The sequence below is a fragment of the Ranitomeya variabilis genome, chromosome 1 (genome assembly GCF_051348905.1).
Source record: "Ranitomeya variabilis isolate aRanVar5 chromosome 1, aRanVar5.hap1, whole genome shotgun sequence".
NCBI classification, from domain to species: domain Eukaryota; kingdom Metazoa; phylum Chordata; class Amphibia; order Anura; family Dendrobatidae; genus Ranitomeya; species Ranitomeya variabilis.
The window spans coordinates 277,714,848-277,786,936 of record NC_135232.1 but is presented as its reverse complement, the minus strand read 5'-3'; the positions used below and the strand labels follow the sequence as shown (position 1 = coordinate 277,786,936).

Below are 72,089 nucleotides of genomic sequence, written 5' to 3'. Positions count from 1 at the left end.
AGGAAACACATTTATTATTTTCACGGCTCTGCGTTATAAACTTCTGTGAAGCACTTGGGGGTTCAAAGTGCTCAACACACATCTAGATAAGTTCCCTTGGGGGTCTAGTTTCCAAAATGGAGTCACTTGTGGGGAGTTCCTACTGTTTAGGCACATCAGGGGCTCTGCAAACGCAACCTGATGCCCGCAGAGCATTCCATCAAAGTCTGCATTTCAAAACGTCACTACTTCCCTTCCGAACCCCGACGTGTGCCAAAACAGTGGTTTATCCCCACATATGGGGTATCAGCGTACTCAGGAGAAACTGGACAACAACTTTTGGGGTCCAGTTTCTCCTGTTACCCTTGGGAAAATAAAAAATTGTGGGCTAAACATCATTTTTGAGAAAAGAAAAATTATTTTTTATTTTCATGGCTCTGCGTTATAAACTTCTGTGAAGCACTTGGGGGTTCAAAGTGCTCACCACACATCTAGATTAGTTCCTTGGGAGGTCTAGTTTCCAAAATGGGGTTATTTGTGCGGGAGCTCCAATGTTTAGGCACACAGGGGCTCTCCAAACGCGACATGGTGTCCGCTAATGATTGGAGCTAATTTTCCATTCAAAAAGCCAAATGGCGTGCCTTCCCTTCCGAGCCCTGCCGTGCGCCCAAACAGTGGTTTACCCCCACATATGGGGTATCATCGTACTCAGGACAAACTGGACAACAACATTTGGGGTCCAATTTCTCCTATTACCCTTGGGAAAATAAAAAATTCTGGGCTAAAAATCATTTTTGAGGAAAGAAAAATTATTTTTTTATTTTCACGGCTCTGCGTTATAAACTTCTGTGAAGCACCTGGGGGTTATAAGTGCTCACTATGCATCTAGATAAGTTTCTTGGGGGGTCTAGTTTCCAAAATGGGGTCACTTGTAGGGGAGCTCCAATGTTTAGGCACACAGGGGCTCTCCAAATGCGACATGGTGTCCGCTAACGATTGGAGCTAATTTTCCATTCAAAAAGTCAAATGGCACGCCTCCCCTTCCGAGCCTTGCCGTGCACCCAAACAGTGGTTTACCCCCACATATGAGGTATCGGCATACTCAGGAGAAATTGCCCAACAAATTTTAGGATCCATTTTATCCTGTTGCTCATATGAAAATGAAAAAATTGAGGCTAAAAGAAATTTTGTGTGAAAAAAAAGTACTTTTTCATTTTTGCGGATCAATTTGTGAAGCACCTGGGGGTTTAAAGTGCTCACTATGCCTCTAGATGAGTTCCTTGGGGGGTCTAGTTTCCAAAATGGGGTCACTTGTGGAGGAGCTCCAATGTTTAGGCACACAGGGGCTTTCCAAACGCGACATGGTGTCCGCTAACGATGGAGATAATTTTTCATTCAAAAAGTCAAATGGCGCTCCTTCCCTTCCGAGCCTTACCATGTGCCCAAACAGTGGTTTACCCCCACATGTAAGGTATTGGTGTACTCAGGAGAAATTGCCCAACAAAATTTAGGATCCATTTTATCCTGTTGCCCATGTGAAAATGAAAAAATTGAGGCTAAAATAAATTTTTGGGAAAAAAAAGGACTTTTTCATTTTTACGGATCAATTTGTGAAGCACCTGGGGGTTTAAAGTGCTCACTATGCTTCTAGATAAGTTCCTTGGGGGGTCTAGTTTCCAAAATGGGGTCACTTGTGGGGGAGCTCCAATGTTTAGGCACACGGGGGCTCTCCAAACGCGACATGGTGTCCGCTAAAGATTGGAGCCAATTTTTCATTGAAAAAGTCATATGGCGCTCCTTCCCTTCCGAGCCCTGCCGTGCGCCCAAACAGTGGTTTACCCCCACATATGAGGTATCAGCGTACTCAGGACAAATTGGACAACAACGTCCGTGGTCCAGTTTCTCCTTTTACCCTTGGGAAAATAAAAAAATTGTTGCTAAAAGATCATTTTTGTGACTAAAAAGTTAAATGTTCATTTTTTACTTCCATGTTGCTTCTGCTGCTGTGAAACACCTGAAGGGTTAATAAACTTCTGGAATGTGGTTTTGAGCACCTTGAGGGGTGCAGTTTTTAGAATGGTGTCACTTTTGGGTATTTTCAGCCATATAGAACCCTCAAAATGACTTCAAATGTGAGGTGGTCCCTAAAAAAAATGGTTTTGTAAATTTTGTTGTAAAAATGAGAAATCACTGGTCACATTTTAACCCTTATAACTTCCTAGCAAAAAAAAAATTTGTTTCCAAAATTGTGCTGATGTAAAGTAGACATGTGGGAAACGTTATTTATTAACTATCTTGTGTCACATAACTCTCTGGTTTAACAGAATAAAAATTCAAAATGTGAAAATTGCAAAATTTTCAAAATTTTCGCCAAATTTCCGTTTTTTTCACAAATAAACTCAGAAATTATCGACCTAAATTTACCACTAATATGAAGCCCAATATGTCACGAAAAAACAATCTCAGAATCGCTAGGATCCGTTGAAGCGTTCCTGAGTTATTACCTCATAAAGGGACACTGGTCAGAATTGCAAAAAACGGCAAGGTCATTAAGGCCAAAATAGGCTGGGTCATGAAGGGGTTAATAGCCAGTAAAAGCTAAATATACAGTTTTAAGCTGAAATTAATAGCCTGGGAAGCTCCAAGGGTATTACCTCCTTCCCAGGCTATAAACATTGGCCCCCAGCCATCGGCTTTCCTTCTGCTAGTTACGAAAATTACATGGAAGCTAACACCATTTTTTTCAGAAAAATAATCTTTTATCAAATAAATACATGTACAGTAAGCTGCACACACACTGTACTAGTTGTATTTGTCACAGACATCTGTATACCTACCTATTCTATGTGTATTTACTGTATGTGATCCATTTCTTCTATTTTGTCTGCTTCTGCAGTGATTTTACAGTACACGGCACATGAGTTGCCGACTTTTCTTCTATCTATGTAATATTTATACAGATTTATATGTGTGTGCCACTGACATATATACAGTATATGTACATCACCATAGCAAGTTGAAATGTAAGCCAGTATTTTCTTTTATGAGTGAGATGTTGAGTATGCTCAGGGCTGTTTCAATATTGTTTTTGTATTAATAACAGTGTCCAAATTCAATTTTAAGAAAAATAAAAGCTGCTGAAAATAAAAGAAACAAAACAAGCACGTTCAAAATGTTCCACGGTATTTCAATCAATGGGAAATTACCTATATCAATGCAAAGTCATGAGGAAAATAAAGTAATAAAATCAATCTGAACTACAATTATAAGCAAAACTTAACACAGCAGTCACCCTTCATGTCTCTTTTATTACATTTTATAATTTTTTATTTCACATAGTCTAACAATCAGCCCAAATGCTGAGTTTTCACAGAGCACACTGTGTAAATTAGCAAGTGTTCCAGAAGATTCAGCTTGCCTTGATGGATGCTCTCCAGATTTTTGTGACATTCTAATAATGGTAGTGTTTGCGAAAATGTCTATCGGTTGAAATGTTGTGTGGCTCCCAATTTATGTGTGTTACGATGGTTTTAATACTTGTATATTCAAAGCAATTTAGTGAAGAATCGAGATGAGGGACTTTGTTTGCTAAATGATAGCCAAACATAAATTTGGCATAAATATGGCACATTCGGACTCGTGATCGGAAACCCGAGCAACATTTTATAACATTGGGAAAAATCGTTAACATTCAGTAAAAGTGCGGGAAAACATTTGCATTGCCACAAAAATATTTTCAGCATTTTAGCAACAATAATGGTGGTGTATCATGAGCATTTGGTGCGTGTTTGATGAGGGGAGGGGGTTTGCAGAGCTCAGAGGTCCGGAGTTTTTGTAAACACATCACAGCAGTCATTTTTTTTCCTAACTTTATGTGTGCACATAGCCAATTAGGGAGCAGGAAACATCCACAATGTCCTGACACAAAGGCTTGTGTCATTGGCTGCTGAAATAACATGTCCCTCTGCATATAAACAGCGGACATATTATTTTAGCGCCATTTTGACACCGATACAGCATATAGAGGCTGCTCCTGATGCTGGCACTGTTACTAGCAAGATTTAATTTAACTAGTAAGGCGGATGTATATCAGTCAGATGGTGTAGCTAGATAGTGTCCATTGTGGCTGTAAAATATACTTTCTGGATTATTTATTATTTTTTTGGGGGGAGGGGCATTACTGAGGTTCTCAGGCAAAGCCAACAAGGCACATGTCCTGCAAGTGTGTTGTGCACAGCTTTAATAGTGCTCCATGCACAAGTATAGTATTCTAAATAATATTATTTCAGTAGCTAAATGTGAAAAAGCCTGCTGTATCCCACATTTTAGCTAGTTAGATAGGTGGTAGCATGTCAGTCAGAAAGTGTAGCTAGATAGTGTATTGCAAAAAGAAAGTAAGGAATAAGAAATGTTGTGCCCTATTCCAATTGAACTGTCCAGTACACTTTTATTTGTTGAAGTGAACTTGGTGTCCCCTGGGTTGTGTGTGGAGGCTCATGAAGACAGAAGACTGAGGCTTACAAGTAAGTATGATGCACTCACACCTGACACTGAGACACGATTTTCCTGCAAAGTGCCAGAATGTAATGAAACAGCAACTCAGTCATGACTACCACTCTCAGTCCTTTTACATCAGAGCCACCATTAACCCATTAACACACACCTATACACTTTTTTACAGTGGTCATTTAGGGGCCTTAATCTTAAGCACCACTTTTTAAGGGAATTCCAAATTCAATAAACAGTGCCCTCAGACTGCCAAAAATGCAGTGGTTGCTAGCTTTACATTATAGCTGATACCCTGCTGCATCAGCCATAATCGGTTTTGGTATAATTTGTGGCCATTTAACTCTCTAGATGCAGCTTTCATTCACATCAGAGGCATCTATATGGTTAAAAGTGTGAGAGTCCTTTTTATTTAACCCCATCAGGAACCCGTTAACACATTTGTGGGTCCAGATAATGAACATGACAACTCAAGGCAAAGTAATGGCCTTGTGTTATAGTGTCCTCTTAGGCCCTGCAAGAAAATTAGTAAAAAATGTGAAAAACAAACAAAAAAGCAAAAAGGTAAACAAAAATGTTTTGCCACTAAAAAAAACTTTAAAGTATAAAGACAATTAAGCCAAAAAAATAGTAAACTTACTTGGTATTACCGCATCTGGAATGACCCAAACTATAAAACTGTCAAAATATTTATCCTGTACAGTGAACTATAAAATATAAAACATGCCAAAATGTAACTTATTCATAATAGACAAGCAAACAAATAAATAACGAAAAAAGAAAAAATAATTAAGCACTGAAATAATCATCTCATAGTTCCTAGGTCATGGGTGTTCCAACAGGACATACTTCAAGAAATGTATAGAAACAAAGTGCTCAAGAGTTCTGAAGTGGCCAGAAATGAGTCTGGATCTAAATCCCATTAACCCCTTAATCCCATATGACATATTATCCCATCAAGGTGACCTGGGACTTACTTCCCAGTGACGGGATCATACGTAATATGCGATCGGCCGCGCTCACAGGGGGAGCGCGGCCGATCGCGGCCGGGTGTCAGCTGACTATCGCAGCTGACATCCAGTCATGGACCGCCCCTGGCACATTAACCCCTGGAACACTGCGATCAAACATGATCACAGCGTTCCAGCAGTAAGGAAAGCATCATGCAGGGAGGGAGCTCCCTGCGTGCTTCCCTGAGACCCTCGGTACAAGGCAATGTGCTCAACTTGTACCGAGCGTCTACTCCCTGCAGGCCCCAGATCCAAAATGGCAGCGGGGCTACATCCGGGTTCTGCAGGGAGGTGGCTTACCAGCGCCTGCTCATAGCAAGCGCTGGTAAGCCTACAGCCCTGCATGTCAGATCGCTGATCTGACACAGTGCTCTGCAAAGTGTCAGATCAGCTATCTGACCCTATATCATGATGCCCCCCCAGTGCAATCTTATAAAGTAAAAAAATATATATTCACTTGTGTAAAAAAAAAAAATTCCTAAATAAAGGAAAAAAAATATTGTTCCCATAAATACATTTCTTTATCTAAATAATAATAATAAAACAATAAAAGTACACATATTTAGTATCGCCGAGTCCGTAACAATCCCAGCTATAAAACTATCCCACTAGTTAACCTCTTAAGTGAACACAGTAAAAAAAAAAAAAAAACGACGAGGCAAAAAACAATGCTTTATTATCATACCGCCGAACATAAAGAGGCATAACACGCGATCAAAAAGACAGATATAAATAACCATGTTACCTCTTAAAACATCATCTTGTCCTGCAAAAAACAAGCCACCATACAGCATCATAAGTGAAAAAGTAGAAAAGTTATAGTCCTCAGAATAAAGCGATGCAAAAATAATTATTTTTTCTATAAAATAGTTTTTATCGTATAAAAGCACCAAAACATAAAAAAATGATATAAATGAGGTATCGCTGTAATCATACTGAACCGAAGAATAAAACTCCTTTATCAATTTTACCAAATGTGGAACGGTATAAGCGCCCCCCCCCAAAAAAAGAATTCATGAATAGCTGGTTTTTGGTCATTCTGCCTCACAAAAATCGGAATAAAAAGTGATCAAAAAATGTCACATGCCCGAAAATATTAGCAATAAAAACGTCAACTCATCCCGCAAAAAATAAGACCTCACATGACTCTGTGGACAAAAATATGGAAAAATTATAGCTCTCAAAATGTGGAGACGCAAAATCTATTTTTTTCAATAAACAGCGTCTTTTAGTCTGTGACGGCTGTCAATCATTAAAATCCACTAAAAATTGCTATAAATAGTAAATCCAATCCCCCTTCATCACCACCTTAGTTAATTTTTTTTTTATTTATTTCCATTTTTTCATTAGGGTTATGTCTAGGGTTAGGGCTAGGGCTAGGGTTAGGGCTAGGGTTAGGATTAGGGCTAGGGTTAGGATTAGGGCTAGGGTTAGGGTTAGGGCTAGGGTAAGGGTTAGGGCTAGGGCAAGAGTGAGGGCTAGGCTTAGGGTTAGGGGTAGGGTTAAGGGTAAGTTTAAGGCAAGGGTTAGGTCTAGGGTTGGGGTTAGAGTTAGGACTAGGCTTAGGGTTAGGGCTAGGGTTAGGGCTAGGGTTAGAGCTAGGGCTAGGGTTAGGGCTAGGGTTAGGGTTGGGGCTAGGGCTAGGGTTAGGGCTAGGGTTGGGGCTAGGGTTAGGGTTGGGGTTGGGGCTAGGGTTAAGGTTAGGGTTGGGGCTAGGGTTAGGGTTGGGGCTTGGGTTAGGGTTTCAGTTAGAATTTGGGGTTTCCACTGTTTACGCACATCAGGGGCTCTCCAAACGCGAGATGGCGTCCGATCTCAATTCCAGCCAATTCTGCGCTGAAAAAGTAAAACAGTACTCTTTCCCTTCCGAGCTCTCCCAAACGGGTTTACCCCAACATATGGGGTATCAGCGTACTCACGACAAATTGGACAACAACTTTTGGGGTCCAATTTCTCTTGTTACCCATGGGAAAATAAAAATTTTGGGGGCTAAAAAAACATTTTTTGTTTGAAAAAAATGATTTTTTATTTTTGCGGCTCTACGTTATAAACTGTAGTGAAACACTTGGGAGTTCAAAGTTCTCACAACACATCTAGATAAGTTCCTTGGGGAGTCTAGTTTCTAATATGGGGTCACTTATGGGGGGTTTCTACTGTTTAGGTACATTAGGGGCTCTGCAAATGCAATGTGATGCCTGCAGACCAATCCATCTAAGTCTGCATTACAAATGGTTCTCCTTCCCTTCCGAGTTCTGCCATGCGTCCAAATGGTGGTTCTCCCCACATGTGGTGTATCAGCCTACTCCGAACAAATTGGACACCAACTTTTGGGGTCCAATTTCTTCTTTTACCCTTGGGAAAATACAAAACTGGGGGCTAAAAAATAATTTTTGTGAAAAAAAAATATTTTTTATTTTCACGGCTCTGCGTTATAAACTGTAGTGAAACACTGGTGGGTCAAGGTGCTCACCACACATCTACATAAGAAAGGGGTCTACTTTCCAAAATGGTGTCACTTGTGGGGGGTTTCAATGTTTAGGCACATCAGGGGCTCTCCAAACGCAACATGGCGTCCCATCTCAATTCCAGTCAATTTTGCATTGAAAAGTCAAATGGCGCTCCTTCCCTTCCGAGCTCTGCCATGCGCCCAAACAGGGGTTTACCTCCACATATGGGGTACCGGCATAGTCAGGTCTAATTGTACAACAACGTTTTGCATCCATTTTCTCCTATTACCCTTAGTAAAATAAAACAATTTGGAGCTGAAGTAAATTTTGTGTGAAAAAAAGTGAAATGTTCATTTTTATTTAAACAATTGAAAAATTCCTGTGAAACAGCTGAAGGATTAATAAACTTCTTGAACGTGGTTTTGAGCACCTTGAGGGGTGCAGTTTTTAGAATGGTGTCACGCTTGGTTATTTTCTATCATATAGACCCCTCAAAATGACTTCAAATGAGATGTGGTCCCTAAAAAAAATGGTGTTGTAAAAACGAGAAATTGCTGGTCAAATTTTAACCCTTATAACTCCCTAACAAAAAAAAATTTTGGTTCTGAAATTGTGCTGATGTAAAGTAGACATGTGAGAAATAGTGTTGAGCGATACCTTCCGATATCGGAAAGTATCGGTATCGGAAAGTATCGGCCGATACCGTCAAAGTATCGGATCTAATCCGATACCGATACCCGATCCCAATGCAAGTCAATGGGACGAAAATATCGGAATTAAAATAAACCCTTTCTTTCCTTGTAGGTTCATTCAACATGAAGGAAAACAACTAAGAATAATGTAGGATATATTGGGGGAGGTGGCGGAGACATTAAAGGCACAGAGGTTTATCCCAATCAAATAGAATAGCAGGATTTTGGTTTTTTTAATGACGTTCGGCGTAAGAAAGATTTTGACTATGTTATTTTTGTTTTTATTTTGTCAGATATTGATGTTTCACTACTTCCACGCCCTTCACCTTCTTTTTTACTTCTTCCACACTTTCTTCTTCATTATCCTCATCATCAGCTTCTTTGACATCAACTATCTTCACCTTATTCATCTTCTTCTTCATCTTCTACCTATAATTTTTTTTTTTACATTGTTCATATTCTTTTTATTTAACTATTATCTTCTTCATATTCAACTTCTTCATCATATTCTTATTTGTGACAGGCATTCCCGTAGTTGTTATCTATAAAAGTTTGAAGATTACACATTCCGTTCTGCCTGTCACAAAAGAATTACATTTGTCCGCGTTCAGTTTGGCCTGCAGCATCAGGCTTTATCCAGGGGCACCACGAGGAGGAACGGACTCACCCCCATACACTGCTTAGTCTTCTTCTGCTTATAATTTAGATAATATCTTTTGCTCTGATATTTAGTGTTATGCTTAATGTTCTTCTGCTTTTTGTTCTGCAGCCTCTTGTTCTTCTGCTTCTCAGTCTCCCATGTCGTCGTCGTCTCCAGGGTCGTCGTCTCCAGGGTCGTCGTCTCCGGGGTCGTCGTCATCGGGGTGGTCTTCAGGGTCATCGTCTCCAGGGTCGTCGTCATCTCAGTGGTTGTCGTCTTTGGTGTCGTCGTCATCTTAGGGGTGGTCTTCCGGGTCGTCGTCTTTAGGGTCTTGAACTTGGAACTGTAGCAGAAGGTACAAGAAGGCTGAGAAAATGCCGAGAAACAGCTGATGTAACTGGAACTCGGATGGCTACCCGAAGGTCCAAGAGCCAATGGAACTACCGAGGACCAGCTGACGTTACTGGAACCCAATTACTAAGCAGGAGGTACCCGTGCCTGAAAGCACTACCAAGTACCACCTGATGTTGGTGGAACTCGGATACCCAGAGGGAGGCACCTAAGCCAAAGGCTCTGCCCGGAAAAAGCTGACGGTACTGGAACCAGGATGGGGAGCAGAAGGTACAAGAGCAAAAGACACTGCCGAGAACCAGCTGACGGTACTGGAACCCGGATGGGTAGCCGAAGGTCCAAAAGCCAATGGAACTACCGAGGACCAGCTGATGTTACTGGAACCCGGTTACTAAGCAGGAGGTACCCGTGCCTGAAAGCACTACCAAGGACCACCTGACGTTGGTGGAACTCGGATACCCAGAAGGAGGCACCTAAGCCAAAGTTTCTGCCCGGAACCAGCTGACGGTGCTGGAACTAGGATGGGGACCTATTCAAGCTTGTCTTCCTAGAGCCCCAACTAGCGGTGTTGGAGCAAAGGGTCAGCAGGGGGAGCAGAGTGTAGGCCGAAGCCTTCACTGGAGGCATTTGTAGGTCTGTTGTGTCTGCATGGCTGTTGCAGGACACGTTGCCGGCTACACAGCAGGGGAACAGCTGGCGGTGCTGAACCCCACTGACACATTGGCGAGGTGTTTTTCTCTGTGCAGCCAGCACTTCGGGGCACCAACTGGCGGTGTTAGAGCCCAGGCTCTGCAGGGGGAGCAGAGTGTAGGCCGAAGCCTAATTGAACCAATTTTAAAGGTAACCTTTAACCCCCCCTCAGGTGTTACAAACTAGAAGAGCCACGCCTTATGCAGCAGTAGTGCTGCACAATTCAAAGGTTGCTCTTTTAATTTTGTTCCTTGCACAAGCTGAATGAAACACGTACAACATTTTGGCCCTTATAAGTCAATCTGTCTTGGAGGCGGGAGTTCCCTTCGTAATGAGACGCAGCACAGCTGGCAAAAATACCACCTTGGTGCTTGGCGCGGCCTCCTGAGCATCGCATTTTGATGTACAGGAGTCTGCGTTGTTGCGTTATCCCATGGCCATGCGCTGCCCGTCTTCTGACATCATTTCATGTCGGCTGGTGCGGTTCGCGATGCCCATGAATCCCAGCCCCGCAGTGTCTTTACAGTGTTTCACACTGCGGGGCTGGGATTCATGGCCTGGCGCAGTACATATGTTCGCCTCTCGCTCGTGTCCTTACACCTGCTACAGACTGTGCGGCGTCAGCTGATCCCTTATCGCATGCCACGGCCATGAAGCCGCACAGTCTGAAGAAGGCGGAAGGAGCTGAGTGACAGCCTGGCGAAGATATGCACTGCTCATGCCCGTCAATCACACCCTCGCAGTCAATATAAATAAGACACCGAGGGGCGTTGTGTCGGGCAGGGCGGCCGCAGAGGCGCAGCCAGCCAAACAATGATGTCAGAAGAAGGGCTGTGCTACCAAGGGGGTCGTTGCGTGTCATTACAAAAGAAAGTCACACCTCAGGGACGTTTTAATGGTCTCAGGGGACACATTGTAGACGTGTTCTGTTCCACGGGTGCAAGGAGAATAAGTTTATGAGCCACCTTGCACACATGCAGCATTACTGCTGTACAAGGTGGCTGTAAAACATACAAACACCTGGGGGTGGGGCGACAGGATCCCTTCAATTTCAGTTCTTGTGTCTGCATGGCTTTTGCAGGACACGATGCCGGCTACACAGCAGGGGAACAGCTGGCGGTGCTAAACCCCACTGACACATTGGCTGGTGTTTTTCTCTGTGCAGCTAGCAGTACTGGGCACCAACTGGCAGTGTTAGAGCCCAGGGTCAGCAGGAGGAGGAGAGGGAGCAGAGTGTAGGCCGAAGCCTGCACTGGCGGCAGCTTTGTGTCTGCGTGGCTGTTGCAGGACACGTTGCCGGCTACACAGCAGGGGAACAGCTGGCGGTGCTGAACCCCACTGACACATTGGCGAGGTGTTTTTCTCTGTGCAGCTAGCACATCTGGGCGCCAACTGGCAGTGTTAGAGCCCAGGGTCAGCAGGAGGAGGAGAGGGAGCAGAGTGTAGGCCGAAGCCTGCACTGGAGACAGCTTTGTGTCTGCGTGGCTGTTGCAGGACACGATGCCGGCTACACAGCAGGGGAACAGCTGGCGGTGCTGAACCCCACTGACAGAGTGGCGTGTGTTTTGCTCTGTGCAGCCAGCACTTCCGGACAGCAACTTGCGGTGTTGGAGCCCGGGCTCTGCAGGTGGAGCAGAGTGTAGGCCGAAGCCTAATTGAACCGATTTTAAAGTTAACCTTTAACCCCCCCTCAGGGGTTACAAACTACAAGAGCCACAGCTTGGGCAGCAGTAATGCTGCACAAGTCAAAGGTTGCTCTTTTAATTTTGCTCCTTGCACACGCAGAAAGAAACACGTATAACATTTAGGTCCTTAAAGGGAACCTGTCACCCCGTTTTTTCGGTATGAGATAAAAATACTGTTAAATAGGGCCTGAGCTGTGCATTACAATAGTGTAGTTTGTGTACCCCGATTCCCCACCTATGCTGCCGAAATACGTTACCAAAGTAGTAGTTTTCGCCTGTCAATCAGGCTGGTCTGGTCAAAAGGGCGTGGTGTCTTCCCCCAGATCTTGCGTAGTTTTCCGTTGGTGGCGTAGTGGTGTGCGCATGTCCAAGGTCCCGAATCCTGCACAGGGGTGTGAAAATAGCAGCGATGTCCGTTATTCCATTGGTGGTCGGTGGGCGCGGCCATCTTGCTTTGGCCGTGCGTGCGCAGAAGCGGCGCTCTGCTGGCCGCGGCTTCAGGAAAATGGACGCGGGCATCCGCGCGTGCGCAGATGGCTATCGCGGCGGCCATTTTCATGAAGCAGTTCGCATCTCGGCTTCACGAAAATGGCCGCCGCGATAGCCATCTGCGCACGCGCGGATGCCCGCGGCCATTTTCCTAAAGCCGCGGCCAGCAGAGCGCCGCTTCTGCGCACGCGCGGCCAAAGCAAGATGGCCGCGCCCACCGACCACCAATGGAATAACGGACATCGCTGCTATTTTCACACCCCTGTGCAGGATTCGGGACCTTGGACATGCGCACACCACTACGCCACCAACGGAAAACTACGCAAGATCTGGGGGAAGACACCACGCCCTTTTGACCAGACCAGCCTGATTGACAGGCGAAAACTACTACTTTGGTAACGTATTTCGGCAGCATAGGTGGGGAATCGGGGTACACAAACTACACTATTGTAATGCACAGCTCAGGCCCTATTTGACAGTATTTTTATCTCATACCGAAAAAACGGGGTGACAGGTTCCCTTTAAGCAGTCAAACTGCTTTGGAGGCGTGAGTTCCCTTCGTAATGAGACGCAGCACAGCTGTCAAAAATCCCACCTTGGTGCTGGGCGCGGCCTCCTGAGCGTCGTTATTTGCTGCACAGGAGTCTGCGCTGTCGTGTTATCCCTTGGCCTTGCGCTGTTAGCGCTGCCCATCTTCTGACATCATTTAATGTTGGCCAGTGCGGTTCGCGATGACCATGAATCCCAGCCCCGCAGTGTCTTTACATTGTTAAAACACTGCGGGGCTGGGATTCATGGCCTGGCGCAGTACATATGTTCGCCTCTCACACTCGGGTCCTTACACCTGCTTCAGACTGTGCGGCGTCAGCTGATCCCTTGTCGCATGCCACAGCCATGAAGCCGCACAGTCTGAAGAAGGCCGAAGGAGATGAGGGACAGGCGAACATATGCACTGCTCATGCCCATCAATCACACCCTCGCAGTCAAAATAAATAAGACACCGAGGGGCGTTGTGTGCGCCAGGGCGGCCGCAGAGGCGCAGCCAGCCAAACAATGATGCCAGAAGACGGGCAGCGCTACCAAGGGGGTTGCAGCGTGTAATTACAAAGGAAAGTCACACCTCCGGGACGGTTTAATGGTCACAGAGGACACATTTTAGACGTGTTCAGTTCCACGTGTGCAAGGGGAATAAGTTTCTGAGCCACCTTGCACACATGCAGCATTACTGCTGTACAAGGTGGCTGTGAAACATACAAACGCCTGGGGGAGGGGGGACAAGTTCCCTTCAATTTCAGTTCTTGTGTCTGCGTGGCTGTTGCAGGACACGATGCCAGCTACACAGCAGGGGAACAGCTGGCGGTGCTGAACCCCACTGACACATTGGCTGGTGTTTTTCTCTGTGCAGCTAGCAGTACCGGGCCCCAACTGGCGGTGTTAGAGCCCAGGGTCAGCAGGAGGAGAGGGAGCAGAGTGGAGGCCGAAGCCTGCACTGGCGGCAGCTTTGTGTCTGCGTGGCTGTTGCAGGACACATTGCCGGCTACACAGCAGGGGTACAGCTGGCATTGCTGAACCCCACTGACACATTGGCTGGTGTTTTTCTCTGTGCAGCTAGCACATCTGGGTGCCAACTGGCAGTGTTAGAGCCCAGGGTCAGCAGGAGAAGCATAGTGTAGGCCGAAGCCTGCACTGGAGCAAGTTGAAAGGGAACCTTTAACCCCCCCCCAGGGGTTTGTAGCTGAAAGAGCCATTTTGTACAGCACTAATGCTGGAAAAGGTAAACTTAGCTCTTTTAATTATGGTCCTTGCAAACGCTGTACTTGACACTTATGAAATGTGTCCCCTCACACCGTTAAACCGTCCGGTCGGAGGGACTTTCCTTTGTCATGTGACGCAGCACAGCTGTCATTCTTACCCCCTTGGCGCCGTGCGCCGCCTCCTCAGCGTTGTTTGAATCTGTCCCGGAGCCTGCGCTGTTATGTTAGCCCTTGTCCATGCACACATTTTGCACTGCCCATCTTCTGACAACATTTGGTGTCAGGCTGGCTGCGCCTGTGCGGCTGCGCTGGCCAAGATCCCGCCTCGCTGTGTCATCTAATGTAATCACTCTGCGGACCTGTGATCCATGGGCATGCGCAGTGCATATCCTTGCCTCTCACTCCCCTCCTTCCAGCTTCTTCAGACTGTGCGGCGTCATGGCCGTGGCATGCTATTAGGGATCAGCTGACGGCGCACAGTCTGAAGAAGGCTGAGGGAGATGAGAGAGGGGCGGATGTTAAGATATGCACTGCGCATGTCCATGGATCACAGGCCCGCAGTGGGATTAAATCAGAAGACACTACGAGGCGGGATCTTGGCCAGCGCGGTCCGCACAGGCGCAGCCAGCCTGACACCAAATGATGTCAGAAGATGGGCAGCGCAAAATGTGTGCATGGACAAGGGCTAACATAACAGCGCAGGCTCCGGGACAGATTCAAACAATGCTGAGGAGGCGGCGCACTGCGCCAAGGGGGTAAGAATGACAGCTGTGCTGCATCACATGACAAAGGAAAGTCCCTCCGATCGGACGGTTTAACGGTGTGAGGGGACACATTTCATAAGTGTCAAGTTCAGCGTGTGCAAGGAGCACCACAAAAAGAGCCACTTTTTCCTTTTGCATCATTATTACTGCTGCACAAGGTGGCTCTTTCAGTAACAAACGCCAGGGGGGGGGACAGGTTCCCTTAAATTTAAGTTGTTGTGCCTGCGTGGCGGTCGCATGACACGTTGCCGTATACACAGCAGGGGAGCAGCAGGCATTACTGAACCCCACTAACACATTGGTGAGGTGTTTGGCTCTGTGCAGACAGCACTTCTGGAACACAACTAGCGGTGTTGTAGCCCAGGGACATCAGGAGGAGGAGGTGGAGGAGATAGGAGGGATTGCCACACACACAGCTGGGGAACAGCTGACGTTACTGAACCCCAATAACAGAGGAGCGACTGTTGACTGTGCGTACAGCACTACCAGGCAACAACTAGCGGTGTTGGAGCCCAGGGACAGCAGGAGGAGGAGGTGGAGGAGATAGGAGGGATTGCCACCCACACAGCTGGGGAACAGCTGACGTTACTGAACCCCAATAACAGAGGAGCGACTGTTGACTGTGCGTACAGCACTACCAGGCAACAACTAGCAGTGTTGGAGCCCAGGGACATCAGGAGGAGGAGGTGGAGGAGATAGGAGGGATTACCACACACACAGCTGGGGAACAGCTGACGTTACTGAACCCCAATAACAGAGGAGCGACTGTTGACTGTGCGGACAGCACTACCAGGCAACAACTTGCGGTGTTGGAGCCCAGGGACATCAGGAGGAGGAGGTGGAGGAGATAGGAGGGATTGCCACACACACAGCTGGGGAACAGCTGACGTTACTGAACCCCAATAACAGAGGAGCGACTGTTGACTGTGCGTACAGCACTATCAGGCAACAACTAGCGGTGTTGGAGCCCAGGGACAGCAGGAGGAGGAGGTGGAGGAGATAGGAGGGATTGCCACACACACAGCTGGGGAACAGCTGACGTTACTGAACCCCAATAACAGAGGAGCGACTGTTGACTGTGCGTACAGCACTACCAGGCAACAACTAGCGGTGTTGGAGCCCAGGGACATCAGGAGGAGGAGGTGGAGGAGATAGGAGGGATTGCCGCACACACAGCTGGGGAACAGCTGACGTTACTGAACCCCAATAACAGAGGAGCGACTGTTGACTGTGCGTACAGCACTACCAGGCAACAACTAGCGGTGTTGGAGCCCAGGGACAGCAGGAGGAGGAGGTGGAGGAGATAGGAGGGATTGCCACACACACAGCTGGGGAACAGCTGACGTTACTGAACCCCAATAACAGAGGAGCGACTATTGACTGTGCGTACAGCACTACCAGGCAACAACTAGCGGTGTTGGAGCCCAGGGACGGCAGGAGGAGGAGGTGGAGGAGATAGGAGGGATTGCCACACACACAGCTGGGGAACAGCTGACGTTACTGAACCCCAATAACAGAGGAGCGACTGTTGACTGTGCGTACAGCACTACCAGGCAACAACTAGCGGTGTTGGAGCCCAGGGACAGCAGGAGGAGGAGGTGGAGGAGATAGGAGGGATTGCCACACACACAGCTGGGGAACAGCTGACGTTACTGAACCCCAATAACAGAGGAGCGACTGTTGACTGTGCGTACAGCACTACCAGGCAACAACTAGCGGTGTTGGAGCCCAGGGACAGCAGGAGGAGCAGAGGAACACAGTGTAGGCCGAAGCCTGATTGGAGTAAGTCGAAAGGGAACCTTTAACCCCCCCCAAGGCATTTGTAGCTGAAAGAGCCAGCTTGTGCAGCACAAAGGATGCAAAAGGAAAAGGTGGCTTTTTTCATTATGCTCCTTGCAAACACAGAACTAAACACTTATAAAATGTGTCCCCTGATACCGTGAGACCGTCCCGGAGGTGGGACTTTCCTTCGTAATATGACGCAGCACAGCTGTCATTCCTACCCCCTTGGCGCCGTGCCCCGGCTCCTCAGCGTTATTTGATTCTGTCCCGGAGCCTGCGCTGTTATGTTATCCCTTGGCCAGGCACACTTAGCGCTGCACATCTTCTGACATCATTTGGTGTCAGGCTGGCTGCACCTGTGCGGCCGCGCTGGCCGAGAGCCCGCCTCGCAGTGTCGTCTAATGTAATCCCACCGCGGGCCTGGGATCCGTGGCCATGTGCAGTGCATATCCTCGCCTCTCACTCCCCTCCCTATGGCTTCTTCAGACTGTGCGGCGTCACGGCCGTGGCATGCTATTAGGGATCAGCTGACGGCGCACAGTCTGAAGAAGGCGTAGGGAGATGAGTGAGAGGTGGAGGTTCAGATATGCACTGCTCATGTCCATGGATCTCAGTCCCCCAGTGGGATTAAATCAGAAGACACTGCGAGGCGGGCTCTCGGCAAGCGTGGCTGCACAGGCGCAGTCAGCCTGACACCAAATGATGTCAGAAGAGGGGCAGCGCTAAGTGTGCCTGGCCAAGGGATAACATAACAGCACAGGCTCCGGGACGGAATCAAACAACGCTGAGGAGCCGGGGCACGGCGCCAAGGGGGTAGGAATGACAGCTGTGCTGCATCATATTACGAAGGAAAGTCCCACCTCCGGGACGGTTTTACGGTATCAGTGGACACATTTTATAAGTGTTAAGTTCTGCGTGTGCAAGGAGCTAAACAAAAATAGCTACCTTTTCCTTGTGCAGCATTACTGCTGCACAAGGTGGTTCTTTCAGTGACAAACGCCTTGGGGGGGGGACAGGTTCCCTTACATTTCAGTTGTTGTGTCAGCGTGGCGGTCGCAGGACACAATGCCGGCTACACAGCTGGGGATCAGCTGACGTTACTGAAACCCAATAACACTGGGTCGTATGTTTTGACTGTGCAGACGGCACTTCTGAGCCTCAACTGGCGGTGTTGGAGCCCAGGAATTAAAGTTCAGGTGGTAGAAAGATGAACACAACAGGAGACCTGGATACTGTAGACAGTCACCTAATTATTTAATCAGGAAGAGGAGTGGCAAATTCCTGCGAGATCCAGGCCTTGTTCATTTTCAGGAAAGTAAGCCGGTCAACGTTATCGGAGGATAGTCGCATGCGACGGTCAGTTAGTACACCACCTGCAGCACTAAAGACGCGTTCCGATCATACACTAGCCGCAGGGCAAGCCAGCACCTCCAGTGCATACTGGCTTAGCTCTGGCCATGTATCCAGCTTTGAGACCCAAAACTTGAAAGAGGAAGAGCCGTCTGGGAGTACAGCAAGAGGGCAAGACATGTAGTCTGTCACAATCTGACAGAACCGTTGCCTCCTGCTGACTGGAGCCGTCTGTGATGGTGTAGACTTTTGTGGCGGGCACAAAAAACTGTGCCACAGTTGGGCCATACTGGTCTTGCCTTGGGCAGAGGCACTGCTTCTGCTCCCACTTTGTGCAGAGCCTCCTCCACTGCCTGGAAGCACTGAGCTGCTTTGTAATGCACTAGCAGCACTTCTCTCAGTTGGAATGGAGAAGATGATGGAATTCACCAGTGTGTCTTGGTACTCCCGCATTTTTCGCTCCCGGTTCAACGGTGTGATGAGGCTTTCTACATTGTCCCGGTAGCGAGGATCGAGGAGGGTGAACACCCAATAATCAGACATGTTGAGAATGTGGGCGATGCGGCGGTCGTTTCTCAGGCACTGCAGCATGTAATCCACCATGTGCTGCAGACTGCCAACTGGCCAAGAAATGCTGTCCCCTGCTGGAGGCGTGATCTCTGCCCGCTCGTCATCACCCCACCCTCGCTGTACACACTGAGTACTGTACAATTGTGTAACTCCCTCCTCTGGATGGATGTCTTCCTCCTCCATTGACTCCTCCTCATCCTCCTCACAAAGTGTCCCCTGCCTACGCGTTTGTGAGGAACCACGTGGCGCTGACTGTCCAGAAGATGATGGAAATGGTGAATCCTCATCCTCTACCTCTTCCACAACATCATCCCTTAGCGCTTGCAGTGAGTTTTCAAGCAGGCAGATAAGGGGGACAGTCATGCTGACTAGTGCATCATCTGCACTCGCCATCCGCGTGGAATAATCGAAGGGACGCAAAACCTGGCAGACGTCCTTCATAGTGGCCCACTCTGTGGTTTTGAAGTCTGAACGGCGCGGAGTGCGACTTCTTTGTGCCTGATGCAGCTGGTACTCCATTACAGCTTGCTGCTGCTCACACAACTGCTCCAACATATGTAACGTGGAATTCCACCTGGTAGGTAGGTCACATATGATGCGATGTTCCGGCAGGCGGTGTCGGCGCTGCAGAGCCGCAATGCGCGCTTTTGCCGTGCTGGAACACCGCAAGTGAGCACACTCTAGGCGGACCTTGTGCAGCAGTGCATCAAGATCCGGATAGTCCCTCAAAAAACTCTGCACGACCAAATTGATCACATGTGCCAGACATGGGATGTGAGTGAGGTTGCCGAGGCCCAGAGCTGCCACCAGATTTCGGCCATTATCACACACTACCATGCCTGGCTGGAGATTCGCTGGCACAAACAACACATCGCTCTCCTGCTTGATGGCATTCCAGAGCTCTGCGCTGTGTGGCTTCGATTCCCCAAAGAAATTAATTTCAAGATGGCCTGTTGACGTTTGGCCACGGCTGTGCTCATGTCGGTCGTAACAGGTAAACGTTCATCACGGGTCCATGTGGAGGTGGACTGTGATGGCTCCTGCAGCGATGATTCTGAGGAACTGGTGTAAGAGGAGGAGTCAATGCGTACAGAATGGATTCCTGCAATCCTTGGAGTGGGCAGGACAGGCAGGCCTGTGCCACTCGCACGATCTGTACCCGGCTCAACGACATTAACCCAATAGGCAGTGAGGGAGAGGTATCGCCCCTGTCCATGTTGACTGGTCCACGCATCGGTGGTGAGGTGGACCTTGCTACTGACGGCATTCAGTAGCGCGTGTTTTATGTGTCCCTCCACATGCTTGTGCAGGGCAGGGACAGCTTGCCTGCTGAAGTAAAAGCGGCTGGGCACATTGTACTGTGGGACTGCCAATGACATCAAGTCACGGAAGCTGTCAGTCTCCACCAGCCTGAATGACAGCATTTCCAGTGACAGAAGTTTGGCAATGCCTGCAGTCAGAGCCTGTGCTTGTGGGTGGTTTGACGAGAAAGGCCGCCTTTTCTCCCATGCCTGTACTACCGATGGCTGTAGACTGGGCTGGGAGTGTGTGGATGACTGGGAAAGTGGTGCTGCGGGTGGAATTACAGTGGGTCTCTGGACAACAGGGCCAGAGGTTCTTCCACGGCGATCCTGGGAGGAAGCCGAACCAGCTGCGTGTGAGCTGGAGGAAGAGGCAACACAAGCTGAAGAGGTGGTAGCTGCCGCTGTTGGTTGGCCTAGCTCTTCAGTGTGTTTTTCTATCTCCGCCGCATGCCTGTTGCGCACATGTTTCCACATGTTGGAGGTATTGAGGTTGCTGACATTTCGACCTCTTTTGACTTTGTGATGACACACCTTGCATTTGACATAGCAAATGTCATCTGCAACTGTGTCAAAAAAGGGCCAGACACTGCAAGTCTTGGGAGCGCCCTTTTTGGCTTTTGGAACAGACATGCTCCTAACGGGTGCCAAAGTGGAGGCTACAGGCTGCGCAGTCTTCCCTCTCCCTCTACCTCTTTGGCCCGTTCTAGGAATCTCTTCCTCGGAGCTGCTCCCACCACCTTCCTGTCCCTCACGCCACGATGGGTCAAGGACCTCATCATCTACACTACCCTCTGCCACCAACTGCTCCTCCTGGGTAGTCTCAGCAGCAGAGCACGCACCAGAAAGTGGCACCTGAGTGTCATCATCAGCGGATGCGGCCTGCGATGTGGTGACCGGAGGCACTGGCCCACCCGCCTCTTCAGAGGAAGAGAGAAAAAGCTGTGGGGCATCACTGCACCCTGCCTCTTCTTCCATTTCTCCAATGCTGCTTGGCTGGCCCCCTGTCATGATTCTCAATGGCGAGAGAACATAGCCCAGCATATATGAGAACTAGCTCTTGGAAGATGGAAACTATACTGACCATGAACTAAACCTGCCGCACAACTAGAAGTGGCCGGGTAGCATGCCTACGTTTTTTTATCCCTAGATGCCCAGCGCCAGCCGGAGAACTACCTAATCCTAGCAGAGGAAAAGACAGTCCTGGCTCACCTCTAGAGAAATTTTCCCAAAAGGCAGACAGAGGCCCCCACATATATTGGCGGTGATTTTAGATGAAATGACAAACGTAGTATGAAAATAGGTTTAGCAAAAATCGAGGTCCGCTTACTAGATAGAAAGAAGACAGAAAGGGCACTTTCATGGTCAGCAGAAAACCCTATCAAAACACCATCCAGAAATTACTTTAAGACTCTAGCATTAACTCATAACACCAGAGTGGCAATTTCCGCTCACAAGAGCTTTCCAGACACAGTAACGAAACAGCAGCTGTGAACAGGAACAAAATGCAAAAACACACAAGGACAAAAGTCCAACTTAGCTGGGAGTTGTCTAGTAGCAGGAACATGCACAGAAAGGCTTCTGATTACATTGTTGACCGGCATGAAACTGACAGAGGAGCAAGGTTATATAGCGACTCCCACATCCTGATAGGAGCAGGTGAACAGAGGGGATGATGCACACAAGTACAATTCCACAAGTGGCCACCGGGGGAGCCCAGAATCCAATTTCACAACAGCCCCCTGTTTCCAAGCCAAGAGATTCAGAGAACAGAAGTAGAGACGGCTCCTGTCCTGGGCTCTCTGTCTGCCTGGCCAATTTGGCAGGTGGTGAATAGACAGATGGCTGCTCTCCAGTGCTCTGTGTCTTTGAGGATGTGGCACTAATTGAAGTCGATGCGTTAGCTGCCATCCATCCGACAACGGCTTCAATTTGGTCTTCACGCAGCAGCGGTGTACGGCGCTCTGCGACAAAGCTGCGCATGAAGGACTGTTCCCTGGTGAAACTGGGTGCTGAGGAGTCACCGGTGCCCGCAGCAGGCACAGAATCCCCACGTCCTCTCCCTGCTCCGCGCCCACGCCCACATGCCTTACTCCCTGCCTTCTTCATCTTGGTTGACTGATAAAGATAAGCAGAAAAGTACTAACGGCTTTGTGTGCTTATTCCTGAAAAGCTCCGAGTCCTAACAGGTATAGGAAACACTAATTTTCTAAAGTGTGGACTAGACTTTAATATGAGCTAATGTGACCTACACAAATGTAAAGTGGTGTGTTTGGTGAACTTTATTATTTATTTATTTTTTGGGGGCTGAACTGACAACAGAGAGAGCTGCAGTCACACGGAGACCGTGCAGACAGCCGTTAACGGCGCTGCAAGGCCCAAAAAACCTCCTCTACTTTATCCTATGTAGTGTTTTTCCACAAGTTAGCTGGATACGGGTGGAAAGACACTAATAGGAATTTTATGAAAAAATGTGCAGCAGCCTGCACTACTTAAAACAAAAGGAAAATTGATTTTACGGTATGACGCAGTGAACAACCCTGAGCTGGATACAACCAGGCTATGGCTGCTCACAGACTACAGGGCGAGCTGCAGTCACACGGAGACCGTGCAGACAGCCGTAAACGGCGCTGCAAGGCCCAAAAAACCTCCTCTACTTTATCCTATGTAGTGTTTTTCCACAAGTTAGCTGGATACGGGTGGAAAGTCACTAATAGGAATTATTAGAAAAAATGAGCAGCAGACTACACTACTTGAAAAAAAAAAAAGAACAGTATGAGGCAATGAACCACCCTCCCTGAACTGAATACAACCAGCTATGTTTGGCCTATGGCTGCACACAGACTAGAGAGTGGGCTGCACTCACACACACACACAAACACACACAGACCTTGCAGATCGCTGTGAAAACAGCGCTGCAAGGCAAAAGCAAGGTGATTAGTAGGTGAACACAGCGGTTGCTAAATTAGCCTTGGAAAAGCACAAAGAAGCAAATCGCTATCTCTAAACTGGCCCTCAGTCAGCAAACAGCGTCCTGTCACTAACTGAATTCACAGCAGAGTGAGCGAAAAATGGCGCCAGCGACTTTTAAACTGCATCATGACATCATTTCAGCAGCCAATCACAGCCTTGCCAGTAGTTTCATGCCCTCCATGCTGAACAGGATGTGCCCACACTTGGAATCATTCTCATTGGCTGAATTCGTACAGTTTGAATCTGGGAACTTCCGATTCCGGTATCCGATACGCGGCAAGTATCGGAATCCCGGTATCGGAATTCCGATACCGCAAGTATTGGCCGATACCCGATACTTGCGGTATCGGAATGCTCAACACTAGTGAGAAATGATACTTATTAAGTATTTTGTGTGACATATCTCTGTAATTTAAGGGCATGAAAATCCAAAGTTGGAAAATGTAGAAATTTTCAAAATATTCGCCAAATTTCCATTTTTTTCACTAATAAACACAGGTAATATCAAATAAATTTTACTGCTATCATGAAGTACTATATGTCACAAGAAAACAGTGTCAGAATGATCAGGATCCGTTGAAGAGTTCCAGAGTTATAACCTCATAAAAGGACAGTGGTCAGAATTGTAAAAATTGGCCAGGTCATTAACGTGCAAACCACCCTTGGGGCTTAAGGGGTTAAACACATGATGAGAGATTATTTATCATTGCTGTTGGGAGAAGGCACCCTTCAAATATGATAGACCTGGAGCAGTTTGCAAAAGATGAGTGATTAAAATTCTAGTTGAGAGGTGTAAGAAGCTTGTTGATGGTCATAGGAAATAATTAATTGCAGTTATTTATTTCAAAGGGCGTACAACCAAATATAAAGCTGAGGGTGCCAACCATTTTGTCTGTCCCATTTTGGGGGTTTTGTGTGAAATTATGTCCAATTTGCTTTTTTTCTGAGTTTTTGTGTTGTTCCAATACAAAAAGGAAATAAACAGGTGTATAACAAAATGTGTAATTGCAATAATTTACTGGGAAAAATACTTTCAAGCATGCCGACCCTTTTGGCCATGACTTTATTGGGTATCACCACATTCAACAAAAATTCAACACAAATTATGATGCAAATTTTACCCATTTCACCGAGTTAAAATATAATACCTAGGTCTGAAACAATTTATTTTTAGGAAAAATTAAAATATATTTTCTTCACTGCCCAATAGTATAAGATTTTGTGACACACTTGTGGTGTTAATATAGACCAATCTGAAAACTGTTGAGTTCAAATGCCAATATTTAATTTTATTACTAGATAGAATGACCAGTCATAAAATGTGCCAACGTTTCAGCCATAAGGCCTTTGTCAAGGCAGTTATCTGTTTGAGGAATTAACTGATAGACACTCCATGTAGGATACCAGATACAGCCACCAAGGTGTGGTGTTAATAAGATTTCTGCATGATTAGATTAATTCATTGAAGGATGTAGATTGTAAAGCGGAGACACTTATGGTGGAGTTCCAGTGTTTTGGCATCTCAGGAGCTATACCAATGTGACATGGTGTTAGGTGTTGAGATCCCGCCTCTGCACAGGGGGAATCTCGAACCATCTCCGCTGCTGTCTCCCATTCTTCTCCAGCCGCAGTGGAGTCTGCTCAACAGAGGCATCGGTCCCAGCATCTTGCTCAGGCTGATACTGGATGACTGGTTACTAGTGTTGAGCGATACCGTCCGATACTTGAAAGTATCGGTATCAGAAAGTATCGTCCGATACCGGCAAAGTATCGGATCTAATCCGATACCGATACCCGATACCAATACAAGTCAATGGGACACCAAGTATCGGACGGTATCCTGTATGGTTCCCAGGGTCTGAAGGAGAGGAAACTCTCCTTCAGGCCCTGGGATCCATATCAATGTGTAAAAGAAAGAATTAAAATAAAAAATAGGGATATACTCACCTCTCCGACGCAGCCTGGACTTTACCGCCGTAACTGGGAGCCGTTGTACCTAAGAATGCGCGCTTGAAGGGCCTTAGATAACGTCACGGCGCTCTGATTGGTCCGTAGCGGTCGCGTGACCGCTACGCGACCAATCACAAAGCAGTGACGTCACCTAAGGTCTTTCAAGCGCTTGAAATACCTTAGAAAACGTCCGCAGCTTCTGATTGGTCGCGTAGCGGTCGCGTGACCGCTACGCGACCAATCACAAAGCAGTGACGTCTTCTAAGGTATTTCAAGCGCTTGAAAGACCTTAGGTGACATCACTGCTTTGTGATTGGTCGCGTAGCGGTCACGCGACCGCTACAGACCAATCAGAGCGCCCTGACATTATCTAAGGCCCTTCAAGCGCGCATTCTTAGGTACAATGGCTCCCGGTTACGGCGGTAAAGTCCAGGCTGCGTCGGAGAGGTGAGTATATCCCTATTTTTTATTTTAATTCTTTCTTTTACACATTGATATTAATCCCGATACCGATTCCCAATACCACAAAAGTATCGGATCTCAGTATCGGAATTCCGATACCCGCAAGTATCGGCCGATACCCGATACTTGTGGTATCGGAATGCTCAACACTACTGGTTACTGCTGCCTTTCCAGCTTCTGCCATTGTAGCCAGTACTGGGCAGCGGCGAGCAGACGTGTTTGGGACTAAGCCCTGCTCTTCCCTTTCTGAGCATGCCTAGGGCAAGATCTCTCGTTGGAGATCAAGGGTTACATGCTTAGATACTGCAGCAAATCCCATTGGTCCTTTAGGAAGGTCTTGAAGGTGTTCTTCTGTGGCTGACTCCCATTGGTCCTTCTGGGAAGGTCCTGCTCTTGCTGCAGCTATTAAAGATTCGCATGGCCGCACGGATTGGAATTGTGTGTGTGTTGATGAGTGTAAGTTGTTCTTTAAAATCTCCTTCTTTGTGTATGACTGTTCGCAAAAGGTGGATGCTTGCTTTCTAGCGCCCGACTAAGCTGTCAACATAAAGACACACGATACAGCGCCTATTGCTGTAATCGCCAGTGCGGCGCAGTGCGCTTATAGAGCGCTTTCCTATCCCAAGTCTGGGGGGTTAGTGGCATCCGCCAAAGCAGCACAGCACGCACTTTTGTGCTTTAAGTTATATTTTCTGTTACTTTGACACCCCAGTTGCGGTGTCGAGCGCAAGTGGTCTGAACGTACTCTAATCCTGTGTCTTGGGATAGAGTCCTGAGACTCCTTGCTTGCGCTCTTGGTGCAGTACCGTGGCCCTGTAATGCAACAGGGTTTGCTTCCTGCACACAGGGTGAAGTTAACCCATGTGTGAATCCACATTGTACTCACATATAGTCCGTCATTACTCAGCAGCAGATTATATCTCTGCACGGTGGACCCCGGGCTGCGAATGCACATTATACCATCTCTCATAATTTGGTGCATTCCACTAGCCCTAACATTACACTAGCGCCAGGGTCTGGCTAGTAATGACGGACAAACAGTAATCCTTGCTGTTCAGGCTGCTAGCGTGGCTGCAGCAACCTTGTCCACTGCCACCCCTGTTCCGACTCTATCTCGCCTCCCGCTGCCAGAAAAATATTCTGGTGATAGTAAGTTTTGTAGGGGTTTCGTGAGTCAGTGCTCTATACATCTCAAGCTTCTGGCCACACATTTCCCCACAGAGCGGGCTAAGGTGGGATTTATTGTGTCTCTCCTGTCGGACAGGGCGTTGGAGTGGGCTACTCCACTGTGGAAGCGTGGTGATCATGTGGTGCAGTGTGCTTTGTTGTTCCTGAGCACTCTGAAACAGGTCTTTTTAGGACCTCGTGTCACCCATGATACGGGGTTCCAACTGTTGGCATTGACTCAGGGCTCGTCCTTGGTCAGCCATTTTGCCGTCCACTTTCGCACCCTAGCATCTGAGCTGGAGTGGTCGGATAAAGCCCTTATTCCGATATTTTGGAGGGGGCTGGCTGACCACGTGAAGGACTCTCTGGCCACTAGGGAGATTCCCACCAAACTGGAGGAGTTAATAGCAGTGTTGACTCGTATTGACCTCCGTTTTCACGAGCAGAGGTTAGAGCAAGCCCAGTATAGGCAGAGGTTTCGGCTGTCTCCAACCTTCGTCAAACCTTTGGAATCTCCAGTCTAGGCCTCTGAGTCACATGAAGCAAGTGTCACGAGCGGGATCTAAGTCCCGGACCACTCGTGCACTCCAGGTTTGTCATGTTTGCCAGCAGTCAGGACATCTTGCCACCAATGTCCCCAGCGGTCGAGAAAATGTCAGCGTCTAGTGGTAGTAGGTGGAGGTACACTAGACACGGCGACATTTGCCTCCAAATTGTCCTTTAAGGGGACAATTACTATAGACCCATTTTCCCACTCGGTAGAGCTCTGTGTGGATTCTGGGGCTGAGGACAATTTTATGTCATCTGCCTTCTCCCAACGTCACGCAATTCCCCTGGTAATGTTAGCTCAACCAGTGACCCTACGAGTGGTAAATGGGTCGACACTGCCCTCACAGATAACACCCGGTATCCGCAGATCTATCTTCTCTCCCAAAGCAATATTGGCCCTATGCGGACGTGTTCTCCAAAAGAGCTGCGGAGACCCTTTCGCCTCACCGCCCCTATGACTGTCCTATTGACCTCTTGCCTAGTGCTGTGCCTCCCCGGGGTTGAGTCTACCCATTATCTCTCCCAGAGACGGAGGCAATGTCACAGTACATCCAGGAAAATCTGGCAAGAGGATTCATTAGGAAGTCAGTGTAACCTGCAGGGGCTGGGTTCTTCTTTGTGCAGAAGAAGAACGGGGAACTATGTCCATGCATAGATGACAGGGGTCTTAACGCCATCACTGTTAAGAATAAGTATCCTTTGCCCCTGATATCTGAGCTTTTTGATAGGCTTTGGGGAGCAAGGGTATTTACAAAATTAGATCTGTGGGGTGCTTACAACCTGATTCGCATCCAGGGCCGGACTTAGCCCAAAAGGCGCCCTGTGCGAGACTGCAAGACGGCGCCCCCCCCCCCCCAAACTTTGAAAGAAAACAATAACGCTTTAGTATTGACAACACGTTTACTTAGAAAACTTGTGTTTCCCTGCAAAACACTTCAAGAATATCCAAATACACTAATACTGCAATAACGGGAGTTATAAAGTGCTTTAAAGCAGTCCAAAAGTTTAAAAAATGACTCTCGGTCTACAGCCCTATCGAGTCAGGGGCATCCCATTAAGGGTTTCCCCACCATCTGGGTGTCCTCGCAAACCCCCGAACGGCATACCTGCCGCTCACTTACTTCCGGTCCGCATCGCACCCCACCTGCTGCCGTCCGTCTGCAACGCCTCTCCTCGCTGGCAGTCACCCCTGCACTCTGATTGGCTGTCTGCCTGACGCTCACAGCCAATCGGAGCGCAGAGATGACGGCCAGAATGGAGAGGCGTTCCGGATGGGTGGCAGCAGGTCAGGTGCCGTGTGCAATTTGCAATGACGTTGACGGTTCTCCTGGCTCCAATGGAATTGTGTCCATACCACTCCTTATTTCACATTCTTGCTGCGGAACATCTGAAGTCGATTCCTCAGCAGTGCTCGGTACATTGGTGCCACCACCATGTTCAGAAGATTTTACAAACAGTCTTTTTAAAGCCCCTGCTTGCTTTTGAATTGCCTGCTCTGCTAAGGCCTTTCGCTTCCTGTTCTGTGCACCAGACGCTTTCTTAGGGCTCATCTTGCCTGACAAATGCTATTCCTCCCTGGAAAGGTTAGGTGTGGACCAAAGGTCTTATTAGTGCAGTCCACAGGCTACTATCTATCACCATCTATCTACTCATTTAAACCTAGGGTGGCAGAGGTGAGCAGGTGATAAGTAACTAGAAATATCGGATTACGTACCGGTAATGCTCTTTTATAGAGCCCACGACAGCACCCACTGAGAGAGGGGATCCGCCCCTGGGAACAGGAAACCTACAGAGAGATAAAAGGGGCGGCCCCCCCTCGCTCCTCAGTTGTTTTACAGAGAATAAGGAGGAACCGCCGCCAGGTTTTTTAGTTTAACAGGTTTAGTTATATATACATATTTACAACATCATATCATCTTACTCTATTATATACATCTCCCTATAAGACACCACGTGTAACTAAATAAAGAAAAGGGAGGGAATCGAATGGGTGCTGTCGTGGGCTCTATAAAAGAGCATTACCGGTACGTAATCCGATATTTTCTATTCGCCACGACAGCACCCACTGAGAGATTTACAGAGATTATAGATTGGGTGGGTTAACTGAGCCGAGAACCGATACCCCAAAGGTTAGATCAGAAGCAGCAGATAGGTCTAGTCTATAGTGCTTATAGAAGGTATTAGGCGAAGACCAAGTTGCAGCCTTACATATAAGGTGTATTGGCACGTTCGCTCTTTCTGCCCAGGAAGTCGACACGGCCCTAGTGGAGTGTGCTCCGATATGCAGAGGAGGATCTCTTCCCTTAGATTTGTACGCCAAGATTATAGCATCCCGGATCCAGCGCGACAGTGTGCACTTTGTGACTCTGGATCCTTTGTTTTTCCCCTGGAAAGACACAAAGAGAGCCCTACTCTCCCTCCAGTCCCTAGTTCTTTCTATATAGGTTAGAATAGCTCTTTTAACGTCTAGGGTATGAAGCCTAGCTTCTTCTGGAGTCGAGTGGTTCTCATAAAAGGTAGGTAACAAGATCTCCTGAGACCTATGAAAACTAGTGGCTACTTTAGGGAGATAACATGGATCTGTCTTTAAAACTATTCTGTCAGAAGTCACTGACAGGAATGGAGGATCTACTGATAAGGCATGGAGATCACTCACCCTTCTGGCAGATACTAATGCCACTAGTAATATCGTCTTTAATGAGACATGCTTCAAAGAGGCTGTCTGAAGAGGCTCAAAAGGGCTTTGTGTCAATGCATCCAGGACTAACGTCAGATCCCACTGTGGAATCTGTGGTACCTTAATAGGTCTTGATCTCTCGCAAGCAGAAATAAACCTAGATATCCATCTATTGCCTGCAACATCAGAATTAAACAGAGCTCCTAGAGCCGAAATTTGGACCTTTAATGTGCTAACCGAGAGTCCCAAGTCCAGACCCTTCTGTAGAAATTCTAATATTGAGAATATAGGAACTTCCGAAGAGAGTTGTGCAGTATGGAATTCAAGAAATTTCTTCCAAATCCTAACATAAATACTGGTAGTGGAAGGCTTCCTACTCCTCATGAGGGTATTTATTAACCCCCTTGAGAACCCTCTAAGCTCTAGTAATTGCCTCTCAAATTCCAGACAGTCAAGTTCATTCCTTTTACTTGAGGATGTAGGAACGGCCCCTGAGATAGAAGGTCTTTGGTCTGAGGCAGAATCCAGGGGTCTGAAATTGACATCGCTCTGAGCCACGAAAACCATGGCCTCTTGGGCCAGAATGGGGCTATCAGAAGGACTCTTGCTCCTTCTTCCCTTATCTTTCTTATGACCACTGGTCAAATTGATTATGGTTCTGAAAGAGCCGTCCGGCTTAGAAATTAGAAATAAGGGGGAGTAGAAGCCCTTCCCTATCTGGGATGGTGGTACTTTTATTAATACGTGTTTGGATATGAGGGATTTAATTTCCGTTTCAAGGGCCTCCTGCTGAGGCCTAGATTTTAAGGATGTAAGAAGGAAGGAATCCGGAGGTGTTTGGATGAAATCTAAAGCGAGGCCTGAAGAAACTAAATTGATGGCCCACGGATTGACCGTTATTTCCTTCCATTGCTCTGCAAAGTGTAGAAGTCTAGCTCCCACTGGCAGAACCGGGTCAACGGAATTTATCCGCTGGCTTAAAGGGACGTTTATTGAATAGATTTCCTTTTTGTTTGAATTCCTTATTATTATTCCATCGGTCTTTAAAGCCTCCCTTCTTGCCGAATGGTGGCTTCCTGAACGCCCTTCTGTAAGAAGGAATAAAGGGATTAGGGAACCCCTTCTTCCTTTCACCCGCCTTAGTGAGTATTTCGTCTAACACTGTTCCGAAGAGGTACTCACCCTGACAGGGTATGGCACACAATTTGGACCTGGACTGGGCATCTCCTTAATAATCATCCTCAATAATCAGAACCTCCCACTCCCGTCTCCAAGACTTTACACGTGCGGCGCCGATTCTTTGGAATGCACTACCTAGGTTAATACAATTAATCCCCAATCCCCACAGTTTTAAGCGTGCACTAAAAACTCATTTGTTCAGATTGGCCTACCGCCTCAACGCATTAACCTAATTATCCCTGTGTGGCCTATTAATAAAAAACAACAACATAATCACGTTCCTCCATCATGTTCTCATACACTTTATGCAGTTAATAGCCTCTGTGTCTGTACTGTTACATACTTAGGCAGTTAACTGGTTCATGCAGCTTTACATGAACACCCGAGCCTTACACTATGGCTGGTCCAAATAACTAAAGCAATTGTTACCATCCACCTCTTGTGTCTCCCCTTTTCCTCATAGATTGTAAGCTTGCAAGCAGCAGGGCCCTCATTCCTCCTGGTATCTGTTTTGAACTGTGATTTCTGTTATGCTGTAATGTCTGTTGTCTGTATAAGTCCCCTCTATAAGTTGTAAAGCGCTGCGGAATATGTTGGCGCTATATAAATAAAATTATTATTATTATTATTATTATTATTATTATCTCCTTTCCAGTTTTTTAGCCATAAGGCTCTACGAGCCGTGTTAGTAAGACTGGCCGTTCTGGCCGCTAGACGGAGTGAGTCAATAGAGGCATCAGAAATAAATGCCGCAGCCCCCTTAATTAAAGGAATAGCGGAGCGCAATTTTTCCCTGGATACTCCGGCCTTAATGTTTTGGTCCAGCTGGTCGAGCCAAACTAGCATAGACCTGCTAGTAGATGTGGCTGCAATTGCAGGTTTAAAGGCAGTTAGTTACACAGGCCTCCCATGACTTTTTAAGTATTGTGTCAGATTTCCTGTCCATAGGATCTGATAATGAACCTGCATCTTCGACTGGCAGGGAGGAACGGCGGGAGGTGGATGCCACAGCCGCATCCACTTTAGGTACTTTGGACCAAGTGGTCAAGTCCTCATCATCGAAGGGGTATCTCCTTTTACATGAGACTGGCACAAACCCTTTTTGTCCTTTATTCCATTCCCGTTTAACCAGGTCCTTGATGGCCTGATTCACTGGAAATACATGGCCTTTCTTTTGCGAAAGACCAGCAAACATAGCGTCCTGAGGTGTCTGAGGTTCTTTAGACTCTGATACTCCCATAGTACCCCTCACTGACTTAATCAGACTATTTACACTGTCTGTAGGGAAACAGACGTAATCCTCGTCATCCGAGGAGCCCGATCTTTGAGAAACGTCTGAGCTGACCTCCCCACTTTCTGCTGACGTGTCTGCTGCAGGAGAAGGCGCCTTCCTGGTTCTTTTTCCCACATTCACCGCCGGACTACTACCCAAGGACTGAAGTTCTTCCCTTATCATGAGACGAATCTCCTTCATCCTGACCGAACTCTCCTGCTGCAAGGTGTAATCTATGCAACTCTGACATAATCTTTTAATATAGGAGTCCGGCAGGGGCTCATTACACATCGCACACTGCTTGTGCCTAGATTTCTCCGTCCGCTTACCCTATAAGATAGAAGCAGGAGAAACTACCATTAGCCCCCATAAAGCCAGCTACACATTTACCCAGGAGTAAGGTTAAATACCGTCTGCCGGGTTGTACGATCAGCTTTTGGTGCAGAGCGGCCTGACTTTTTCACCGATTTCTCAGTGGAGTCACTCCTCTTTGAGTGTCCACTGCCTTTCTCTTTGGCATCACCACTAGGCAGGATTAAATCCTCCAGTGGGCGCTCGATATCCTCCTGGGACGACATGTTGCGCAACCAGGAGAGCTCTAAACTGCCTTATATAGCACCGCCTGTGCCTCACAGCTGAGAAAGCACTCCCCTTTTTTTTTTTTTTTTTTATACCTGATCAACAGAGGAGATCAGCGATTATCCCAGGTGTGTGGCCCGCAGTCTCCTTCTCCAGCCGCAGATGCTTGCAGTAATTACCGGCAACCGCTGCGCCCATAGACGAGCCCAGGCTGCCCCCGCGACCCCGGAAGTTGAACCAAGCATTTCCGGGACGCCGCTGCTACTGCGCATACGCCGGCGTCTCTGCTACACGCTGGAAGACGCTCTAGCGCTGTACCTGCAGCCCTGTTAGCTTCACTCTGGAGGGACCAGGAGGGGAACAAAAAAAAACCCCCGGGGAGACGCCAGCCTACCGCAGCTCCACCAGGAGCATATCTTCCTACCTGCCCCGGACCCCGGGCTGGACGAGGTAGGTGCCGCTCCGCAACATCGGTGGCCTCATACAACAGTGTCCCAGCAGGGAGACTGTTGATGGCTTCAGCAGATGAGGGGTCCACAGGATCATCCCCCCGTCTCTGTTTACCCGCTCTGGAGCCCCTGCCGCTCAGCAGAGTCGTACAGGCGGCAGTCCAGGCGGGTCTTCCTCTTGATAGCAACTCCATAGAGTCTTCTCTGTGGGTTCCCGTCTAGGAACAGGAAACCAACTGAGGAGCGAGGGGGGGCCGCCCCTTTTATCTCTCTGTAGGTTTCCTGTTCCCAGGGGCGGATCCCCTCTCTCAGTGGGTGCTGTCGTGGCGAATAGAAAACATGTAAGACTTTGTAAATTCCACAAATGAATCCCCCCATTCCCCCCCGCCCCCTCCCCCGGACAATTGGCAGCTTTGTAAATTCATACCTCCCAACTTTTGAGGAAGGGAAAGAGGGACAAAGTCTGCAAATTTTAGGCCACACCTCTGACCACACCCATTTCACAACTAGCCATGCCCCAACCCCATTTAGCACTTCTGATCACAATGTTTCGTAAACAATAATTATGAACAAAAAAAATATGGCCACACACGACGCTCCATAGTGTACAATGGCCACACACGACGCTCCATAGTGTACAATGGCCACACACGACGCTCCATATTGTACAATGGCCACACACGACGCTCCATACTGTACAATGGCCACACACGACGCTCCATAGTGTACAATGGCCACACACGACGCTCCATAGTGTACAATGGCCACACACGACGCTCCATACTGTACAATGGCCACACACGACGCTCCATACTATACAATGGCCACACACGACGCTCCATACTGTACAATGGCCACACACGACGCTCCATATTGTACAATGGCCACACACGACGCTCCATACTGTACAATGGCCACACACGACGCTCCATACTGTACAATGGCCACACACGACGCTCCATAGTGTACAATGGCCACACACGACGCTCCATATTGTACAATGGCCACACACGACGCTCCATACTGTACAATGGCCACACACGACGCTCCATACTGTACAATGGCCACACACGACGCTCCATAGTGTACAATGGCCACACACGACGCTCCATACTGTACAATGGCCACACACGACGCTCCATACTATACAATGGCCACACACGACGCTCTATACTGTACAATGGCCACACACGACGCTCCATAGTGTACAATGGCCACACACGACGCTCTATACTGTACAATGGCCACACACGACGCTCCATAGTGTACAATGGCCACACACGACGCTCCATAGTGTACAATGGCCACACACGACGCTCCATGCTGTACAATGGCCACACATGACGCTCCATAGTGTACAATGGCCACACACGACGCTCCATAGTGTACAATGGCCACACACGACGCTCCATAGTGTACAATGGCCACACACGACGCTCCATACTGTACAATGGCCACACACGACGCTCCATACTATACAATGGCCACACACGACGCTCTATACTGTACAATGGCCACACACGACGCTCTATACTGTACAATGGCCACACACGACGCTCCATAGTGTACAATGGCCACACACGACGCTCCATAGTGTACAATGGCCACACACGACGCTCCATGCTGTACAATGGCCACACATGACGCTCCATAGTGTACAATGGCCACACACGACGCTCCATACTGTACAATGGCCACACACGACGCTTCATAGTGTACAATGGCCACACACGACGCTCCATACTGTATAATGACCACACACGATGCTCCATAGTGTACAATGGCCACACACGACGCTCTATAGTGTACAATGGCCACACACGACGCTCCATAGTGTACAATGGCCACACACGACGCTCCATAGTGTACAATGGCCACACATGACGCTCCATACTGTATAATGACCGCACATGATGCTCCATACTGTATAATGACCGCACATGATGCTCCATACTGTATAATGACCCCACATGATGCTCCATACTGTATAATGACCCCACATGATGCTCCATACTGTATAATGACTGCACATGATGCTCCATACTGTATAATGACTGCACATGAGGCTCCATACTGTATACTGGCTGCACATGATGCTCCATATTGTATAATGACCGCACATGATGCTCCGTACCGTATATTGGCCGCACATGATACTTCGTACCATATAATGGCCACACATAGCTACTCCTACACACGCGGCTGCGCTCCGTACACACGTGCTCCGCTCCATACACCTCGTACACATTCAGCTCCGCTCCGTACACCTCGCACACACGGCTCCGCTCACCTCGCACACACACTGCTCCGCTCCGCACACCTTGCACACACTGCTCCGCTCCGCACACCTCGCACACACACGGCTCCGCTCACCTCGCACACACGGCTCCGCTCCGCACACCTCGCACACACACTGCTCCGCACACCTCGCACACACACGGCTCCGCTCCGCACACCTTGCACACACTGCTCCGCTCCGCACACCTCGCACACACACTGCTCCGCACACCTCGCACACACGGCTCCGCTCCGCACACCTCGCACACACACTGCTCCGCTCCGCACACCTCGCACACACACTGCTCCGCACACCTCGCACACACACGGCTCCGCTCCGTACACCTCGCACACACACGGCTCCGCTCCGCACACCTCGCACACACGGCTCCGCTCCGTACACCTCGCACACACACGGCTCCGCTCACCTCGCACACACGGCTCCGCTCCGCACAACTCGCACACACACTGCTCCGCACACCTCGCACACACACGGCTCCGCTCCGTACACCTCGCACACACGGCTCCGCTCCGCACACCTCGCACACACACTGCTCCGCTCCGCACACCTTGCACACACTGCTCCGCTCCGCACACCTCGCACACACACTGCTCCGCACACCTCGCACACACGGCTCCGCTCCGCACACCTCGCACACACACTGCTCCGCTCCGCACACCTCGCACACACACTGCTCCGCACACCTCGCACACACACGGCTCCGCTCCGTACACCTCGCACACACACGGCTCCGCTCCGCACACCTCGCACACACGGCTCCGCTCCGTACACCTCGCACACACACGGCTCCGCTCACCTCGCACACACGGCTCCGCTCCGCACACCTCGCACACACACTGCTCCGCTCCGCACACCTTGCACACACTGCTCCGCTCCGCACACCTCGCACACACACTGCTCCGCTCCGCACACCTCGCACACACACTGCTCCGCACACCTCGCACACACACGGCTCCGCTCCGTACACCTCGCACACACACGGCTCCGCTCCGCACACCTCGCACACACGGCTCCGCTCCGTACACCTCGCACACACACGGCTCCGCTCCGTACACCTCGCACACACGGCTCCGCTCCGTACACCTCGCACACACACGGCTCCGCTCCGTACACCTCGCACACACGGCTCCGCTCCGTACACCTCGCACACACACGGCTCCGCTCTGCACACCTCGCACACACGGCTCCGCTCCCCACACCTCGCACACACACAGCTCTGCTACATCCACACTGTACACCTCCTGACCCCACACACAGCCATTACTTACCTCATCCTGCAGCGGCAAGTTGCCAACCAGCACAACTTCGGAGGTCACGATCATGTGACCCCTGACTCCTCCCCTCCTGTGACCTCATCACAGGTCCTGTGCACAGAAAGCAGGCGGGCAGCCATACGGAACACAGGCGCAGCTCAGCTCTTCGGTCCTCCTCTGCTCTGTTCTCTTCTTCCTTTCCGGGAACAGAGCGGCGGCGCCCAGGGACGTGTGACGTTATGTCACACGCTGTGCACACAGCCAATCTCTCCCCGCTGGGGACAGCAGTAGGCGGAACTAAAGTTCCCTACGTGCTGTCCCTGCCCGGCGGGGAGAAAGGCTTGTGCGTGTGACATAACGTCACATGCACAAAGCCGAGCGCCCGCTGGGAGTGGGACAGCGGCGGCGGGCGCCACAATAGGTGCGAGCGCCCTCGGGCCAGCCGATGATTAACTGCTAATTAAATCAAAGGCTCAAATCGGCGCCCTATGCCTTCTAGTAAGCCTTGGCGCCCTGTGCGGCCGCACAGGTCGCACAGGGCAAAGGCCGGCCCTGTTCGCATCCATGAGCGGGACGAATGGAAGACGGCTTTGAACACCAGGGATGGGCACTATGAATATCTGGTGATGCCCTTCGGGCTCTGTAATGCCCCAGCCATTTTCCAAGACTTTGTGAACGACATCTTCCGGGATATGCTCTCCACCTTGGTCGTAGTCTATCTGGATGATATTCTCATCTACTCTCCAGATATTGACTCCCACCGGAGAGATGTTTGCAGAGTCTTCGACCTCTTACGGACAAATTCCCTCTATGCAAAGTTGGAGAAATGTGTGTTGGAGCAGGAGTCCTTACCTTTCCTGGGCTATATCATCTCCACCCAGGGATTGGCTATGGATCCTGCCAAACTACAGGCTGTGATGGACTGGCAAGAACCCCATTCTCTTAAAGCAGTGCAGCGCTTTATGGCGTTCAATAATTACTATCGCCAGTTCATTCCACACTTCTCAACTCTGGTAGCTCCGTTGGTTGCCCTCACCAAGAAGGGAGCAAATCCCAAATTGTGGTCTGAGGAGGTCTCCAAGGCCTTTCTCTCCATTAAGTCACACCTCGCTAGCGCTCCCATCCTACATCGCACTGATGTAGATAAGCCATTTATAATGGAGGTGGATGCCTCATCTGTTGGTGCTGGAGCAGTCATTTTCCAAAAGGATGCTCAAGGTCAGAAGCATCCTTGCTTCTTCTTTTCTAAGACCTTCTCACCAGCAGAGAAGAATTATTCCATTGGGGACAGAAAGTTGCTAGCCATAAAGTTGGCCTTCTCAGAGTGGATACATCTCTTGGAGGGAGCTCGTTTTCCCTTTCAAGTTTTCACAGATCACAAGAATTTGGTGTGCCTGCAGACAGCCCAGCGGTTAAATTCTCACCAGGCAAGATGGTCCTTGTTCTTCTCACGGTTCCATTTCACCTTCCACTTTCTTTCCGGGGAGAAGAACATTCGTGCTGATGCTCTTTCTCGCTCCATTGTATCATCTGAGGAGGAGGAAGAGGAGCCTTGACTTATTGTCCCCACCGAGAGCCTGAGAACTGTGGCCCTGGTTTCGCTCGAGTCTGTGCCTCCGGGCAAGACTTTTGTACCATCCAATCTGCGTCGGGAGGTTCTCTCTTTGGCTCACTCGTCCAGGGTGGGTGGACATTTTGGGTCCAAAAGGACATCTGAGCTACTGGCGAGGACATATTGGTGGCCGCATATGGCTCGTGACGTCACAGACTATGTTCGGGCATGTGTCTCTTGCGCCAAGAACAAGTCTCCTCGGCAACAGCCAGCTGGGTTGCTTTACCCCCTGCCGGTGTCGGACAGGCCCTGGGAGATGGTCGGGATGGACTTTGTGGTGGGCTTACCCAAGTCTCGTAGCTGCACCATTATCTCGGTGATCACCGACCATTTTTCCAAAATGATGCACTTGGTGCCTCTTCCACGGCTACCTTCTGCACAGGCTCTGGCAGCGTTGTTCATCAAGCATATCTTTCGCCTACATGGTATGCCGGACAAAATTGTCAGTGACCGGGGTCCCCAGTTTGCGTCTCGATTTTGGAGACAGCTTTGTCGTCTACTCAGTATTGAGTTGAATCTCTCCTCAGCATATCATCCCGAGACGAATGGGTTGGTTGAGAGGGCCAACCAGAACCTGTTCACATATTTACGACATTTTGCTTCTGCCAGTCAGGATGACTGGGCATCCTTGCTACCGTGGGCAGAGTTTGTGCTTAACAACGCTGTAGCCGACTCCACCGTTCAGACTCCATTCCTCCTAAATTACGGCCAGCATTCGCGTGTCCCTGTGCCCATGCCCGTGTCTTCTGCTGACTCCAGGGTAGCAGACTGGGCTGTGGAGGCACGGGACATTTGGGAACACACTCAGGATGCCATTCGGGCCTCCAAGGAGAGAATGAGGACCTCCGCCGATCTGCCTTTGCTCCTGGCGACTGGGTGTGGCTCTCCTCCCGTAACATCAGGCTGCGAGTTGAGTCCACTAAGTTTGCACCTCGCTACTTGGGTCCCTTCTAGGTCCTCGAACAGGTTAACCCTGTGGTCTACCGTCTGGCCCTTCCTCCACGCCTAAGTATCACCGACACCTTTCATTTGTCCCTCTTGAAGCCCGTATACATGTCTCGGTTTTCCGAGTCATCTGCCGGGACATCGGGTTCATCTACAAACGATTACGAGGTGAACGCTATTTTGGGGTGCAAGGTGGTACGTGGCAAAAAATGATTTTTGGTGGATTGGAAGGGTTATGGCCCAGAGGACAGGTCCTGGGAGCCTGCTGAACACGTTCGAGCTCCACAGCTCATTGCTGCCTTCAAGCGTAGCATGGTGTAATGGGGTCTACCGTGTTGGAGTACCTCTTTCAGTACCACGCCGTGTTTCAGGAGCTCCACTCTGCTTTGGCTGGAGTCTGAATGAAGGACGCTGGCTGGAATTCCTTGGTTACATGGGCACATATAACAGATCACTGCTTCTCTACGTATTTCCAGTATGACAACCCTTTACTCACAGGACACAGAATATATAACACACAGGTACAGAGGGCAGGCCCATTGAAAAGTGGCAGGCCAGACATACTTTACAATAGCCTCAGGGGCTGGAGCCTGCCGATATTTACTGTGGGAATTACAAAGGTGGGAGAGGTCAGAAGGGGGATATCTTGTCCCCTCTGCCCAGGGGCGCAGCCTGTGGGCTGATGCCTTAGGGACATGCTTCTCACATGGAAGCTATTATACATATATATAACTGCACAACATAATCTGGGTGCTGCGGGGTTACGTAACACTGCTCTCCCTTTTCAGCGATGCGATCAGCATACACAGTCTGATCCTTAACAGATCGGTTTGGGGATGACCGAAGATTATGGGGTTGGTACAAGTTCCGTTTGTCGACTTAGTCCATCGGCGTTACCGTTTTGTTTGCCGGGTCTGTAGTGGATGGTGAAGTCCAGAGGTTGTAGGGCTAAACTCCACCGCAGTAATCTGGCGTTATCTCCGGAGACCCGATTAAGCAAGACTAGGGGATTATGGTCCATTAGGAGGGAAAACTGTCGTCCATACAAATATGGTTGCAACTTTTTGAGTGCCCATACTACCGCCAGGCACTCCTTCTTGATGGCCGCATAGCTTACTTCACGGGGCAGTAGTTTCTGACTCAGGTAAGCTACCTGGTGTTCTTGGCCATCCGGCCCGACTTGGCTCAGTACTGCCCCCAAACCAAACATTGAAGTGTCTGTGTGAACAAGGAATTGTTTAGTTGGATCGGGTGCGGCCAATACAGGGGGATTGGTGAGGGCATCCTTTTAGCTGGCGGAAGGCTTCATCACACTCTGGGGTCCAGGTTACCTGGCGGGGTTGGTTCTTACGGGTCAGATCAGTGAGGGGCTTGGCTATGCTGCTGTAATTGGGAACAAATTTCCTGTAATACCCCGCTGTCCCCAGAAACGCCATGACCTGGCTTTTAGTGCGTGGGGTGGGCCATTTGGCTATGGCCTCAATCTTGGCTGGTTCTGGTCACTTTTTCCCACTTCCCGCCCAATGCCGCCCTAAATACTGAACCTTTGCTTTGCCCACGTGACACTTGTTTGGGTTCAGGGTGATTCCAGCCTTGTGGATCCTGTCCAATACTGTCTCTAGGTGATTTAGATGCTCTTCCAATGTCGCGCTGTAGATGGCGATGTCATGCAGGTAGGCACAAGCATAGTCCTGGAGACCATGCAGAAGCCGGTCAGCCAGCCTCTGGAAGGTCGCCGGGACAGTCTTCATCCCGAATGGCATAACTCGAAACTGGAATAAGCCAAACGGGGTGACAAATGCCGACTTGGGAATAGCATCAGGACTAAGAGGAATCTGCCAGTAGACTTTGCATAGATCGATGGTGGTCAAATACTTTGCCCCCGCCAGCCGGTCTAACAACTCATCCACACACAGCATGGGATACGCATCCGTCACCGTTTTCTCATTGAGCTTACGATAGTCTACATAAAACCGTGTAGTCCCATCCTTCTTGGGCACTAACACTACGGGGGATGCCCAGGGACTATCTGACTCTTCAATGACCCCTAAACTCAACATCTCTTGTATCTTTTGTCGCATCCCTTCTCGTACAGACACAGAGACGCGGAAGGGGGGTTGTCGCAGGGGGTCTGATTCTGGGTCTCAACCTTGTGTTGTTGCCAGGCGAGTGTACCCTGGTCTCCCCGAAAACATCCTCTGTCGCTGCCTCAACAACGCCTCCGCCTGCTGTCTCTCCCGGGGACCTAGGTCTTCACCCAAGTGTACCTGGTCCCATGTTTTAGACTGAGTCCTTTCCCCTAAGACATCAGGCAAGGGAAGTCCGGCTAAATCCTCTGCCTCAGGTGCACAGATGGCCACTACCTCTTCAGGACGCTCCCGGTAGGGCTTCAGCATATTCACGTGGAACATGCGGATAACCCTGGTGTCGTCACAATCGGCGACATTATAGGTGGTGCTGGCTATTTTCCCCACTACCTGGTAGGGCCCCTGCCATGCAGCTTGGAACTTGTTCTGCCTAGTGGGCTCTAACACAAGCACCTTCTGTCCTATTTCCAAGGTGCGTTCTCTGGCCCTCCGATCGTACCATACGCGCTGGCACCGCTGGGCCACCTGCATGTTCCCACGTACAGCCTGGGTCAGCTCCTGTAGGTGGTCCCGGAATTCCAGCACATAGGGTACAATAGGTACCCCTTCTATGATGCCCTCCCCTTCCCAGTGTTCAAGCACTAAGTCTAGGGGTCCCCTTACCCACCTCCCGTATACCAGTTCGAATGGGGAGAACCCCGTGGATTCTTGGGGCACCTCCCGATAGGCAAACAGGAGGTGTGGCAAGAATTTCTCCCAGTCCCTGTAGGTCCTGGTAAAAGTCCCAATGAGTTGTTTTAACGTCCCATTAAAGCGTTCACAGAACCCATTGGTTTGCGGGTGGTATGGGGCGCTTCTAATGGACTTTACACTGCACAGCTTCCACAGTTGGTTGGTCACCTCTGCTGTAAACTGGGTACCCTGGTCCGAGATAATCTCCCGAGGGAATGCAACCCATGAGAAAACCTGGAGCAGGGCAGCCGCCACCGTCTCTGCCACTATGTTAGGTAACGCAACTGCCTCTGGATACCGTGTGGTATAATCTACCACTGTCAATATATACCTTTTCCCTGATGGACTGGGTTTGTCTAACGGCCCTATCAGATCGACCGCTACTCAGCTAAATGGTTCCTCCACAATGGGGAGGGGGCGAATTTGGCCTTGCATCGATCTCCCCTCTTGCCAATGCACTGGCAACTGTCACAGGTCTGGCAGTACTGACGAACATCATAGGTTACCCCCGGCCAAAAGAAGTTTTGTGTCAGATGATACCTGGTGCGACTGATGCTGAAGTGCCCGGCCAGGGGTATGTCATGAGAGATTTGCAGTAACTCCTGCCTATACTTCTTGGGAACTACCAGCTGTTGTTTTATAGTGGGGCTCGTCCCTGTGTGGTGCTGCTCTGTGATCCGGTAGAGGAGTCCCTGCTTCCATACAAACTGTTCCCCTTCCAGTACCCCTCTCCCCTCCTGTGCCTTCCCACGATATCCCTCCAATGAAGGATCCTCAAGTAACTCCCTCTTAAAATCAGCTGGGGTGGCCCAAGAAAAGTGTCTGGCTATGGGAATACGTGTAGGGCTGGGATGTCTTAGCTGGGCCTCCTCTGAGTGTGATTCCGCCTCCGCAGCTTGAACTTGTCTCCGGGTGGTCACAGGATATGTCTCAGCCAGAGGGGCAATCGAGAAGGCAGACAACATGGGCCCCAAGTCATTTCCCAGCAAGATGTCTGCAGGCAAATCCTCCATCAAGCCGACCTCAACAAGGCCATCCCCGACTCCCCAGTTCAGGTGAATCCTGGCAGTGGGCAGTCGATGTATGGCTCCCCCTGCTACACGGACTGCCACTGTCTGGTCTGTCTTCTCTTGGTCCCGGATGAGATGAGGCTTCACAAGGGTCAAAGTTGCCCCGGAATCTCTTAGTCCCTGCATACGTTTCCCATTAACCCACATGACCTGTCAATGCTGTTGTCGATTATCTGCCCAGGCTGCCTGCACGGGGTCTACTTCGTGCAGCACTTCCTCTATCTCTTCCACCCCATGGTTAGTCGTAGCCCCCAATGCTGGGTCAGCTTCGCCTTGGTAGCAGTGTACAGCGGCCCGGCTGAAGGTAGCTGTTCCCGCCTTTGGTCACTGGGTACGCTGAGTCCAGTTGGGACATTGTCTGTGCAGGTGGCCCAGCTGATGGCAGGTGTGGCATCGCGCCCCAGGGGGACTGTAGTAGGCCAGGTTTTTAGCTGGTCCCCCTACAATCTTCTGTGGTTTGGGGGCCTCCAGATCCATGGGCAGACCCCTAGTGACCATCTTTGATCTGGACAACTGAGGCCTCCTGGCATCATGATGTTCATCGGCCAGACGAGCGGCCTCCTATCTCGAAGCCATTCCTGTGTCTCGGGGGTTATTCCATTAAAGAATCGTTCTAACAAGAAGAGCTGGAGGACGTCCTCCTTAGTGGTTGCTTGGCTCCCTTGTACCCACTGTAGCAGTGACCGCCGTAATTTACAGGCCCATCAGCGTGGGTATCGGTTACGCGTTTTATAAGTCCGCGGAACTTTTGGCGGTATGCCTCTGGTGTCAGCGCATACCGAGCCAAGATCACTTCTTTGATCCGCTCATAGTCCATACAGTCCTCATCAGGTACCGTGCGATAGGCGTCCGCTGCCCAGAATCCGTACCTGTTCCTCCGGCTTCACTTGATGAAGGGCACATTGCCGCTCAAAGTCCTGCAGCAAGCCATCAATGTCTTCCTCTGCCTCCCCAACTGTCTGAAGGCATTATACTGGATCTTTTTGTGGCATACTGTTGAAGGTACCTGGTCGGAGGCCAGAGCTCCCCCTGCTCACTGACTCTCTCTCCGCTCTGCCATCTCCATCTTGGTCAGCTCCACTTTGGTCTGCTCTGTCATCTCCATCTTGGCTAGCTCTATCCTGGTCCGCTCGGCCATCTTTTCCTTCAGATCAGTAGGCACATCAGACATCACCTCTCGTATGATCTCTACTGCAGGGCTTGGGCCATAGAACGCCAGTCTGTTCTTTACCTCCCTCTGGAATTCAGTCTCCTCCACGTTCACATTGGGGGGCGCTGCACTGTCATGTTCCATGATGGCTGCTATCAAATCCGCTTTTGATTTGTTGCTGGCGATTAACCCTACACCAGATCTTTTAATGTAGTCCTCTTTAACTTCTGGTAGTTGTTTTCCATTCATTCCTTTCCTCCTGTAGACGGGGTATCACATCCCGCTGTCTGCCACCATTGTAATGGGGTCTACCGTGCTGGAGTACCTCTTTCAGTAGAACCCTGTGTTTCAGGAGGTCCACTCTGCCTTGGCTGGAGTCTGAATGAAGGATGCTGGCTGGAATTCCTTGGTTACATGGGCGCATATAACAGATCACTGCTTCTCTACGTATTTCCAGTATGACAACCCTTTACTCACAGGACAAAGAATATATAACACACAGGTACAGAGGGCAGGCCCATTGAAAAGTGGCAGGCCAGACATACATACATACATTACAATAGCCGCAGGGGCTGGAGCCTGCCGATATTTGCTGTGGAAATTACAAAGGTGGGAGAGGTCAGAAGGGAGATATCTTGTCCCTTCTGTCCAGGGGCGCAGCCTGTGGGCTGATGCCTTAGGGACATGCTTCTCACATGGAAACTATTATACATACATATAACTGCACAGCATAATCTGGGTGCTGCGGGGTTACGTAACACATGGTCCAAGGAGGGGGGGTTGAGATGTTAGGTGTCGAGATCCCACCTCTGCACAGGGGGAATCTCGAACCATCAGAGAGATCAAGCGTCACATGCTTAGATACTGCAGCAAATCCCATTGGTCCTTTAGGAAGGTCCTGAAGGTGTTCTTCTTCTGTGGCTGACTCCCATTGGTCCTTCTGGGAAGGTCCTGTTCTTGCTGCAGCTATTAAAGGTTCGCATGGCCGCACGGCCATGCGCTAGTGTACATTTGGAATCGTGTGTGTGTTGATGAGTGCAAGTTGTTCTTTAAAATCCCCTCCCTTTTGTATGACTGTTCTCAAAAAGTGGATGCTCGCAGTCTAGCGCCCGACTAAGCTGTCAACATAAAGACACACAATACAGCATCTATTGCTGTAACCGCCAGTGTGGCGCTGTGCGCTTATAGAGCGCTTTCCTATCGCAAGTCTGGGTGGTTAGTGGCACAAAGTGGCACAGCATGCACTCTTGTGCTTTAAGTTATATTTTCTGTTACTTTGACACTCCAGTCGCGGTGTCGAGCGAAAGTCTGAACGTACTCTAATCCTGTGTCTTGGGATAGAGTCCTGAGACTCCTTGCTTGCACTCTTGGTGCGGTACCGCGGCCCTGTGACGCAACAGACATTCCCTTGCCTGATTTTGGAGGATCGCGGAATTGTCGGCATCTTGAACATCCTATCCAGAATTTCTTGAAGATCCTTTGAGGGTCTGGTGCCATCAGCAGCACTCCTATCATATTTACTATATGTGTTGTGCATACTCACAACGTGTAAAGGTGAGAATTTTACCTTACAGTAAACTAATTGTTATCTTGGTAACTGTGCTATTGCGCCCCTCTCTTTACCCTTTCTAATCCACTATTGAGTGTAATCCCTGATGAAGGAAGACAGTACCTCAGAAACAGGTTGAATAATCAGCAGTCTTCTTTTTGGACTGAAGAGAGCCCATAGCTAATGACGTCACATGTGCATAGGTTGGCAATTTTATTTTTCAAACATGACCGGCCAGAACACTGCTGACACAGTTAGTTTAATACAGCAAAAGTGAAAAATATATAATTTTTTATTTGATGGTGAGTGCTATCCCCATGGAGCCTTAAACCAGGCACACCTGAAGGGCTGTCACCATCTGCATGTGGTTTTAACTGTTTTGTCTATTTCTCAGTTTGTCTTTTTATGACAACGCCCTGTCAATGCCTTGCTCTCAGAGGCATTGACACATTAACAACAATAAGGATTTGCAATTCAGTAGCTTACTCAATTGACTCTCCTGCTGGCTGGGCAGGCTATTGCAGTGTTGTGTTACTGCTGTGTTCAAATACCAAATTTCCTTCTAAAAATCATGGGCAATCAGGACTGACTGCTTACACAAAGCTACTTTTAATTCTTTAAAGCTCTTTCCACCTTCGACGTCCATTTGCCATGACAGATTTTGTCCCCCTTAAGGAGGTTGGTCAGGGGTGTGGCCACCAAGGCATTGTTTGGAATGGACCTACTATTATACCCCACGAGTCCCTGAAATGCCCTAATTTGCATCTTTGAGAATGGTTTCGTCAAGTTCTGGAGTGTGTCCACTTTATTGATCTGATGTTTGAATTTGCCTATACCTACTACATATCCAAGGTATTTGGCCTCCTCTTTCATCATGGCACAGCGAAATACTTCCGGGACATAGTGCGCCGGCGCATGCACACTAATGATTTTCGCCTTTGCCTGCAGTTGGGCAAAGCATACTGCGCGTGTGCAAGGCAAGATTGCTTTGCGCACGCATGAACTACAGAGGAAACCTACTGACATTCAAGAAAATATTGCAACCAGCGGGAAATGAAGGGGTGAATGAAAGAAGAGGAAACAACGCCCATCTTACCGGACACAGGGCATTTACATAGCCTGCCAAATTCAGGTGACAGCGTCCCTTTAAATCCAAGGTAGTTATATATCTTGCTGGCCTAAGTCTCTCAATCAACTAATTGACACATGTTATCAGATATGAGCCGAACTTGGAGACTTCATTCAGCTTCCACCAATCAATACCGAATCTCCATTTTCCATCAGGATTTGGAGCAAGGACAATCGGGTGAGACCACCCTCTCTTCAATTCCTCAATCACTCTGAGATTTAGCATACTCTCCACGTCCTTGGAGAACAGTTTCAAATTCACCTGCACATTGGGTTCCGTCAGAAACTCGTGTTCTATGACATCTGTACAGCCTTGAAAATCTGAGAACAGGTCCCAATTCTGCTGCAGCAATTCCCGACATTGCTGTTTTTGGACATTCGACAGTGTCTCGGCTACTGTGAAGTCTTCAATGTCCTCTTCTCGCTTAACCAGCAAACATTGAGATTCAATGGGGTTCCTGTCTTGCCATGCCTTGGTGAGTAGAGGCAAGTAGGGTTGAGCGAAACGGATCGGACATTTTCAAAAGTCGCCGACTTTCAGCAAAGTCGGGTTTCATGAAACCCGACCCGATCCCACTGTGGGATCGGCCATGCGGTCGGCGATCTTCGTGCCAAAAGTCGCGTTTCATATGACGCTTTCCCCACCATTTTTTCAGCCAATGAAGGAGTGTGGGCAGCGTGATGACATAGGTTCCGGCTTGCGGCGTCACAGGGGGTAAAACCGCCATCTTAACGTTTGGGATATAGCGATTTGCACAGTGAAACACAAACTTTGGAGAGAGAGAGAGAGTGAGAGAGAGAGAGAGAGAGAGAGAAAAAAAAATAATATCCCCATTGACTTGCATTGGGTTTCGTGTTTCGGTCACCCCCCCCCCCCCCCCCGACTTTTCACAATAATCGGCCGATTTCACACGATCCGACTTTCGAGACAGTCGGGTTTCACGAAACCCGACTCGATCCTAAAAAAGCAAAAGTCGCTCAACCCTAGTGGCAAGTACTAGGGAAGAGGGCTACAGCTGCAGCCACGTTTGACCAAGGTACATCAGATGAAACTTGTGGGAGAGAAGGGGTTTATCATGGTTATATTCCCTGTGGTGGACCCGATGTGCCTTGACAGAAATTGTCACCCACAAGCTCGCCAAAATTTCAGTTTTCTTTTTTTCATATTCTTTGGAGTCCTGCAAGAACAAATCATAGTAGGCCTTTTGTAGCTCCCCCATTAAGTATGGTGCCAGGACCTCCGCCCACTGCTCTGGCTAGAGCTTCTCTCTATTGGTGACCCATTCAAAAATGGTTAAAAAGGCATCTGTATCATCCCATGGGATAATTTCCTGCAAGGCTAACCTCTCCGCTTTCCAGATAGAAAAGGCATCCTCTGACCTTGGAGTTGGAGCGGCCACCGTAGGTGCCACAAACTACCTCTGTGAGTAAATTAATCCACTGCTGCTGCAGTCGGTGCAGTTGATGGTTCGGTCACTGTTTCTGGTGCTGCTGCTGAGCTTGCACCAGGTGTTTAATCACATCCTCCATGTTGACTGACTCTGCTCCTCAGCCTATAGCCACCTTCACCTAAGACATGCAGCACTCCTGTAGCAGTCATACGTGCTCCTTTGGAATGTTGCTCGCACTTTCCACCAAGGTTGTCATGAAATTGGCCAGGGCCTTTGACATTGTACCCCTGCCTCTGCAGTACCTTGTATGTATCTCCCTAGCATCTCCTCATTGGCTGTTCAAGGAAAGGGAATTTTTTCAACATATTTTCCACAATGGCCTTCTGTTATAGCACCATTTTAGTAGACCTCTATGCCTCAGGAAGGAGAGATGCAAGTTTCTCCTTGTAGAGTGGGCTTACAGGATGACCAACTACCACTCTTTTTTGTCTAAGACGAATATAACGCGAGGGTCATGGGAAAGGCAGCAGTACACAAAACCTGCTGTAGGTGCCAGGGTCACTACAGCCAACACTTCTCTGTCTGCACTATGATGATAACTTGCCATTAACTACTCCTCCTACCTCTCTGCATCCTCATTCCACTCCTCAGCCCATCCATGTAGGAGAGATGTAACGATTAGTGATGAGCCCATGCTTGGGTGGTCTCCTAGTATTTGTTAGTGCTCGGGGATTTAGTTTTTGTTGACACAGCTGCATGATTTACAGCTGCTAGCCAGCCTGAGTTCATGTGGGGGTTGCCTGGTTGCTAGGGAATCCCCACATGTATTCAAGCTGTCTAGCAGCTGCAAATCATGCAGCTGCAACAACGAAAAGTAAATCTCCGAGCACATTCAAATACTCAGAGACCACCCGAGCATGCCTCTTTTGCGCTAGCAACCAGCTCCTCCTCCTCAGCATGCTCCACCTCCTCATTGTTACCCAATCCACACTGAGCAGATGAAATGAGGCTAGGTTGGGTAGTATCTCATTGTCTCATGTCGTCCTCAATCTCTAACTGGTCCACATGCAAAGCTTCATGTTTAATTGTCAGTAGCAACTGTTAAATAGGCAAAGAAGTGGGATTATTACTCTGATTATAGCATCATTGCCACCCACCATCTTTGTGAAGTCCTCAAAGTCTTGGAGAACCCCAAAACTGTCAGACATCCATACCAACTCTACAGTTGTTATGTGCGGAGGCTGACCAAAATACAGATGGGTGGTTGGAGCTGATATTCAACAACTAGCCTTTGCTGCTCACAAAGCCTTGCCAGCATGTGCAGTGTGGAGTTCCAGCATGTGTTGACGTTGCATGACAGTCAATGAGCTGGTACTTGCATGCGTTGCTTCAGCACTGCAGTAGCTGACTTGAGGGAAATTGGTGTTGGCTCTGCTGTGCAACTTTACCAGAAGCTCTGGCATATCTTGGTAGGCTTTCTGAAACTGCTGAACTACCAAGTTGAGCATGTGGGCAAAATATATAATGTGTGCAAGCTTGCTAAGATTCACAGCTGCCACCAGGTTGCAGCCATTATCACACACGACCATGCCTGGTTGTAGATTCAGCAGCAAAATTCACAGATCTGTCTGGTCTGTTATTCCTTTTTAATAACTCTGTAGCAGTGTTCAATTTGTTTCCCAGACAAATTAGCTTCATGAGAGCCTGTTGCCCTTCACTAAAGCATTGCTGCAGAGCTTCCAACTTCCAGCTGATGTGGAAGATGTGCTCTGAGATAACACATCGAATATAGAGAATGAGGGGAAGCAGGAGTGGGTGCAGTAACTAGTATAGGAAGTAGATGAAACACTTACAGAACTAGGGATTGCTGTCCTCGGCTTCTGTAGCACATGTACTGTGCCACAGTGGGACTTGGCCCCGGCATACACAATGTTCACCCAGTGTGCAGTCAGGATAATGTAGAGTCCATGGCCGCAAGCGCTTGCCCACGTGTCTGTCATTGAGTGGACAATCCCAGTAATTGCATTGGTAATGTGCTGGTACAAGGTGGGGACGCCACATCGGGAGAACTAGTGGCAGCTGGGGATCAAGAACCGAGGAATGGCTGCTGCCATGAGTTGGTGGAAATACTCCTTTCTACATGGCAACATATTCACTGCAAGCAGCCAGGAAATGTGCTGGTTTAGCTTTTGGACCTGTGGGAGGGTTACTGGGAGCTTTCTTTTTCACTCAAAGGCCAGGGTAGGGGCCGCAGAATGCCTTGCTGGGACAATGATTTGGAAGTGCCAGAGGATGATGAATCAGAATGTGGAAGGATAGGTGCAGGGCAGGAGTCATGTGCACCAGTGTCATGGAAATTGGATTGGCAAGCATCTAGCAGAGGAAAAAAGGCAGTGATGTCACAAGAGTTACCAATTGTGGAACTAGGCTTTCGACCCATCAAGTCAGGTGCTTAGATGACATATCATGCAGTCATGCAGGTGGTTGCTAGGCTCTTAGTTGTTGTAACATCCCTGCCGGCATCACTACATGGCTTCCATCTCCCATCATGCTGATACATCATCTTACTTACCCCTCCAAGCCATGCTGTGAGTTCTGTCCTCTTCCTGCTCTATGCTGTGAACCTCATGTCTCCTCTCTGCTTGCTGCATACTTCCTGGCTGTATGCTTAGGGCAGCAGCCCCAGCACTTCCTGGTTCTTATTGAGACAATGTGCACCTTCCTAAGGAGTTTCCAACCAATTACAAAGAGGCCTCAGGTACTTAAGGCTTCCCCACCCCTAGGGGGATGCCTGAGCAACATACTTACTCAGTATCTTGCTGCTGAGTTGCCAGGTCCTGTCTTGCTTTGTCTCTCATTTCAGCCACCCAGGGGGCTTCATACCCTGGCCTGTGCCTGTGTCCTGTGGCTCTTGTTTCTGCCACCCAGGGGGTTTTGTACACTGATCTGAATCCTTGTTTATGTGCCTTGCCCCGTTCCTAACCCTGTCTGAACTTAGTCCTATACCTTTGTCTGTTTGTTTCCCTGTCGCAGACTTCCCTATCCCACTGTGTGTTTCCTCATGTCCACTCCTGTCTCGCCACCTGCAGCTCTGCTCCTTGCTCCGCATGCTTCAGCTCTCCCTTAGCCTCAGTGGCTTTGCTCTCTGCTCCGCATCCTGTGGCTCTGTTCTCTGCTCTGCAACCTGTTGCTCTGCTCTCTGTTCTGCAACCTGCGGCTCTGCTCTGCCCTCAGCTTCACAACCTGCGGCTCTGCTCTGCTCTCCACTCCACAACCTGCGGCTCTGATCTGCTCTCCCCTCTGCAACCTGCGGCTCTGCTCTGCTCTCTCTCTCCGCAACCTCTCGTTCTGCTCTGCTCTCCGCTCCACAACCTGAGGTTCTGCTCTCTGCTCCACAACCTGTGGCTCTGCTCTCTGCTCTGCAACCTGCGGCTCTTCTCTGTTCTCTGCTCCGCAACCTGCAGCTTTCTTCTGCTCACTGCTCTGCACTCTGCAGCTCTGCTCTGCCCTTTGCTCCACACTGTTCGGCTTTCCTCTGCTCTCTGCACTGCATCCTGCGGTTCTGCTCTGCTCTGCAACCTGTGCCTCTGCTCTGCTCTCTGCTCCGCAACCTGCGGCTCTGCTCTGTTCTCTGTTCTGCAACCTGCAGCTCTCCTCTGCTCACTGCTCCACATCCTGTGGTTCTGCTCTGCTCTTTGCTCCACAACCTGCAGCTCTCCTCTGCTCTCTGCTCCACATCCTGCGGTTCTGCTCTGCAGCACATCCTGCTGATCTGCTCTATTCCTGCTCCGCTCCCTGGGGCTCCTGCCCTTTAGTCTGTACTGGCTCCTACCAGTTCCTGACCCTACAGTCTCCTACCCGTTCCCTTTTTCCCACTCGTACCTGCCTTTGTTCCTGTCCTATCCAAACCAGTTCCAGTCCCGCTAACTGTGCCTGCCTGCCTGCCCAAGTGCCAGCCATGCCCACCTGCCTGCCAGAGTGCCAGCTGTACCTTCCAGAGTAGCAGTTTTGCTTGTCTGTTCTTGCTCCCACCTGCTAATACTGTTCAGTCCCTCAGTGGGATCAGCTGCCACAGTCAGACACCACCCTGGAGTGGTACCTGGAAGCTACCTGATGCACAAGCCTGACCTCACCATCAGAGGCTCCAGTGAACACCAAGGTAGCTGCTTAGTCACGCTCCTTCCAGGGTTGTCTCATTTGTGGCACAGTGGGGCCACAATCCCCTCGCTCACACCATCCAGTATGGGCATGAGCATAACAGTTTGCTCAGACCATGGTCCCCGCTGAGTCCCATGGCCCTTTACTCTCAGAGCAAGATGATCTTTTTCCCTGCCAGGATGAGCAACTGGATAATTTCTTTACCCGATCAGAATTCCGTACCTTCACTGCACCACCCAAAATCATAGTCCCTTCTTATGTAATTACTCAATCATCATCCGTCCCGGCAGATCCGCCTATGTTCGATGGGGATCCAAAGCAATGCTGTATGTTTTTGGAACTGTGCTTGCAATACTTCGAAGGGTATGCTCCCTATTTCAGCACTGATTGGATAAAGGTGGGATTTCTAATGTCCTACCTAGCTGGAGATGCCTTGGAATGGCTCAATCCCCTCTGGGAAGCAGGGGATCCCATCATCTCGGACCTGGAGGCCTTCCTTTTGGCCTTCCGTAAAGCCTTTGATGTGTCTAGTCCAGCTTCCGCAGCAAAGTCTTCCCTCTCTAGGTCCCATAGGCAGTTCAGATGGGCAAAACCCATCAGAAAGCCATCACGTCAGACCACGACCATCCAAAACTCATCTGTTCCTAAACCTGTCAAAGCAGCTACCCGAGCCAAACCCAAGAAGGCTGATAAAAGTGGGCTGGCAGAGCAGCAGCCCAAATCCAGTTGTAAGAAGGGAATACAGTATCAATGTGGTAGTGAGGAACATCCTGATGGTCTCTGCCTTGAGAACCTTAAGCTCCCAAACCTTGGGTCAGTAGGAGAGACTGCCCTTGGTTAGAGTACATCCTTTTAACTAAAATCTAAGACTTTCCTGGGCTTAGTGGGAGCTTCGATTCAACCGATGTATTTGAGCTACAAGCTATATGAAGTCGGTGTGTGGTTCCTATTCAACAACTCAAGAATTTGGCAAGGGAGTTGTCTGATATGAGCCAAGCCCTACTTAAGAGCAGCTTAATCTTGCAAGGACAACTACAGCTCCAAGTTGAATCATTATACACGGAGAGGCTCATCTTCCACGTGCTGTCTGGTGTGCCCATGGATCATTTAGAGCCGGGAACTCTATTGCCCATTATGGTCTGGAGACCCAGTGTGGTGCTGCGTTTGGAACTACCAAATCACGAGAGGTGTCTAGTTCCAAAACATCGAGGTCAGTCAACAGTGTCGTCACCTTCTCCACCTGATCTGCTGGTCATTGAGTCATGGTGTGCTAACGTCACTGAAGAAAGGGAAGCAGTGGCTTACGCTTCACATATATCTAATGGCGGTACCCGTGATCTGTTCTCAGGAACATCCCTGCTGCTTGAATGATTTCCTTTGGACAATGGGCTGAAGATGGATTCTGAGAGGACGCATTCAGATTCATGTGGAAGGCGGATGAAGATGTTGGAACTGAAGCTTTTGTGCCTCGTTTTTCCATCAACCTGGAGGAAGAGGTCCAGTTTTCTCTGGATAACGGGCAGAAGATGGACCCAGTGAGGGTGTCTTCCATTTCCAGGTGGTCAGTTGATGTAGATGTCAAAACAGAAGTTTCCAAGTACCTGCTTTCCATCAACCTAGAAGAAGAGGTGCAGGTCATTGTATCCTCAGTGGTGAGAGCTGATTTCTTCGAGCACAGAGAGACTTGGCATTTCAAGATTCCTGATGCCATGCCTGCCTCTTTCTTCCCAAAGCATGTCGAGGTGGGCTGGACTGCGTGTGGTCCTATACTTCTTCTGAAGATCATCCTAGTGGGCTTGAAGAAGAGGGGGTAAAAAGGGGGGTACTGTAACATCCCTGCTGGCTTCACTGCATGGCTTTCCATCTCCCATCAGGCAGATACATAATCTTACTCACCCCTCCAGGCCATGCTGTAAGTTCTATCCTCTGCCTGTTCCATGCTGTGAACCTCATGTCTCCTGTCTGCTTGCTGCATACCTCCTGGCTGTATGCTTAGGGCGGTGGCCCCGGCACTTCCTGGTTCTTATTGAGACAATGTTTACCTTCTTAAGGTGTCCCCAACCAATTGCCAAGAGGTCTCAGGTACATAAGGCCTCCTCATCCCTAGGGGGATGCCTGAGCAACGTACTTACTCAGTTAGGATCTTGCTGCTGAGTTGCCAGGTCCTGTCTTGCTTTGTCTCTTGTTTCAGCCACCCAGGGGGCTTCGTACCCTGGCCTGTACCTGTGTCCTGTGTCTCTTGTTTCTTCCACCCAGGGGGCTTCATACCCTGGTTTGAATCCTTGTTTCTATGCATTGTCCCGTTCATGACCCTGTCTCAACTTAGTCCTAAACCCGTGTTCGTTTGTTTTCCTGTCTGTAGCCTTTCCTATCCCGCTGTGTTTCCTTGTGTTCACTACCGTCTCGTCACCTGGGGCTCTGCTCCTTGCTCCGCATCCTGTAGCTTTCTCTTAGCCTCAGCAGCTCTGCTCTCTGCTCTGCACCCTGTGGCTTCGCTCTGCCCTCTGTTCCGCACCCTGCAGCTCTACTCTGCTCCGCAACCTGTGGTTCTGCTCTGCTCTGCACCCTGTGGCTTTGCTCTGCTCTCTGTTCCACACCCTGTGGTTCTTCTCTGCTCTCTACTCCGCAACCAGCAGCTATGCTATGCTCTCCACTCCGCAACCTAAGACTCTGTTATGCTCTCTGCTCCATAACCTGTGTCACTGCTCTGCTCTCCACTCCACAACCTGTGGATCTGCTCTGCTCTCTGCTCTGCAACCTGCGGCTCTCCTCTGCTTTGCAACCTGCGTCTCTGATCTGCTCTCTGCTCTGCATCCTGTGACTCTGCTCTTCCCTTTGCTCTGCAACCTGCGGCTCTCCTCTGCTCTCTGCTCTACATCCTGCAGTTCTGCTCTGCACCATATCCTGCGGATCTGCTCTATTCCCGCTCCACTCAATGCGGTCCCTGCCCTTTAGTCTGTACTGGCTCCTACCGGTTCCTGACCCTACAGTCTCTGCAACATGCGGCTCTCCTCTGCTCACTGCTCTGCACTCTGCGGCTCTACTCTGTTCTTTGCTCCACAGTCTGTGGCTTTGCTTTGCTCTCCGCGCCACATCCTGTGGTTCTGCTCTGCACTGCATCTTGTGGTTCTGCTCTGCACTGCATCCTGCGGTTCTGCTCTGCACCACATCCTGTGGTTTTGCTCTGCACCGCATCCCGTGGTTCTGCTTTGCTTCGCATCCTGCGGTTCTGCTCTGCTCCCTGCGGTTCCTGCCCTTTAGTCTGTACAGGCTCCTACCTGCCTCTCCAGTATGAACTGGTTCCTACCGGTTCCCTTTTTCTCACACGTACCTGCCTACGTTTCTGTCCTATTCAAACCAGTTCCAGTCTCACTAGCCATGCCCGCATGCCTGTCAGAGTGCCAGCTGTGCCTGCCTGCTTGCCAGAGTGCCAGCCGTGCCTGCCAGAGTACCAGTTGTGCTCTTCCATACTTGCTCAAACCTGCTAATAGTGTTCAGTCCCTCAGTGGGATCAGCTGCCACAGCCAGACACATCCTGGAACCTGGTAGCTACCTGCCACACAAGCCTGACCTCACCATCAGTTGCTCCAGTGAACACAAAGGTAGCTGCTAGTCACACCTGTTCCAGAGTAGTCTGGTTTGTGGCACAGTGGGGTCGCAATCCCCTCACTCACACCACCAAGTCTGGGCTTGAGCGCAGCAGTTGTCAGGTCCCTCCTGATCTTGGCATGGCACAGGCTGCAAATGACCATTTTTTTGGTCTCAAAACTCACTTAAAAAAGTCCCAGACGGGAGAACACCTAACTCTTTGACAGCAAAATTCACGAGTGTCGGTGCTCTCAGGAACAGTTGCCTGCCATCTCCTTCTGGTCACCCCACTGCCTGTTCTTGCTTGTTTTGGTGCTGCTGATCCCTCGACCTCAGCACTGCTGTTTTCACTCTGTATGCCAGTTTTGCAGGTTTTGTCAGCGACTGTCATCCACCACCTCATCTTCCACCACTGCACCCTGCTCCTCTTGACTGGGTGATCAACTTACCATCTTTTCGCACTGATGTGTCTTCAGAAGAAGTGGTGTCCTGTGCCTCCCTGCAAAGTGGGACAGAATGCTATGTGCTGTGATTGGGCATGTTGCTTGTGCTCCAGTGACAGGACTAGTCGCACCTGCCCCATGTCCTCGCTTTTTGTGTGCACCATCATCAGCACTTCCACTTCCCCCTCCCTTACCCCATGCATTACGCATTTTGTAATTACTAGATCTCTGGAAACCAAGTTTCCTTGATTAAATTAAACAACATTTTTTTAATGAAATAAAAAAAATAATTTTCTGTAGCAGACCAAGCAGTTTTTAAAATTTCAAGCCATCATAATTATACGCAAAGCACGTTAAACTATATGGATGACAACAGTCAATTTTTGGAACAAAAAATGTTGTGAACTGTAGCAGGCCAAACACGTTTTACATATTTTAAACTACCGTAAATTTACACAAAGCACGTTAAACTATATGAATGACAATAATCAATTTTTGGAGCAAAAGATGTGTGAACTGTAGCAGGACAAGTGGTCTTTACAAATTTTAAACTACTGTCATTTTACACACAGCACGTTCAACTGTATAGATGACAATATAGTCGTTTTTTACCGGCAACAGCTATATATTTAGCAACTGACTGCAAATCCCTGCTTAGAGACTGTATTCAGCCATTCGCCTTGCTCTAGGCTTTTAGTATGATGATTCAGCATCAGCACTAGTAGCACCACTAATATACTCTGATTAATGAAACTGTTAATACACGCTTGGACAACTACTCTGTCCCTCCAATTACAACTGTTCCTGAGCTCTGCAATGGTTCAGTGAGACAAGCATGGTGGTGTCAAACCCTTTGTAACCTCTGATAATATAATACGGCCAGCCAATCACAGTAATGACACTACCAAGATGGTACAGCATTACAGTGACTGGCAGGCAATCCCTTCATGTTTATTGGCTGTGTAACAAGCGCCAAACATGTTGGGTGGTGATTCAAGCATTAAATTCGAGCATCAGCCAATGCTTGACAAGTGTCAAGCATATCCGAGCACCCATATGCTCGAGTGATATCCGAATATCACAGCAGGTTTGCTCATGACTAGTAGCTAATTGTGTAATCCATTTTCTCCTATTACCACTTGTGAAATTGACAATTTATAAATATTTTATTATAAAAAAGTTAATATATAAACATTTTCAATATATCAATATTTTATTGGAAACAAAATTTCATATTTTCATTCCAAGTTCTGTGAAGAACTAGAAGGGTTAACAGATTTTGTAAGAGCAGTTTTGAATACCTTGAGGGGTGCAGTTTTTAAAATGGTATTTCTTTTAGGGTTTTCCCATATGGCCAAAAGTAATGGCACCCTTTAAAATGTTCCAGAAAATGAAGTACTTCTTTAACAAAATTATTCCAATTACGGTACACATGTTTTGTTATACACCTGTACATTTACTTATTGTATTGGAACAACACAGAAAAATTAGGAAAAAAAGGCAAATTGGACACAATTTCACACAAAACCCCAAAAATGGGTGGAACAAAATTGTCGGCACCTTTCAAAAAATGTGGGTAAGAAACTTTGTTTCTAGTATGTGATGCCAGATCAAACTTGCCTGTATCAAGTAATATGTGTGGGCAATATGAAAATCAAAGCTTAAACCAGATAAAAAGGAGAGAATTTAACTAAATCTTTGCATTGTGTTCCTCTTTGTGCCAAACTAAGCACGGAGAACAGAAAGAGGAGAAGAGAACCAACATTGTTGCATAATATCCACAATCTCAAGGCTACAAGTCCATATCCAGAGATCTTGATGTTCCTTTGTCCATGATGTGCAACATAATCAAGAAGTTTAAAACCCATGGCTGCCTGTAGCTAGTCTGCCTGGACATTGAAGGCAGTGAAAAATTCATGAAAGGTTGCAATGAAAGATAGTCTGGATGGGGGATAAGCAGCCCCAATCAAGTTCCAAAGGAATTCAAGCTGTCCTGCAGGTTCAGGGTGCATCAGTGAGAGCGCAAACATCCATTGACATTTGAATGAAGTGAAACACTATGGCAGGAGACCCAGGAGGACCCAACTACTAACATAGAGACATAAAAGAACTAAACTGCAGTTTGCTGAAATTTATGTGAAAAAGACAAAATCCTTCTGGGAAAGTGTCATGTAGACAGATGATACCCAGATAAAACTTTTTGGTAAAGCACATCATTTTACGGTTTATCAAAAACAAAATGAGGCATACAAAGAAAAGAACGCAGTACCTGAAGTAAACTATGATGAAGGGTCAAAAGATATTTTTGGGTTGTTTTGCTGCCTATGACAATTCCTTGATATCTGCATGGCATAATGAGATCTGAAGGTTACCAAAGGATTTTGGGTTGCAATGTAGTGCCCAGTGTCAGAAAGCTACGTTTGCATTCTAGGTCATGAGCCTTCCAGCAGAACAATAACCTCAAGCATACTGCAAGAAGCTCCCAGAAGTGGAAAGAAACAAAGCGCTAGAGAGTTCTGAGGTAGCCTGCAATGAGACTGGATCTAAATATCATTAACCCCTTAATCCCCAGAAATATTCTCATTTTTGCATTTTCTTTTTTTGCTCTCCTTCTTTCCAAAGACATTTCTTTCTATTTTTCTGTCAATGTGGCCATATGAGGGCTTGTTTTTTGCGGAACGAGTTGTATTTTTGAACAACACCATTGGATTTACCATGTCATGTACTGGAAAACGAGAAAAAAATTCCAAGTGCGATGAAATTGCAAACAAAGTTCAATCCCACACTTGTTTTTTGTTTTGCTTTTTTACTAAGTTCACTAAATGCTAAAACTGACCTGCCAATGTGATTATCCAGGTCATTACGAGTTCATAGACACTAAACATGTTTGGGTTTTTTTTTATCTACGTGGTGAAAGAAAATTCCACACTTTGTAAAAAAAAATAATTGCGCCATTTTCTGATACTCGTAGCATCTCCACTTTTCGTGGTTGAGGGCTTATTTTTTGCATGCCAAGCTGACATTTTTAATAATACCATTTTGGTGCAGATACGATCTTTTGATCGCCCATTATTGCATTTTAATGCAATGTCGTGGCGACCAAAAAAACCTCATACTTTTGGTGTTTTTACTTCTTCTTCGCTACACCGTTTAGTGATCAGTTTAATCCTTTTTTTATTTTTTTTAATTGAAAGATCAGGCGATTATGAATATGGCAATACCAAATATGTGTATGTTTGAATTTTTTATTTTTTTTAATTGGGAAAAAGGGGGGGGTGATTTGATTTTTTTTTAATTTTTCTATTTTTTTATATTTTTAAAAACTTTATTTACTTTTGGCATGCTTCAATAGTCTAGACTAGAAGCTGCCATAACTCGATCAGCTCAGCTACACATAGGTGATGATCAGTTCGTCTGTTTACTCACTGAATTACTCACTTGCTATGAGCGCCAACCACTGGGCAGCGCTCACAGCAAGCCAGGTCATGCCAGCCCATCGGTGACCCCCGATCACGTGACGGGGCCACCGGTGGGCGGATTTCCGGCACGATTGCCGAAAGCGCATGTTAAATGCCGCTGTCAGCATTTGCGATTCCACCGGCGACTTCCGAGCACATGTCATCTGCTCAAAACAGCTGACATGTGCCGTGAAAGATGTGGGCTCACCACCAGAGCCCACATCAAAGAAAGGGAGTCCGACATCGGCGTACTATTACGCCCGATGAGGAAAGAGGTTAAACACCTGTGGAGACATCTTACAATTGCTGTTGGGGGAAAAAGTTACCTCCAAATATGAGAGACCTGGAGCAGTTTTCAAATGAAAGTGCTTCAAAATTCCAGTTGAGAAGTGTAAGAAGCTTGTTCATGTTTCTAGGTAGCAATTGATTGAAGTTATTTATTCTAAAGGGTGTGCCACCAAATCTTAAGGTGAGGGTGCCAAGAATTTTGTCCTCCCCATTTTGGGAGTTTTGAGCAAATTGATGTCCTATTTGTCTTTTTTCTTTGTTTTTTGTGTTATTCCAATATACATAAAGGAAATAAACACGTGTATAACAAAAGATGTGTAATTGCAACAATTTTGTGGGATAATTTTTTTTTTTTCTGGAACAATTTCCAGGGTGCCAACACTTTTGGTCATGACTATATGGGCCCTTGAAAGTCAGTTAAAATTTTAATTGGTCAGTAATAAAATAACATTTGAACATTTCCTTGACATATTGGAAACAATACTGCTAGATATTTAACCATTCTAACATTCAAAGCAACACAGCGAAATACTTCCGGGACATAGTGCACGAGCGCATGCGCAGTAATGCTTTTTGGCTTTGCCCGCAGCTGGGCAAAGCATATTGCTCGTGCGCAACCGAAAATTGCATTACGCACGCGCCAACTATGGAGCACATGGAGCACACGTACTCTAATTCACTAACATATTGCGGACAACAGTGACGGACGGGGTGGAGAAATTAACTTGAAATGCCTCCCATCAGATCAGTAAAAACTCATTTAAATATCCTGCCAATTTGAGGTGAAAGGTTTCCTTTAAAGGGAGCCTGTCAGCAGGATTGTGCATACAGTAGTAACCTACGCACAGTGTCAGGTCGGTGCCGTTATATTGATTACAATGATACCTTGGTTGATGAAATCCATCTTGTGGTTGTTTCTTAATCTTTATTTTTAGTTTTTTGTTAATGATATGCTGGTGCCCTAAGGCATGTATGTGGTGCTCTGATTAGGTATTCATAATGGAGACTGCTGACAGGTCACTGATCCCTCACTGACCTGCCCCTAGTTTGCATAATGAATACCATCACATACTAAATAAAAAAACCTCTTTTGCAGGCAGTTGCTGACTGTGGCACCTACGCTGCAGCATAATCGCATGGTTACTGTTCACTTATTCCCTTTTGCAGATTTACTTGAGCAAGGTAACACTGGATCAGAACCAAAGTCAAAAACTCAATTTGCACTTACAGGTTTTGAGATGTTTGCCTTTTATCAGCGCAAAGCAGGAGGCCTGATTTGGCTGGGTGATAGGCCATTGACAGGGAGCCTAAGGGTACCGTCACACAGTACCATTTACATCGCTACGACGGCACGATTCGTGACGTCGCAGCGTCGTATGATTATCGCTCCAGCGTCGTAGACTGCGGTCACACGTTGCAATCACGGCGCTGGAGCAATGCCGAAGTCCCCAGGTAACCAGGGTAAACATCGGGTTACTAAGCGCAGGGCCGCACTTAGTAACCCGATGTTTACCGTGGTTACCAGCGTAAAAGTAAAAAAAAACAAACAGTACATACTCACCATCTGATGTCCGTCAGGTCCCTTGCCGTCTGCTTCCTGCTCTGACTGAGATCCGGCCGTACAGTGAGAGCAGAGCGCAGCGGCGACGTCACCGCTGTGATCTGCTCTCACTTTCCGGCCGGCAGACAGTCAGAGCGGAAAGCAGACGGCAAGGGACCTGACGGACATCAGATGGTGAGTATGTACTGTTTGTTTTTTTTTACTTTTACGCTGGTAACCACGGTAAACATCGGGTTACTAAGCGCGGCCCTGCGCTTAGTTACCCGATGTTTACCCTGGTTACAAGTGAACGCATCGCTGGATCGCTGTCACACACAACGATCCAGCGATGACAGCGGGAGATCCAGCGACGAAAGAAAGTTTCAAACGATGTGCTACGACGTACGATTCTCAGCTGGGTGCCTGATCGCAGTAGCGTGTCAGACACTGCGAGATCGTAACGATATCGCTAGAACGTCACGAATCGTGCCGTCGTAGCGATAAAAATGCCACTGTGTGACGGTACCCTAAGACTTCTTTCACACTTCCGTCGTTAGGCTCCTGTCAGAATGCATCATTGTGACATATCGACAGATGTATTAAAATAGTGAAAAACGGATGTAACGCATCCTGTGTCCTGACGGATGCGTCGGCCTGAATTTCAATGTATAAAATTGTGGAGAGAGAGAAAATCCTTCCACGCATGCTCAGAATTAAAAAACGGGATACGTCGCTGTATTCCAGTTTTTGACGGTCAGCGACAGATCCTGCATCCATAGGCTTCCATTATAGCCAACGACGGACAGCGCAGGATCCGTCGCTGACCGATTTTCCGACGTCCAGAAAAAACTTACCTCTGAACGTTTTCTCCGCCCGACGGACAGCAATTTTTCGACCGATACAGTGCACGACGGATGAAACGGATGGCCATCCGTCACAATCTGTTGCTAGTACAAGTCTATGGGAAAAAACAGGATCCTGCAAAAAAAATTTGCAGGATCCTGTTTTCTCAAAAATTGACGGATGTCGACGGGAGCTAAATGACAGAAGTGTGAAAGAGGCCTAAGGGGTAACATTTGTCTCTTTGGAGAGTGCCAAATTGGCATAGAGACGCTTATAGGTTATGCAGTGCTTATCTGAGAATTTAAATATGCAAATAACCTTTTTAGAGGGGAAGAATGTTTGTCCTCTAGTGTCATCTATTGGATGTAGCAATCCTGAATATCAATATCGACCCTTGAACAAGCCTTGGCACTCTCCACAAGGCAAAACATTACTACATGCAACCCCTGTTAGAAGCAGACCTTCTGCCATGTACTGATGTGGGGCAAACACCCCCAGTCATGTGTCTGCAAATTGAGTTTCTGGTTTGGTTTATGATCCTATGACATATGGCAAGTCTCGTTGAAGCGTCAATATTGACTTTTGTAATTGCAACATCCAATAGGTGATACCACAGTTTAAGTTCTCTTTCTCTCTGAAGAAGTTAAATGCATATTTAAATACCCAGAGGAGCAAGCATGGCTAATAAGTTTCCTCACACTGATCTGGCTTTCTCTACAAGGAGAAATGTTTCCCCTTATGCGCACTTCAGTGGCCTCTTACCTAGCCAAATTAGACATCCTCATTTGCAGTAATGTAGGGCTTTTAATCCGCTAATTACCTCATTAAAGGGTCATTATTGACTTTTAGAAAACATGAAGCATATTGGTATATCAACACCTTGTCTTATGATGTTTCTAGTCTGTTAGTCCCACATGTTAGGGCAATTAAATGTTGCATCCAGTGCTAAAGCAATCACATACTTGTACACATTGGAAGAGGAAACCCAGAGATTTGATGGTGACCTAGGCATCACTAGCAGAGAAACAGTAGGAAATCAGTAATTTAAACTGTGTGCGCACTTGTGATTAATGACTGTACAGCTCTGCAGAATATGTTGTTGTTATCTAAATTAATGAAAAATTAATTTTTTACAGAAGCTGAAATGATATGTTAGGTAAGTTATTTTCCTTAAATATAAATAGGAGTGAACTTCGGAGTCACTTTGGTTCACATTGAAAATGAGCACATTGAACACTGAACAAGAGCAAATTCTAGAAAATTAATAAATAATTGCCGTTATTAATAACATGCTAATAAGGACATACAGAAGCAAAACAAAAATGTGCAAAGCTAGTATCTTTTTAAGTGGATACATTTGAATACTACAGATGTTAATAACATATCAGAACCACTATCCAAGATTTTGTAGCATATACAAATGCAAATCATGTTATGTTCAAATTTGAGGGTCATCAGTCACAATTTTTTAAATCACTGTAATAAAAGTGAAATTTTATACTTACCTTTTCATCGCTGTAGCATTCCTATTTTTCCTATTTTTTACACAGTATTATGCTCCCATAAAGTCACCCACAGTATAATGTTCCCACACAGAGGTGTCCAGAGTATGATGTCCCCACACAATCTCTTGTTTAAGTGTTTTTATTGAACTTTTGTAATTTTCAACAACTCTTTAAATTTTATTATTATGAACAGCGTGATAATGTGATATATAGGGAAAGGGAATGGGGAGGGTATAAGGAACAAAGAACATAGACAGATCCATGACTAGTTATAGAAATATATGGCATCAAGTCTGTCTCATTGTCATTAACTTCTATATTTCCATGTTAAAACTATATACAAGAAAGAAAGCAAATCAACATTCTATAACTCTAAGGGTATATGCCCACATTGCAGATTCTGCTGCGGATTTTTCCGCAGCGGATTTGGAAAATCCGCAGTGCAAAACCACTGCAGTTTTCACTGTGGATTTTCTCGCGGTTTCTTCTGCGGATTCCTCTGCGGGTTTTCAACTGCACTTTCCTATTGGTGCTGGTTGAAAACCGCTGCGGAATCCGCACAAAGAATTAACATGCTGTGGAAAATAATCCGCTGCGTTTCCAAGTGGATTTTTCCGCAGCATGTGCACAGAGGTTTTTTTTCCCCATAGGTTTACATGGTACTGTAAACTTAGGGAAAACTGCTGCGGATCCGCAGCGTCAAATCCGCTGCAGATCCGCAGCAAAATCCGCAGCGTGTGCACATACCCTAAAACACGTGATTTCAATTAGTCAGAGTTTTGGTGGATGGTGTTCCATGTACTCCACTTTCTGTCATACTTATGTATACAATTATTTGCAGTAGCAAATTTCAGATCTAGCGTATTGTGTATTTGTCCACAACGTCAGACAACTTTGGAATCTCAGGACTTTTCCAACAGGTAGCAATCATGTTCTTAACTATCAATAAGAGGTGTATAATTACATTTCTAGTTGAGTGGTGAATATCTTCCATATCTAAAGAAAAAAAGGCCAATTGCGGAGAGAGAACAAAATCTCTGTTAATAAGTTTACCAATGTATTCAGAAATCTCGTTCCATAAACTCACAAGTTTTGGGCATGTCCAAAAGACATGCGTCAAATCTCCCTTACTTCCGCAACCTCTCCAACATAGCGGAGACAAATCAGCTTTGAAGTGTGCGATTCTAGAAGGAGAAAGGTACCATCTGGTCAATAGCTTATAGTACGTTTCATACATGGGTACTGAAATGTTTGAAGAATATGAGTATTTTATGGCTTTTTCCCATTTTTTTTGTGTTGCATTGAATTGGATATCTCTCTCCCATCTGAGTATTTATTGGTTTTTTTTAAAAAAAATCCTTGTCTTTGTTAAAGGAATTATAAATGAATTTTGTGCTCCAGAAAATATTATGATTTGTGTTGTTAAGGAGAAGATGGACAATTTCTGAATTCAATGGGGCTTTATCAATAATTTTTTTTAGGTGATCTTTAATTATATAGTATTGCATGAACTCTGCAAATGGAATGTTATTTTTTTTCCTTATATCGGAGAAAGATTTCAGGTTATTATTTATAACCAAGTCTCCCAATTTACAAATGCCATTTTGTAACCAATTTTCCAGTATGGAAATTCCAAAGATGGAAGCCATCAATGTTAATGGGAAATTATCCCTTGATTTTGGTTTATCTGTTTCTTTTTGTGTAGCTAGAGAAACCCAAGCGTGTGCAATTGCCAAAAAGATCGGATGTTTTAGTCTATATTTATTCAAGTTAAATATATGCTCAAGAAGGGTCACTTTTAAGGACTTAGAAGTATGATTTTGTTTTTCCAATTCCAACCAAGCTGGTTTTATACCTTCGGTTACCCAGTGTTGGCTCTGTTTAATCAGGTTTGCGTTGTAATAGGCTTGGATATTCGGGATTCCCACTCCACCATTATATTTGTTTCTATATAATATGATTCTAGATACTCTGGCTCTCTTCCCCTCCAAATAAATGAAAAACATTTTTTGGTACATTCTTTAAAGAAAGCTGATGGGAATATTAGAGGAAGAGCCCTAAAAATATACAACAATTTTGGAAGAATTACGGTTTTTACTGCTAGGACCCTACCCATCCATGACAGACCTATATTCTCCCAAGGTTGCACATCTTTTGTAATGGTAGATAAGAGTGATTCCCAGACTGCACTATTTGTAGTGGGCAGAGTTTTCCTGAATAGGACACCTAGATAGGAAATCTGTTCATTTTCCCAATAAAATTCAGATACCGCTTTTATAGAATCTATTGTATCAGTTGACAAGTTGAATTGCAGGATCTTAGATTTATGGTTATTAATTTTGAAGTCTGAAAGTTGAGAAAAATCATTCAGTGTCTCAAGTAATGCTACAGTAGACTGGAGTGGGTTCGTAAGGGACAGCAGCATGTCGTCTGATTTTGAATTGTTTGTTAATTGTATTAAAGCCTGTAATATTATCATTTTTACGAATCACTTCGGCTAGTGGCTCTATTGCCAAAGCAAAAGGGAGTGGTGATAAGGGGCATCCCTGTCTTGTACCATTACTTACCCCAAAAGGTTTGTATAGATTGTTGTTAATGTAAATTCTTGCGCTTGGATAAGAATATAGGGAAAAGATTGATTTTATCCATGAATTATTGAATCCAAATTTTGAGAGAACAATTTTTAGATATGTCCAATTAACCCTATGAAACGCCTTCTCAGCATCTAAGGCCAGAAGGATCAATGGGTATATGTAGAATTGATTTTATTGATGATGTTAAGGAGTCTTCTAGACCCGTCAGAAGTTTATCTGTCTTTGATAAAAACCCGATTGATCGTTGTTAATTAATTTTGGAAGGATTTCTCTTAGTCTTGTGGCTAGTATTTTTGAGAATATTTTAATGTCCATATTAATGAGGGAGATTGGCCTAAAGTTTTTAACTTCATCTGCGTCGGATTAGGATTTAGGGATCATGATGAGAGTAGCTTCCAACATTTCTTTAGGGAAGTTTCCTATTTGTGATGCCGGATTGAAGATTCGTGTCATACAAGGTGTGAGAATTTCTGCAAATATCTTGAAATATTCATTACTCAGATCATCTGGTCCTGGAGATTTTTGAGTTTTTAGAGACTGTATTGTTTCTCTAATTTCCGAAGCTGAAATAGGTAAATTAAGAGTCGGGGGATCTGTAGGGTCAATTTGTGGGAGATTTAATTTGTTAAGAAATTCTGCTATCCTTTGCATATTTGGCTGGGGATTAGTATTGTCTGAATTCATATTTAGTGTTGAGCATTCCGATACCGCAAGTATCGGGTATCGGCTGATATTTGCGGTATCGGAATTCCGATACCGAGATCCGATACTTTTGTGATATCGGGAATCAGTATCGGGATCGATATTAATGTGTAAAATAAAGAATAAAAATAAAAAATATTGATATACTCACCTCTCCGACGCAGCCTGGACCTTACCGATGTAACCGGCAGTTTCCGTTCCTAAGAATGAGCGCTTGAAAGACCTTAGATGACTGTTATGATCCTCAGTGGCTTAGCATCACAAATCTAACCAGCTAAGTAGAAGATAATAGGACGAGCTCTGGGGATGTGGTAACTGGACTGACCGCAAACCTGATCCTAACCGCACACACTATAGGTAGCCGTGGAACGTTTCCTGAAATCCTAGACGTCTCTTCACGGCCTGAGAAACTGACTACCCCTAAAGAGAAAGTAAAGACCTCACTTGCCTCAGAGAAATAACCCCAGAGATATAGAAGACCCCCACAAATAATAACGGTGAGTTAAGAGGAAAAGACAAACGCAGAGATGAAACAGGTTAAGCAAATGAGGCCCGCTAACGCTAGATAGCAGAAAATAGCAAGGGATCTGTGCGGTCAGTAAAAAACCCTATGCAAAAATATCCACGCAGAGAATGCGAGAACCCCCACACCAACTAACGATGTGGGGGGAGCAACTCAGCACCCCAGAGCACCAGCAAGCAGGGAAATCACATATTAGCAAGCTGGACAAAACTAATCATATACTAGGAAACATCTTGAACACAGATGAGCAAAAATAAACAAACAGAACTTAGCTTCTCTTGGAGAGACTGATAACGGATGTAGACAGGAGCAATCAGAATAGCACTGAATACAACGACAACAGGCAAGGAATGAAGGACCAGGTGGATTAAATAGGAAACCTGACTAGCAGATGACGAGACAGCTGATCCCAGCCAGAAACCTGCAAAATAACAAAAAGAGCCACCACGGGGAGCCCAAAGAGAGAACTCACACAGTACCACTCACGACCACAGGAGGGAGCCCGGAAACAGAGTTCACAACAGATGACGTCGCGGCTTGTGATTGGTCGCGTGAGTGGTCACGTAACCGCTTACGCGACCAATCACAAGCCGCGACGTCATCTAAGGTCTTTCAAGCGCTCATTCTTAGGAACGGAAGCTGCCGGTTACATCGGTAAGGTCCAGGCTGCGTCGGAGAGGTGAGTATATCAATATTTTTTATTTTTATTCTTTATTTTACACAATAATATGGATCCCAGGGCCTGAAGGAGAGTTTCCTCTCCTTCAGACCCTGGGAACCATACAGGATACCTTCCGATACTTGGTGTCCCATTGACTTGTATTGGTATCGGGTATCGGTATCGGCGATATCCGATACTTTTCGGGTTTCGGCCGATACTATCCGATACCGATACTTTCAAGTATCGGACGGTATCGCTCAACACTATTCATATTATATAAGTTCCTATAGTAGTTTGCAAATTCCTCTACAATGTCCAGAGGTGTTTTATATCTCCAGTGGGATGTCTAATTTTATTCACTCTACTTTTATTTCTTTCTCTCCTCAGTTTGGACATCATAAATTTTGTAGGTTTGATAATGTCGGTATATACTTTGAATTTTGATTTGTTTATAATTTTTTCAAAATCGTATGACTCACCCCCAGCTGCTGTAATAAGAGCGTCTCCTCCTCCGGTCCTCCTCTTCTGTCAGCGGTGTCCTCAGTGGTGCAGCAGGAGGGAAGCTCTCCTGTCCAGGAGCCGCAGCACAGCATCCGAATGAGCACCGCTGTGCTGTAGAGGGAGGGAAGGCGCCAACACTCAGTCTCCGCCGCTGCCTGTTGCTTTGGGGCGATTCACCTCTTCCTCCTTCTGCGTCAGACCCCTGTAAACAGGGGGTCCCCGCACTGCAGATGATGAGCTGCACTGGGTGTGCCTTTAGCACGGGAGAGACGCCGGATCCAAAATGGCGGCTCCACACTTCTCCTCAGGCACAGAGGATCTCGCTCAATAACTCCAGTTGTGCTCTTGCTAGAGAGCTGGTTTTGGTCTCTTTTTGAAGCCTGATATAAAGGTTGTTGGGTGGTATCAAAAAAACATCAATTTTGCCTCAAAAGGTAGCTTTTCTGTCGCTTGAACTGGGGAATTATGAGAGAGCACAAAGCTCCTGCACCCTCACATGTCCAGAGCTAGGCCACGCCCCCCACACAATCTCTTAAACAATATTATGTCCCCTCAAACAGTATGAAGCCTCCACACAGCCTTCTACAACCCCCCCAGACTGGAAGCCAAACGCTGCTGGGGAATAAACGCAGTATGATGTCCTTACTAAGTCCCTACGCAGTACATTATCACAAAGCCTTTCACACAGTATGATGTCCTCAAAAAACCCTCACATAATGTCCCTCCACACATGTTGCCTCCATAAAGCCCCTCATGCATTATGACATTCAAACAGTGCCCCCCAAACAGTATGATGTCCTTACAAAGTTCCCACAGATTACAGTGTCTCCATGAAGCCCCACACAGTTTGAAGTTCCTTCAAAGCCTCACACAGTATGGTGTTCCCACAAAACCCTACATAATATGATGTTTACATATAGCACCTCACACAGTGTGATATCCCCACAAATATGAACATCCAGCTGAAAAGATGCTGGCGCAGGTGGGTCCCACTGCCGCATGGGTCCAATTGCAGTCACAACTTTTAGTTCGAAACACATAGGCTATTTCCTAAGAATTTTTCTACTATGCTTCTTTTTTACCATATATTAATACATTTTTTGATATTTTTTCTTTCTACTATATTACTAAGTAGGTATGCAGCGCCCCAGAGTCCTGGTCATTGCAGTAATGTCGCTCTGCCACTAAGGGGGTGATGTTACGTCTGACTGCACTAAAGGAGTTCACCTGACCAGGTATCACAGACACACACTACACTCCACACTCCGGCCACCAGGGGGGGTGGTTCTATCTATTAGGCCACTCCTCACATTCTGGTAAAACTGGGGGTTGGACAGGAAGTGAGAGAGAAAGCAGCCCGAGAGAGTTCGGGAGAGGACCTGTCAGGGGTGGGATCCTGACAGTGGCCTAGCGAAAAGGACAGATCGTTACGGAGCTGTGCCTGTGAGGTATAGCGGCAGGCTCCTTAGAAAGGACACGAAGCGGAGTATATTGCGGAGAAGTGAGAAGCGAGATCTTTGCACAGAGGCGAGAGAACCAGAAGGAGTTGTGCCCTTAAGACCGTTGCAACATCCTTCTGAGGCGTGTAGCCGGTGGCCGGAGCACCGAGGAAGTAAGAGACTCTACTTATTACTTTAAACAGCGGCATGACAGTTAATTATAGGTTGGCTGTCTCACCTAAATCACCTAACGAAGACAAAGGAGGCAATTGTGGGAGAGGGGCGTCTCTAGGGACCCAGAATAACTCCAGGCCTACCCCGTCATACGGGTGCATCCTAGCCATATCATCTGGGGGACAGAGAGAGAGAAGAACATCAGAAACAGACACAACAGTTGTGAGGACTATCCCGTGGTGCTCAGCAGGGAGGTACTACAACACACAGGAGCTAGAAAGTAGGCACTGATTTCCACCTGCAAAGGGAACTCTGGATGTGCCTTCGGACCAGCCGGTCTCAGCCAGCCCTGTTAGCAGTGCTCTGGATTGCGGACCCTGAAGCCTTCAGTAAAGAGGTAAAGAGACTGCAACCCTGTGTCCTCGTTATTCATCGCGACTAGGGTTGAGCGAAACGGGTCGATCATTTTCAAAAGTCGCCGACTTTTGGCTAAGTCGGCGTCTCATGAAACCCGATCCGACCCCTGTGCTTGTCGGCCATGCGGTACGCGACTTTCGCGCCAAAGTCGCGTTTCAATGACGCGAAAAGCGCCATTTCTCAGCCAATGAAGGTGAACGCAGAGTGTGGGCAGCGTGATGACATAGATCCTGGTCCCCACCATCTTAGAGAAGGGCATTGCAGTGATTGGCTTGCTGTCTGCGGCGTCACAGGGGCTATAAAGGGGCGTTCCCGCCGACCGCCATCTTACTGCTGCTGATCTGAGCTTAGGGACAGGTTGCTGCCGCTTCATCAGAAGCAGGGAGAGCGTTAGGCAGGGTCCACTAACCACCAAACCGCTTGTGCTGCAGCGATTTCCACTGTCCAACACCACCTTCGGTGTGCAGGAACAGTGGAAGCTATTTTTTTTTTTTTTTCCCCTCAGCGCTGTAGCTCATTGGGCTGCCCTAGAAGGCTCCGTGATAGCTGTATTGCTGTGTGTACGCCACTGTGGAAACCAACTGCTTTTTTCAAAGCACATATCCTCTTGTTCCTTCCTTTCTGCACAGCTATCTTTTTTGTTTGTCCACACTTTTTATTTAATTTGTGCATCAGTCCACTCCTATTGCTGCCTGCCATACCTGGCTTACATTACTGCAGGGAGATAGTAATTGTAGGACAGTTTTTTTTTTTTTTTTGTTTTTTTTTTGT

The 72,089-nt window shown here is 47.7% G+C and overlaps 1 protein-coding gene across 1 annotated transcript; it reads right to left on the bottom strand.

Moving 5' to 3' along the window:
* Window positions 1-31,847: 31,847 nt before the first annotated feature.
* LOC143794216 (uncharacterized) lies at window positions 31,848-33,051 on the bottom strand. Its single transcript, XM_077280951.1, has 2 exons — window positions 32,651-33,051; window positions 31,848-32,570 (listed from the first exon to the last, which is right to left on the bottom strand). Exons 1-2 carry the CDS (start codon window positions 32,816-32,818, stop codon window positions 31,848-31,850), a joined length of 891 nt encoding a protein of 296 aa, XP_077137066.1. The 5' UTR covers window positions 32,819-33,051.
* Window positions 33,052-72,089: the final 39,038 nt, after the last annotated feature.

Coding starts and splice junctions, on each gene's coding strand:
- LOC143794216 (XM_077280951.1), bottom strand. CDS start 32,818: ATGTCGTCCCAGGAGGATATCGAGCGCCCACTGGAGGATTTAATCCTG. Junction 32,571..32,650: donor ATCGTACAACCCGGCAGACG/GTATTTAACCTT, acceptor TCTATCTTATAG/GGTAAGCGGACGGAGAAATC.